The sequence below is a fragment of the Ornithodoros turicata genome, unplaced genomic scaffold (assembly GCF_037126465.1).
Source record: "Ornithodoros turicata isolate Travis unplaced genomic scaffold, ASM3712646v1 ctg00001042.1, whole genome shotgun sequence".
Taxonomy (NCBI): Eukaryota; Metazoa; Arthropoda; class Arachnida; order Ixodida; family Argasidae; genus Ornithodoros; species Ornithodoros turicata.
The window spans coordinates 25922-98010 of record NW_026999443.1 but is presented as its reverse complement, the minus strand read 5'-3'; the positions used below and the strand labels follow the sequence as shown (position 1 = coordinate 98010).

The following is a 72089-nucleotide window of genomic DNA, read 5'->3' as shown; positions in this document are numbered from 1 at the left end:
CCGGCCAATACCACTCTTGCAGCAAGCGCTGCTTCGTTTTACGTATGCCCAGGTGCCCTGCCCAAGAATTATCGTGACAAAGTTTCAAAACATCGCCGCGCAAGCTCTGAGGTACTACAAGCTGGTCTATGACACTACCCCTTCGGTCCTCGTAGTGTCGGTACAAGAGACCATTCTTCTTGGTGATTGTTACATTTCTCCTCGCGATTCCTTCTGCATGACTATCGCGTATTGAGCTTAGGGACGCATCTTCTTCCTGAAGCTTAACTAGTGTTTCCCTATCTACTTTTAGCAGGTTCGTGAGCGCCCCACTAGTCGGTGCGAGAAAGTCACCGCTACACGCGCTCGAGTCCTCCTGACTGCCTTCGTTTGCATCATTTTGTTGTGATGACTCGCGGTTGTCGCCCTGGAGATCGTCAGGCGCGGCGTCTTGCTCTTTCGCGACTTCGGCGTCTTCTAGCGCTCTAAGCTCGCGGGCCTTTGCTCTCGTTAAAGGTCAGCTACGCCGATTTCCCGATGTGTTGAAACGGTTGTGATATTCAGAACGAGCACATCCAACTGCCCCCGAAACGCACCTTCGTTTCTCAATTTTGTCTTCCTATTACGAAAATTAATTCATAAAAGAAACCAAAACAAGCCATGGGCGCAGCCATTTTTGTGACGTAGATGGGATAAACCTGCTCCATCTACGTAGATAGAGAATCGTGCGTCTGATTGGATGAAAGCTGAAGCTTTCTCTGACTTCCCTGGCGTCTTCTCCCGTTTGCGAGGAAATCCAGTTATGGCCGCCGGCTACGATGAGCGTTTCGTCCGAGGTAATCCCGAGAACTATTGAACGATGGAAACAACAACCGCAAACTCACCTCAACATCATTTTCGGCGTGAAATTATGATTATGTGCTCGAGAACTTCGCAGTTCAACCGTTCAGCTGCCATTCACGTCAACCCGTTTGCTGCTTTTACTACAAGTGCAGGCAGCGATTGAGCAACAACGTGAGACTTGGTGATCGTTTGAGCATATACCTGCAGAGGACTGGTCTTCAAAGAAAGAAGGCCGTATTTCTGCCCATGCACATCGTGCGATTGCCAGGCTTGTTACACGAGATACATATATTGTGCAGCATCATAGCGCGACTGCAATGAACGACGTAGGAATGTATCGTGACCACTCGAATTGCACTCGTTGAACCATTCGTGGGTTATATGAAAGTGCTCAATAGAGTTGCCCCGCACAAAAAGTGTTGGATGTAGTTTTGTAGTGTGTTGTTTATCTCGTAGAGCGCATCGCGGCATGTAGGTCGAGATCCCTTATACGTATTTTTTGCATGTTTACTTGAGTGTGCGCATTGTTCTATACCACACAGGCCATATTTCATTCATAATAGTTTCGCAAATAAACACGTACGGGTCGATCTCATATTGCTTTTGAGTTAGGCATAGTGTCTTCAGATCAGGGTATGTGTATCCTGTTTGCTGGGCCAGCAGATGTTATTCAGGGTAGTGCAACATTTCCCACTTCTTGAACCATGCTAACATTGCCAGAATAAGGAACACTACACTGTGCTGGGTATTCCACACTCAGTTGTCTCGCGACGTAAACCCTCAATTATTATATTGGGTACTCCACATGTTCAACCAGTCAGCACTTCCCATATCCTATTTTTTTTAAACATGTGCTTAAAATTGCACAACTGCCACTCAAGTAACTTTGCCACCAAATTAGTCAGTGACAAAAGGTATGTGTACTTTATCACAAATTTAATAACCTTAGTGGAAATGGTGGATGGTGTCCTCTGCCTGGTACGGTGCACTTCATAGCAAAATACACAATAGTCCAAATGTTTTCCTTGTCCACAAATGCCCTGTCAAAGCTGAAAGACTCTTATCAAAATGGGGAAGCGGGCTTGCTTGTCCAGAGAAACAAATATGAAACTGCAGTGCTCAACGTAAATAACTGCATGCTCAGCAACTAAGGCTGGTGATGCCGAAGACCTAATATTTCTGGGTTAAAAGGAACAAAGGAGAAAAGACCACTGCGGCGTATTAATGTTGTTTCAAAAGTATAACACCACAAAATTTGTGAGAGTCAGTTGGTGTATTTAGTTATGTTGGTCACCTCCTGCACCAATTTTTAATAAGATTCAAATGCGTTGCTACCAACCAGGACCTAAGCCTGACCTATGATCTAATAATAATAATAGTATCTATCTATGACCTATATGGACCCTCACCACTAGTTTGGTCCAGGTTTCACACGTGGCTTCTAGTGAAGTTCGAAGCTGCTTTGTAGAGCTGAAAGGAGACTTGCAGAGTAGAGAATTTTTTATTTATATTTTCCATAGAATATGTAAAAAACAATGTGCTGTACCAACTGTATTCAAAGAAATACAAATATACTTTGTTTTAGCTATGTGCAGATTACAGGTGACCGATGACACACAATGGCCGTCAAGGGTGAGAACACAAGAATACTACCACAGCAGGCACTGTCCTGAAATTCTAAGTCACCATTTGTCAGAAAGCAATGACCACGCACAGCCTAAGGATCATATTTAGCTCCTTCCATTATCCTTTTTATTGACAGCATGTTGGCTGCCATCCAGCCCATGAAAGTGAACCTTATCGTTGAAAGAACGGTTCAACAGCAAGCGAGCTGGTGATAGTGTCCATGATGGCGAAACCTGAAGAGGAGATACAAGAAGGTACATAAACACGCTATGTTGAGACATTGTGTATGTCCCTTCCTATCCCTCGTCTCAGGGTTTTTTGCTATGGACCTTCATGATGTTTCCTTCCGGAAACTTGACATATTTTTATGTAGAATTGTGAAGGTACAGCTAGGTGCTGTTAGCAAATCACACAGTACTTTTCTTGAAACAAGAATCCATAGAAGGTACACAATCATCTTCAACATTGCACACATCTATGGGACATGTTAATCACTTTGGAATGTCACAGACAGGTCATGGAGGCCGGCACATGATTAGTGGTGTTGAACAGACAACTATTAGTCATATTTTAGGCACAAAAAGCAGTTTTGGCACCTGCATGTTGAGACAGATGTATCTCTACATACTTTGCCATGACACAAATATATGAAGCAATAAATGTACTCTCCAGTTCATTATGGTTATTAGTCAACACTGCCAAGAATGTGGGAACACAGTGTTTTACCACCTACACTCTTCAAAATGACCTTCACACACGACACATTGTAGGTCAACGAGACTCCAGAATGATGTCCTCTCCCTCCCCATTAGCTGATAACATTTTTCTACAACCTTGCATAAGGGGAAGTTAGTACAAGAAACGCACACATTCCTTTTTTGAGCAAATTAGTATTCAGAGCGTTGCCATACTGTGGTAGGCCTGCAGTGCATTACGTGGTACAGCACACACTGTAAAAAATTTCACCGTAGAACATGTCCCCAATTCTAATGACAGTCTTCTCCAGTTTTTCAAACTGCCATTTCCCATAGTGCTTTATGGTATGACACAGTATTTCTAAATCTTTACTGTAGTTTACTGGTTGTAGCAGAAAAAAGACATCACTGTTCTCGATCACAGGACGCAAGCCATAAGTGCTATACGGAAACAGTACATGCTGCTCTCTAGCAGTTGTTCGTGTTTGGACATGGTATGGTGCATGCAGGGTAAATTCCATGGTTAAAATATCCAAACGTGAACAACTGTTAGATTACATGATGTAGAATGCTCTATAGTACAGTAAAACCTCCAAAGTCTGACACCTCCCTACCTCGGACAACTCCCCACGATTTCATTGCACGGGCAGGCTCCCATTGAAACTACATGGGGACGAAATTCTCTATGTCGGACACCTCCCTATCTTGGAAGTAGGATAGGGTTTTCCCTGCAAAGTCGGACAAAACCCTGGCCAAATTACCTCAATATCGGCCCATCTTTGCACCAAAAAGACCCAAAATGAGCCAGTGGCCTTGACTTTTGCCCCTTTTTTCCCTATACTGGTCACAGCATTTTGTTGCTTTAGTTTTTAGAGTCCAAAAACAAGTGCTGTCAGTCTACATTGTAATTCTTTATGTGAGCACTTGTCTTCAGTTTGTCTAGAGCCTTTGAACGAGCACTGCACCAAAGCTATCAGAAATGGGCTGACGCTTCAGAGACAAGTCCTTGCTGCTCGAAAAGCTCCAGAGGTAATGCCATTGAGTAGAATCTGAACAGAATTGAATATACTAAAATCAGTAATAATTATCAGTGAAGAGTGGGTAGAGGTACCACTACCAGGCACCACCACCAGGTACCACTAAGGACCTTAAATTGAAGAAGGGGGACATTTCTCACAGCTGTGATCTCTTCCATTTTTTGTTGCCGTCATATTCTGTAACTCGGACACCTCTATAAGTAGGAGACGCTTCGGCTGCACCGCGGGTGTCCAACATAGGAAGGTTTCACTGTATTTGTGTTCCGCATCATGTGACCACAAACAATATATGCTTTTGCTCATGCTGCACAGCACAGGCGAATTGAGCTGCATGTGAGGATAATAACATGAAACCCGAGGCGCGGAGGAAAAGGCATGACTTTACGGTCTCTGTGTCAGTTGTTTCATGTTGTAATTGCGTACCAGCTGGCCTGTACCTGAGAATAGGTTTGATGCATTGTACACGCACCATACACATGCAGTACGTGATGTGTTGTGATAGTAATGCCACTGCCAATTGAAGAATAATGCTCCAGGTGGATTGTTTCGGTACAATCTTGAACTATGTATACCAAGGGGTAGGGCATCTGCGTGACAGGTTTACCTGGAAGTAAGAATGTAAATGTTAGCTGAAGCCATTGAATAATTAACATTATCAATATACTGCTGCAGATGATACAAACAATAGCACACATGATGCTCCGATATGTTCTGCAGGAATGTCTCTGTACTCACAATATTAGTACAGAAGCTACAGAAAGGCATAAAACAAGTTTTTGTATACATAATACCAGAACACCACGGCGGACAGATTTACCTTACTTCACCTCAGAAAAAGTATGCACTGTTGCACACATGATGCTGTTTGAATGTCTCGAAAAACATAATTTATGACCAAAAGACATCAACTGGAAGATTTCGATTTACCTTAGTCAAAACTGAGAAAAAGTATGTGCTGTTGCACACATGAAACTGCTTGAACTGCCCTCGAGCGCTCTGGAAAAACACCTTATTTGTGACCAAAATACAACAGCTGAGCCAACATTGAATTTATACCTTACTCAAAATACACAAGATTTGCTGCCGTGCATATGATACGATGATACTGCTTAAATGTACTCTGAAAGCGCTGCCACCTCAGGCATGGTTGCTCAAGCTAGCGAGCAACAGCAAGGGTATACGAACACAAGAAGTCGAGCACAAGTGATGGAATGCACTTGATTAATCAGAAAATGAAATGTCTCAGTACCAGGTGTCACTGTTCCTTCAACAAAAACAGATGAACTTTGAAGGGGTGTCTGGTTGGCACTGGTGACAGCCTTCAGCTTGAAACCCAGACGGTGATAGTTGAGACGTGGAGTGCAAGCTTTTCGGTGGTGCCAGCATGCCTGCGAAATCATTTAACAAATAAGGCAATTCCAAATCTGTACTGAGAATACACCCGCTGGGGCGTAATCTCTAAAGGATAAAGCAGTAACCGACAGATAGCGTATTTTTCTCTTCTACGTGATGCAATTTGCACCGCATGACTGACTTGTCTAACATATTACGCGTCTTACCTTTATCTGCTGCCTAGTCCTACCCCTGCAATCTCCTGCTGCAGATAAGGTTGGCACAGCATCCCGGACGAGACATCTTCGGCTTCTTGTGAAACAAGTTGCGCATTGCTTCCGTAACATTCGTATGAGCCAGATGAACAGATCAAATCGCTCCTTTCGAAGGTGGCACCCAGTCGGAGTTGTAACCGATTGTTGCAGTCAATAGATTTCTCTTTCGCCTTTCGGAAAATTGTGGTTTGAAACATTGGAACTGCATGCTGAAGTGCTCTTGCAGACGGGAGCAAAACGCTCACACGTTCTCGGCACGCAGCACAGAACACGAATCACACCAGGAAGTCTGTACTGGCCTAGCAAATGCTTTGCAGTCGAAGGAAGCAAAACTCACGGCATTATATACTGGCTCCCTAATAGCGAACTGTTTATCACTTCCCCAATGTGAATCTGCGCAGCAGACGGCTCGGCAGGAGAAACTGGCCGGCTTGGCGGAAGAAACCAAGCCAAAAGTCATGCCAAGCCGGAGCGCGGGCGGACCACGAATGTGTCGTCGACACAGGGTTTGCGGGCCACAAGACGGGATGTTAGTGAAACTAAAAATTCACTTTTTCGGAAAACCGCGAGGAGTTTGGGATAACTATTTTGCATACATAATCAGTGTTCCCTTATGAACACATCGTGTGAGTACCATTCCATTCTGTAACACCCGAAAATCGGCGTAGCTGAGCTTTAACGCGCAGATTGTTTCGGGCTCTAAGTTCATTCTAGACTTGCGCATCACATGAGCGGTTCGATTCGACAGCAAGTACATATATCTCTTTGGAAGCCGGTCGCTCACGGCGGCTTCGGTACGCAACTCGCCGAAAGGACCCGTTAAGGTCACTTCCGCTACTGGGAGACAAACCGTGTCATCTTCCATTCCCCGCAGGAGGCATCAGCGTACGCGGATGTTTGGTGAGTGGCGCCACCACGGACCCCAGCCCCCAGTCCCAAGGTGTTATCCGTACCGTGCCGAAGGGATTTAAGGTGAAGGGTAGAAACCTTGAACGGTGGCAGTCGGGGTTTTGGTCAAGCCCCGGCTGATGGGTTGTAACAACTCCGGGACCTTCCCACATGTATGGACATGAAGTGTGGGCGACTTCAAGGAATGTCCGTGTATCAAACCTGCATGGTTAGAAACTCAAACTCCTCAAAGATCGCGGCCGCCAAACGGCCGCGGACCGAAGACCTTTCAGTTGTAACCAAGGGCTTCAGCCCAAAGTACCTTGTTCTTACATCTACCAGCAAAGATGGAAAAGAAAAATGCACACCATTAGGAAAAATGTCGCCTTTCTTTATCGAAAAGGCTATAAGATCACTTTCAAAGCATATCACAGAAATCAAGAAAATGAGATCTGGGGACATACTAGTGAAATGTACATCAGAAGCAGACTGCAACTACATACTGAATGCCAAAGAAATGATGGGGACACCCATTGCAGCCTCGTTGCACAAAACACTAAATACTTGCAGAGGAGTTATATCAGTTTCAGAACTGATAGATGTGCCAACAGAAGAGATCTTGGAAAATCTAAAAGAACAGGAGGTCATTGATGTGCGAAAGATAAAGATCCGCAATAATAATGAGTACATCACTACTAGAAACTTAGTCGTCACATTTGATCAACCTACACTCCCCGAGAAGCTTAAGATTGGATACCTCTCAGCAGAAGTTAGGCCGTATATTCCAAATCCTTTGCGCTGCTTCAGGTGTAATAGATTCGGGCATGCGGCTGATGCCTGTCGAGGTTCACCTTGCTGTGCACGCTGTGGCCAACCCCAGCATGAAACAAAGGATTGCAAGAGTTCTTGTAGTTGTGTTAACTGCTCAGGGGACCACCCAGCATACTCCCGATCATGTCCGAAATGGAAGCTTGAAAAAGAAATACTACACATCAAGGTGACACAAAACTTAACCTACACTGTGGCAAGAAAGAAAGCATCTCCGTTTATCTCTGAAAAATCGTTCGCTTCCGTAATAAAAGAAAAGCCCAAAATGGCAACATGTGCAACTCAAACTGAGATAGAATCAGTACCAAATTCACAAGAAAAGCAAACCGACACTATTTTTCCTCCCACATAGAGCAGCACACCTACAGTGCTGCCTACCACCTCACATTCCCACATGGAAGGTTCCATGGAGTGGAATGATGAGGACTCGAGCTCTGAACTGTCCTTTGCCAGTTTGAGCTCACAACCACAAAGAAAGCATAAAGCTGGCTTGTCTGCCAGCGGCTCACTTCCTGATATTTCCGACAAAGAGCTGGCAGAAGCCAGAAAGAAAGCTCCAAGGCAGAAAATAACTGCACCCAAAAAGACATGATCAGACATCATCACACATTAGGACACTTACTGGGCTGCTACTTCCTGGTATATTTGCTTTGTAACACATATGCTATGGGTCAGTCAGTTCTCCCCACAAACAACTGGTCTTGTCCCCAGGCGTCCTAAACCTTGGTGGACTAGTGATTGTGAAAAGACTCGCAAGGAACAAAATCGTGCTTGGGGAATCTTCCGAAGGTACCCGACCGCAGCAAATTTACTTACATTTAAGAAAACTCGGGCTAAAGCACGTTGGACCCGACGGCAAGCTAAGCGAGAATCGTGGAGGAATTTTATATCATCCCTAAACAATAACACACCTTCCAAAGTTGTATGGGACAGTCTCAATAAGATCAAGGGTGATTACGCAAGCTTATCTGTTCCATTACTGCAAGTAGGTGGTACACCCTGTCAGGGCATAGAGCAACAGGCAGACGCGCTCGGTGAACACTTCCAAAGTATCTCAAGCTCGTCACACTATAGCAATGAGTTCTTAAAAATCAAAAAACAAGCTGAAAAACAGAATATTCCAAAGGGAACAGGTGACAAGTATGCATATAATATGCCGTTTACGATAACTGAACTGTTAAAAGCATTATCATCATCAAAAGTCACAGCTCCTGGACCAGACCGCATCACATATTCGATGCTCTGTCGACGGTCAAGGGAATCACTAGAGGGCCTTCTTCAATTCAACGTCGTTTCGAAAGAGGGTCACCTTCCTTCCCGTTGGAAGGTTGCAACCATTATCCCCTTCTTAAAACCAGGGAAAGATCCATCAAATCCATCAAGCTACAGACCCATAGCACTCACAAGTTGTCTTGGAAAAACTTTTGAGCGTATGATAAACAATCGTCTCGTTTATTACCTTGAGGAAAACGAATGTCTAGACCGTTACCAGTGTGGGTTCCGGGCTGCGTGCTCAACTACTGATCATCTCGTGCGGCTGGAAACAGTTATTAGGGAATCGTTTGTCAGAAGGCAACACTGCCTCTCTGTCTTTTTCGACTTAGAAAAAGCTTATGATACCGCATGGCGCTATGGTATCTTGCGAGATCTGTGCTCTTTTGGAATCCGTGGTCGCATGCTATGCTGCATCGCTGACTTTCTGGAAGGGAGAACATTCAGAGTTCAACTCGGCACGGCCTTGTCACGCCCATTTATACAGGAGAACGGTGTCCCACAAGGCCCTGTGCTGAGTGTCACACTCTTTATCGTTAAAATGAATTCCATTGCAAAGGTCATCCCCCCTTCTGTCAGCTATTCCTTGTACGTGGACGATATTCAGATATCTTGCAGTTCCGTTGACCTTGGTCGGTGCGAAAGACAGCTGCAGCTAACCATAAGCAAGTTAAGCAAATGGGCCAATGAAAATGGTTTTAAGTTCTCACCAGACAAAACAGTATGTGTTCCATTTTCCAGAGTAAGGGGGATAACACCCGAACCCACGTTGAAAATGAATGGATATGATTTATCAGTCAAGTCAGAGTGCAAATTCTTAGGTGTCATTTTTGATAGAAAGCTCACCTTCTCGTCTCATATGAAATACCTCAGAACAAAATGCATGAAATCCTTAAATCTTCTGAAAGTGCTGTCGCACAGGTCGTGGGGAGCAGACAGAGCAACTCTACACCGAATCTACATATCAATTATTCGCTCCAAACTTGACTATGGCTCTGTGGTTTATGGCTCAGCACGTCAATCTGTCCTGAGATGTCTAGACCCCATTCACCACCAGGGTCTGAGACTGGTACTGGGAGCATTCCGCACCTCGCCAGTCGAAAGTCTCTACGTGGAATGTAACGAGTGGTCATTGAGTCGACGGAGATTCTACTTAGCATCTTCTTATGCATTAAAAGTCAGGGGATACCCATGCCACCCAGCTTTGCCGAGTATCAACGGTACTCGTTTTGAACGGCTTTTCCTTCATAAGCCTGCTGTTGTCCCACCGCTTTGCATGCGTATTCAAGACGAGGTTGAGTCATATGGTTTTTCTGAATATAGTTGTCAGGTTGTAAAAGCTAGCGGGAGAGTTCCTCCGTGGCAGCCAATTCCAAAGCATAACTCTTCATTAACTAAATATAAGAAACAGGATACTCCGCCTGTTGTGCTACAGCAGGAATTTCTGGCACTGAAGCAAAGTTTCGGAGAGCATGTAGCCTTTTATACAGACGGGTCGAAGACCTGTACAGGAGTTTCATGTGCGATGATAACGGAGGCTTCTACAACATCTCACCGCCTACCGAATATGTTATCAATCTTTAACGCTGAGGTTTATGGTGTAATCTTAGCACTCAATTACATCTTAGAACATCACATCAACTCTTCGGTCATTTACACTGACTCATTTAGTTCCCTACAAGCCATATGTAGCATACAGATGTCAAAGAACCTTCTTGTACAGAGAGCGCAGTGCCTTGCGAGTAGAATAATCAGCAAACATCTCCATTTAAACTTTTGCTGGGTACCCAGTCATGTGGGCATACCCGGCAACGAACGTGCTGATGCAGCTGCTACAGCTGCAATTTCCTTTAACATGACTCCATTCGATATTCCTTCTCAGGACCTCGTGGCGGTCCTAAGAAGAACGATAAATAGTAAATGGCAGCAACACTGGAACCAACAGCACCTCAACAAACTCCGCCTAACGAAGGATACCATAGGGAATCAACCAAACAATTTAGGAAACCGTTTCCATGAAGTAATTTTAGCTCGATTAAGGCTCGGTCATACTTTCATCATGCATGGTTTTTTACTCCGTGGAGAGGAGCCTCCCCAATGCACTTGCTGTGGTGAGCAACTCTCTGTGGTGCACATCCTAATCACATGTCCATTATACGAAAATCACCGTCGTCGCCATTTTAAAGAATTTTATCAATATCACCTGCCCTTTCACCCCGCTCTATTGCTTGGGGATGAACCGCTTTTACCCTACATGAGAATTTTTAACTTTTTTAGAGATATCGGCTATCTAAATGTCCTATAAGTGAATGGCTTTCCCTTTTACTGTGGTTTACACTTCGAATTCTGAGATAATTCGGTTTTAATTGAACAGTTACTTTTATCTTTCCACACACATCACTGTTTTGGCGCATTATAGTCTAGTTGCTCATGCGCCATAAAAACTGCAATCATCATCATCAACCTCTTCCATTACCTGCCGGACCCACACACATTTGCTTAGGTAGTGCTCCGGCGACACGAACGACGGGTGAACTAAATCGAAGCTCGCGCCACTATCTCTTAGTACAGTACAAGACAACCCATTTACTTGGAACTGGTACAAGTATGGTCTCATGAGCTCGTCCTCACTTTCACTAGTGTCACTCTCGTATGCCATTACGACACGTGGGTTTCTGCAACCTACGGCAATGTGCCCTTCTTCGTTGCATCTGTGGCATACGACGGGCTGCTTTTTCTCAAAGGCTTTCGCTTTTTGTTTCTCGTCGCGCCCTTCTTTCCTTTTTTGATCCCCTTTCGCTGTCCCAGCACGGCTATTCTCAGTGCCTTCCTCGCGGGCACGCTCCCTTTGTTCTCGTTTCCGCGCGTTTGCGGGGTTTGGCCAACTTGGTCTTCTGTCTCCTACCGGACTTACGGGCGCCTTGACCTCTTTTACGTCTAGCCCTCTCAATGAGACATACTCGTCTGCCTGGTCCGCGGCAGCCTCTATTGTCGTTACGCCGGACTTATCTCTGATAAAGTTTCTAATGTTTCCAGGAATCTCTTGATAGAACTGTTCCATTGCAAACACCTCAACAGTTTTTTCGGCGTTTCCGTACGCATCAGAACTTTTCAACCACTCGCGCAGATTTGCCTTTATGTCAATTGCCCGTTCGGCAAAACTGCTGACATTCCTCCCTGCTCCATCGCGGAACCTTAGCCTAAATGCTTCGGCGGAGAGACGGAAGCGCTTTAGCAGACTCTGCTTCACTTTGTCGTAGTTCTTAGCGTCCTCTGCTGAAAGGCGAGCTATACTATCTGCGGCCTCACACGGTATTACTGTTAACAATCTGGCTGGCCAAGTCCCTTTAGCATACGCTTCCCTTTCACACGCCCGCTCAAAATTGACGAGAAATAGTCCAATATCCTGGCCAATCTTGAATGGTTGCAAGAACTTCGACATGTCTAGGTTTTCTGCTCTCGGCACACTTTGGTGGCTCTGCGACTGACTCGTAGCTTCCCTTTGGAGCTCTAATTCCAATTTCAACTTTTCCAGTTCTAGGTTTCGAGACTCCCTTATCTGCTCGAGTTTCAGTCTCTCTAACTCAAGAGCTTGTTTTTCTCGCTCTTTTTCTTCCCTTTGCTTCTGTTCTATTGACTTGAGAGTTTCAGTTATTTCATCTTTCTCAAGTTCTGCCTCAACAATAGCGTCAATGATATGCGCCTTCCTTGCCGTACTGCCAATGGAAATCCCGAATTCTTTGCACACCTCAATCAAATCAGCCCTCAGGAAGCGTGTCAGGTCCATGATGGAACCTTTCGTTTGACGAACTTGTCCTAACACCTCTCTGATGTACTCAGTAAAAACCCAACTAGCACTGTCAGAGGGACCCCCCAGATAGATATGATTCCCCACACATCTACTCCTGGCCAAATGAGAACAAAGTCAAACCGCTCACCAGTTGCATCCCGAAATCGTGGATCCCATCCCACCGCTGCCACCAGTTGTTGCGAACCGCCGGATGGTAGCGAGGCCGATCCCAACACCCTGGGGCAGGAACGAAGGCAGAGGCAAGGAGCACAGCGAAACAGAAAGTGTATTTACAGAAGTATACAGGAGTTCTCTCTGGCGGGACACAGTGTCTGCTTAAATAGGCGACGTCCCTGGGAATCAGGTCGGAGTCGGCAGTGGCTCCAGGAAAGCTGACCTCGTTGTCTCCCGTTTTGTCCCTCAAGAATGGGCTCTCGGACTGTGAGGAAGATGGCTTCCCGAGTTGTGGGAGGAAGGCGAAAATGGCGAGTCGTAACAATATGTGTCTGCAACTGCGTCTCGAGTGAAATAACTTTCAAGAACATCCAGTGAATGAGGACAATGTGATTGTGAGGGCTGCAGTTCGTGTTGTCGTATTTGAATTTTCGTTTTTGTAGAAAATTCCTGTTGTAGGGAGGGCGAGTGTGACGGTTTGAGGATTTGCTTCTGGGAGAGGTGAAATGGCTTTCCCGGGGGAAGCAACTGTAACACGATACGACCCGCCTTGCGCGAAGTTGCAGTGCCAAGGGGGCCATGAGGACTCGTCCGGCAAACGTTCGGCCACATGTTTTCGGGTGCTCCCGGTGTCCGGTTTCAACACAGCGTCCGCGAAGAGTGTCTAAAAATAAAGAGCAAAAAGAAAAGCCCGCGAAAACGAAGGAAGTGGCAGTGGGCGGTTGGTTCGGACACGAAAAGGAAGCATAGAGAACACTGCGACTGATCGCCAGAACCGAGGTTCAGCGGCCAGTAAGTTGCTGTAGTTGCTGTTGTAGTAATTCGAAGGAAGTCATAACCCAGGACTGATAATTCTTGGAGAAGCATCTCATCTTTTGTCGACGCCGGGATCCTCGCTTCAGCCAGTCATCGGCCCCTACGCTTCGGACGTGAATGTCGCCCCAAATCCAGGATTCATCGCTGTGTGACGAGAGACGACGCACTCGGTGAGAGCACTGATTTTGTCACCGTGCCGAGGTCCTCTTTAGGTTAGGGAAGGCCATAGTAGATCTGTGTGAGCATTTTTATCTTCTATATCGTGTATCGCATTTGCCACATTAAATGTTTGTTGTTTCTTTTGTGCTGAGTCTCTCTGCCTCTGCGGGTGCCCACGTTAGCGTTTCCCATCTCGTTGTGCTCCGTCTGCTCCAAAACCGGGAGGCGTCACAATATATGGTGAGAGGGTGAACCCGGTACAAGTGATGCAGTCGTGCTTCATACTTTCTTTTGACCGGCGCAAGAACTCTTGTATATTACTTGCTTGGCGCAGGAACGTTCCTTTTATATCCGTTGTTCACGTAATGGATGCGTTTGTCTGTGTCCTACGATTTTGCGGTGTAACGACAACAACAAATAGTAATGATGATATAGTGGGATGTTTCGCCGCTGAGGCAGCACCCTATCCCATTGCTGGAGGGAGAGAAGATGGTGAATCATGATGAAGATGAATGTTCAGAGTTCACACAGGAGCCCTGTTGCTGCTAAGAAGGAGATGAGGGCTTGAAGAGCTCGTAGCTGATGAGCAGGATTGACCGAAGGCCCAAGCAGTTGAGGAAGGGGAAGTGAGGGTGTCCCAGTGGCTTCAAGTTGGCGCTGGAGGACTCGTCGCTCGGTGAAATACTTCTGAGAGTCGATGAGAATGTGCTTGACAGTACTTGGAGTGTTACAGCAAGGGCATAGCATTGTGTTACTATAACCCAGCTTGTGGCGAAAGTATGGGGTGAATGCGACGTTTAAACGAAGTCGACGGATGATAGACATAACGGTCCGACGAAGGGTAGACGGCATTATGAAGGGCAGTGTGGGATCTACTGAGTGAAGGAAGGATGCTTCCGGGATGTCTTGACGCCATTGGTTGGCGGCCTTTGCTGATGTGGGGAGGTAAACATTGCTTCCAGCACCGTGTGTCGGAGATTTCCGGCGCACGTCAAAAGAACCCCAGGTGGTCGAAATTATCCGCAGTCCTACCCTGCAGCACGTGCAGCATGTCACCACACTAGGCAGACAAACCTTACGTGTAACATCACGGCACCATTATTATTATTATAAGTTCGTCTATCCCCTTTTTGCAATATGTTGCAGTGAAGTATTGTGACGTTCTTGACTGTCAACTGCCACGTCTTTTGGATCAGCAATAAGCCACGGCTATACGAGTTTTATGCTACAGAAGCAAAATTTTGTGACATGCAGCATTACCCACCCCCCCCCCCAATGTCAGCATTGCCAACAGTTTTTACTCTTACAGTTCTTTTACAGTTTGACAGTTTTTACTCTTACTATGCGTGATATAGAGGAGAAATAAGCCTTCGTATCAGGGTAAGGTTACGACGGATCCCCTAACACTCAACCACTGGCACTTAAAGCAAGAGTGTAAACAACTGTTCGATTTATTCTCTCTATAATAATAATATAATATCCGTCTCGGTATCTATCCGTACAGCACTAGCGTGTAGGGTAAGGGTAAAAAAACGCACGGTTTCTGTAGACTTACTATCCGATTTTTTCCGAGAGCGTACAACATTTGTGTAGTTACTGGAATGGTTCCCGTGTGCGTTTGGTGTTTGTTTCCTCGGCGTTTTGTCACGACGTATTAATAAAAAAATTCGATTTAAATATACGACGCATTTTATCCAAACACTGATAACACCTGTTTTATGTTTCCTCAACTAAAATGCTTGTTTTTATTCGCAGTTGTTACGCATAGCACCTATCGAATTATTTCATACTGTCACTGAATAGGAAACAAAGATTCGACTTTCAAAACTTTTTATTTTCACCTTTTTAGCGAGCTCCAAAACCTTATTGATACCAGCAGATCAATGTCCGAACCAAAGGGACTGTTACGTGGCAAACTATTGAGAGCTTACTCTTACCCACCGTGCTCTTACCATCTTGTATTTGCGTTCTTTCTTGCATCATGTGCTGACTTTATTATTATTATTATTATTTGTGGATTTTTTGTGTTTATGTTGTATTGTGTGTATACCTTGTTGTTTTTTGTCATAGCATTTTTCGCTGCCTTGTCTAGACATGGGTTGGGTCCCCCATCGCAAAGGTAATGGGCACACAAAAAATCAACCCCTGAATGCAAGACGATGCAGATCATGTTGGTTGGTACGCACCATGGTAAAGAGCGCAACAGAAATGAAAGTTTCAAAACTTCATTTTCTGTTGCAATCTTTACCATGGTTTATGGTGGCAAGTTTCAAAGATTCCCATGCAACAGGGGGGGGGGAATATGTTTATTAAGAAAAAGGAAGGAAAGGTCAGTCAGACGGAGGCCGGCTTGCTATTCCAAAAGAATGGAAAATAGGGGGAAGAAAAGAAAATGAGAAGGAAAAAGGAGAAAGGGGGAAAGAAATGAAAAGGGGAAGACAAAGAAGTAAAGAAAAGGAAAAGACAAAGAAGAAAAGAAAAGGAAGAACACAAAACACAAAACTAAAACTGAAAAGTCACACACACGGTCACACAATCACAAGGCGTTGACAAGGTTCGAAGCGTGGAGAAAGCGGAGGAGCGCAGTGGTGACTGCCCACTGGGTCGACTGACGAACGGGATCCAGTAAGGTAGCTAGTGTCATAGTGCCGTAGCCAAGCTGGGATAGATGACGGCAGAGGGCGTCACGGTGCAGAAGGTGTTGCCGGCAGTGTAGGATGCAGTGGGGAATATCACCCACCACGCCACAGCTAGTGCAGAGGGGAGTGCTAGACTGACCCATTCTGAACAGTTGCAGCGGTCGACATTTAGACGCAGATGGTGCAGGAGCGATTGATTGCAGGTGACTGTTGTATGAGGCAGCCTCAGCTCTGAACGCTTGGGCCCGAGCAGCACACCGGCGGCGTATAGACATACAACACGCAGAAACAGTAAGGGGCAGATGTACCGTAGCATGAGTTACAACTTGTGCAGCACGTCGTGCAGCCGCATCTGCGCGTGAGTTACCAGATAAGCCCATATGACCGGGAATCCACTGCAGAGAAAGACCGTGACCATTTGCACAGAGCCGATTGTATGCCTGGATGATCATGCTGGGCAGGTCACGTATGATGGTGGGGTGGGAAGACAGCAAAAGGAGGAGGGACGCCCTGCTGTCAGTGGGGACAACCCAGGACTTCTTAGGTGGCAGACCAGCAATGTACTCTAGGGCTGCGGAGATGGCATACAGTTCCGCCTCAGTAGAGGACACAGGATGGGGCAACGTGTAGGCTTGTTCGTGGTCCGTATCTGTGACGTAAAAGGCTGCCCCTGATGTGTCGCGCATCACAGATGCATCTGTGAAGATTTGACGACAGCAAGGGTAGGTGGAGTTGATATGTGCCAAGGAGAGCTGATGGGCTACTACTGGAGAAGCTTCGTGTTTTCGAGGAAGGTCCGGGATTGCAGGTTGAATGACAGGACGTTCAAGGGTCCACATAGCTGGCGCAAAAGAGGGAGTAGGTGTCGTGGGCGGGAGATAATCCCTTAGGTGGACAATGGCAGTACCGAAGGTGGATGCAGGGCAGCTTTCTGCAATCGGACAAAGGGGATGGGAAGGGTGGGTCAGACAGCGGGCGTATACGCGCAGGGTGGTTGAGTCCCGTAGAGTAGGAATAGGGTGTTCTCTAGCTTCTGCGAGGACGGAGTAGGTCTCCGTTGTCCGAGGAACCCCTAGGCAGACACGGAGGCTGCGGGCTTGAAAGTTGAGAAGATCTCGGTCTTGGGTGGGACTGATTCCTTGTAGGATAGGGAGGCTATACCGTAGCGTGCCCAAGAGAAGAGCCGTATGGACTCGGTGGAGGTCCCCAGGACGCCCCTCGACACGCTTAAGGACGTTAACCAGGCTTGAAGCTTTGACAATAAGTGTCTTCACGTGAGGAGACCATGCCAAGCCTCGGTCAACGGTAAAACCCAAGTAACGGCAGGTTGAGAAAAATGTGATGGGCGACCCAGCAAGGGATGATGAGTACTTGTGAAATGACTTCATTGAAAAGGCCATGGCTACAGTATTGGCAGGTGAGATCGTTAGGCCGCGGTCGGCGAGATAATGGCATATTGTTTCCAAGGAGCCGTGCAGACGACGTTGGATCGCATCACGAAGGGCAGATGTCCAAATACAAATATCGCCCGCATAGAAAGTAACGTGAGTGTGTTTTGGCAGCTGTGCTGAAAGGGAGGCCATGATGAGATTAAACAATAGGGGGCTGAGTACGCTACCCTGTGGGACAACTCGTTGGACGTGATGCGAAGCAGTATCCCCGTCCGTAGTGCGTACAAAGAGAGAACGGTCTGTGAGGAAGTCTCGCAGCCATTGCGGGAAGAGAACTCCTACGTTGGCATCTTGGAGTGCTCGCAAAATTGCCTTATGCTGCACACTGTCATACGCCTTCTTAACGCCAAGCAACAGGTTCTGAATGCCTCCACCTGCTTAATGTTCAGGAAATGGCTGGTTATCGAAAACACTTGCCCCCCCCCCCCTTGTTTGCGCTGTTATTCGCGCGCGCGCCCCTATCACTCGACGACGCCGACAATTGAAGCCTGCTTGCCGGCATCCCGCAAGGAATGGGAAAAGACGCGTACCACTGCTCAGGCTGCTTGAGAGGCAGGTAAGGACAAAGAATAGTCATCCAAAATTCGTGCTAGAAATCAAATAACTCTAACTGTTATGGTGTTCGGTGTCCCGGCTACGCTAACAATAGGTTTGTAGTGCTCACCGCAAATCCAGAAATCCCGTCTTTTTTTCTCGAAAAACACGGGATTCTGGGACGTTAAAAACTGTGGGGATCGCATGGATTTCGGGATATCCCGGATCCTAACACTAGTCTAGACGGGATGTCGGTGAAACAAAAAAGAAATTGAGTTTTTTTCTTTCTTTTTTATGAAGCTCCAAACAATTTAGTTAAACTGCTGAGTCGGAGTGTTGATTTGGAGTAAAGTGGAGATTTAGTGTTCCCTAATGGACACACAGCGTGAGTATCGTTCACTTCTGTGGCACCAAGAAATCGGCGTAGCTGAGCTTTTAAATGCAACCCGATCGAAAAATACGACAAGACTCCGTCAGAAATTGTAATGGTGCATTAGAATATTTTGATGCACCATCAAAAAAGCATGTAGGCACATTAACAACTCCTAGTGGTCTAACAGGATTGTTGGCGATCCGACAAATGCGGTCCCACAGCCCGTCAGGTGGGCCGACTGGCTCCACAAAAGGACCAGATGGTATCACAGGACCCCTGGCGGTCCAACAAAGCGTATTCAACTGCCCATCAGGCGAGCTTAGTGGTCCCACAGGAGTATCCAATGGTCCGTCAACGAGGCTTTGCGGTCAAACAGGTGATGCCTCATAAAAGATTAAGGGCCCCTGACGGGGCATCAGAGATATGGCATAGCGTATAATCGCCAAAACACTCCACGCAAGACGCTGTAAAGGACCGAACTGCAAAAGCTTAGACGGAAACTGCATCCTGTCTTGTCCTTCAGTGTTTACCTGTGTAGAAAGTTCTAGATGTTGTATGAAATGAGCAACGCTGTAGCCGACGTTCTCACAGTATTCAATATGGCAGCTCGCATTTTCCTGACAGGCCGACGGACCTCAGATCGTCAAGCTACTAATGTTTATGCCGTCTAACTCATTGCTACTCGGAGCTTCATAGGTGGACGTCGTTTTCCGTATACATTTCCCTAGTCCTTACGGAATTATCTGATGGAATGGAGTGTTGCGAGAGATAAAAAAAAAAAAACGCATGATTGCGCTGCAGAAGTTCGATTCTCGGTGGACCTACCAAATGTTTAAACCAAAAGGTCTAAGAAACACAGATGTTGTGTTAGTCTTGAGTTAATACCCCAAGCGATTCCTCACGTCAATGTTGCGTGTGTGAATACATAAATAAATTTAGACACCTCACCCCTTCTATTTAACTGTGGCAACAAACAGGACTCCCGAATTCGCCAAAACACGGAAGAGAAGCTGTAAGTATAGTGTATGTGCTGTCTGCATTCGCTTCTACTTTGATGCCAACGCACCACAGGAAATGGAAGCTGCCATCCCAAGTGAGCTTTTGGGCCTTGAGTTCTGGAGGGCCTTTCTTTCACTTTTTCTGTTAACTTCTTGAAATGCTGCGCGCATTGTATAGACCCTTTCGCGACGCCAGGGTGCGCCAACGCACGACAGCTGGATGTGCGTCCCATTGGTCTTCCGGTTACAGCTGTTGTTTGCAAAGACCCTTTTGACAGCTCCACGGCGTCAGGTAGCGCCAGCGCACGTTAACCTGTTTTGTTCCCCGTAGGTCTTCCGGTTTGCGCTGTTTGTTTGCAAACAGTGAAATGGTGTATACAGACAAAAGGAAGAACTGAAGCGAGAGGGATTAAATTCTGTCATGCGAGGAGCCGGAAAAAAGAGAGAGAAGCAAATTTTCTTTTTTACTTTTTTTTTTACTTTTCTGGAGCTTCCATTAGCCCTTTAGACCCTTAGGTCCTAATGGTCCCATCAAACCGCTGAACCGTTAGTCCTATTGGAGATGTCCGCAATTACAATAGGCCTATTGACCTAATGGTTCCATTAGGATTGACTCTGATGGATTTTTCGATTGGGCTGAACTGATGTGCGCCTGTTTCAAGCGAGACTATGTTGACGATGAGATGTTGCTTAAAGCAAGTCACTTTAATAAGCAAGGTTTAGAGATTCTTTATTTAAGAATATATCACAAATTCGAAGTTGTACGTATTTAGAGTATCGCATCTTAAATACTCTTTTCGGTATTTTTGTATCTTACTCAGTATTTTTCTTGAATGTATTCTTAACTTAAAATACATTTTTTGTGGTATTTTGTACTCAATACTCTAATTACTTATTTGGCTCTCCCTGTCAACCTTTCTTTACCTCGTCGTTTCATTCCCCTACTTGCTGGAAGGGAATTTTCCACAATTATTCCGTCTTGGCCCTGACACTGACCTCTCCCTAAGCCTCCCTTTAGTGGTGTTGTGGCAGGTGTACTATCCCTGTTCTGTTCCTGCGTGTCATAGGGGGAGATTTGAATGGACGATAAGATATGAGGACAGCAAAGTACCGAGGACTGACGCCTACTGTGACATGACGTAACAAGAGCTGCCACGGTAGCAAGCCTTCGTCCTTAGGATACAGGGTGTTTTTCGTTTTCAATCAGGACAGATTTTTTATAAAAAGGCTGTCGGAGCAACGTGAATTTCGTTTTTGCAGTTGAGTTCTACAGCCATGCTGACATCCTCTTGAAGAAAGTATAAAACCGCAAGATGGCTATTTACCTAAAATTCATTAATTAGCTCTTTAATTAGGGGATTTCTTGGAATAGCGAAACAGCAGAATAAGAGACTAACTGAGGTGAAAGCCATGCCACGTTTAAAAAATCCCGAAACACGCACGTGCATTAATATATCCATCCCCAAATTTTGATATGCAAATGAGCCGAAACCGCGGAGACCGGGAACGCAGGGAGTACAGCCATGAAGGGAGGAAACACAAGGAGCGGATCTTCCCTCCGGACTAGCGTAGCCACCCTCTAGAGGTCGCTCGCGTTAAAATCGCCATTGCGTCTTGTGCACCACGTGATCCTCTCCAAGGTTTCGGGTTTTCAAGGCTTTGTTTCTCGCGCTGCTCTCCGTGTGATTTTGCTTTTCGAAGTCATTTATTGTGCGAAGGTTAGCACCATTGTAGAAACGACGTATTGTAATATGTTCCTGTACCGGCTTCGGCTCTCGTTGAACGGAAAGCAGCTGTCACGGGAACACGTTTCATTTGTAAGTACATGGATAGTTGTTTTATTCGCCTGTGTGTGTTCGAGTCATCTTGAATCGTTCGTTTGGGACCTAGCACTGTGTCGCAGGTTCATTTCATATCCTCAGTTGTTGTACAAATCTGATTAATGGTGTTCTGGGTACAGCATTCTTTACCACTTAATCAAGAAAGGTACATACGTTGGAAGTCACCGTTGCCACACGTGATGCTTCCGGTCCCGCGTACTCCTTTTGCGTTCTGCACACTGTGACTGGTCTTCTAATAGAAGAGTAAACATCCGAACATACAGAAATAAAAGTGCTAGCACGCGTTCAACATAGTACTGCCATCTGAATTGTGACACAACTACAGCTCGCTTCGTCTTCTTTGGTGGCGCCGTGCTGTCTAGATAGTCACGTGAGCGGCCACGTGGTAGACAGGAGCATCCCAGAATTCAATGAGAAGGCGGCTACGCTCGTTCCCGATGGAAAACTGTCGGAAGGTCCGCCCCTGTGTTTCCTTCCTCCATGAGTACACTCATTTCACGCCAGAGAGCCACGTGATTTGAAGCGATGGAGGTGATTGGAATAGATGCCGATCTGGTGACCAGATAGACCGCTTTTTCGCCCAGATCAGACTCCGTCAGCGAAGGGGATGCTCGTCTCAGGCGCGCTTTTTCAGTTTCGGCTCATTTGCATACCGAAATTCAGCGATCAATATTTCGCTGCACGCGCTTTTTTTTTCTTTTTTTTTAAAGATAGAATGGCTTTCAACGAGGACTGTCTCCCGTTCTGCTATCTCGCCGTTGCTCTAAATTCTCTAACTAAGAAGTTAATTAATGAATTTTAAGTAATTCGTTATCTTGTACTTGCATACTTTCTTCAAGGATGTCGGCCGTAGAACTCAACTGCAAAAACTAAATTCACGTTGCTCTAATAGCCTTTTTACAAAAACTATGCACTGATAAAACACATGCACACAGTGGTGTCGACGGTAGATGCGATAGCCCTAAAAACATAACCCCTGCTCATACCTCTCTGTCCCTCCTCTGCCACCGGCACTTTGGTATTGACGAATGTGATGTTACTTGCGCCATTTCCTCACTAAAACCTACTTTGACCTCCGGTCTTGATAATGTCCCTAACTTCACTGTCAAGGGATATGCTTCAGTTCTCCAGCTTGTGCTCACAAACCTGTTTAACCGTTCGTTACAAAGAGTTGAATTTCGTAAGACCTAGAAATAATCGCTCATAGACCCTGTGTAGAAAAGCGGCTCACTCCTCGGAGTTTCAAACAACGGGCCGATCTCTTTGTTACCTTGCTTCTCAAAAATGTGTGTAAAAGTATTGTTTTCATATTTATTTGACTACTGTAACCATTTTCTGTCTACTACGCAACATGGTTTTTTACCTGGCAGATCTATAGAGTCTAACCTTGTTACTTGCATGAATTTTGTAGGAGAACAGATTGGCAAGCGAAAACAAGTAGATACCGTTTATTTTGATGTGTCTAAGGCTTTTGATTCTGTCAACCATGAACTGCTCATCGATAAATTATCCATGTATGATTTCTCCACCGACCTATGCAAAGGGTTTATATCTTACCTCAGCAACCGTACTGGGATTGTTACCTATAAAGGTTACCCGTTCCGTTCTACATGATGACTTCCGGTGTACCCCAATGTTCTATTCTCGGGCCACTCCTGTTCAACATTTTCGTAAATGATCTTTCCACTTGTGTACAATACAGTAATATTCTTCAACACGACAATGACATCAAATTGTACAGTTCCATTACAATGTCGATGACTGTTTGCAAAATGACATCGCTCTCATTTATTCTTGGTTCACACGGAATACGTTGAAACTTAATGCCCTTAAAGCGCACACAACCACTTTCAGTCAGAAACCCAACCCTGTCCTGTCCATCACTCCTACACTATGGCTTCTACCATTATTAGTCATGTCTCTAGTATAAGAGATTTCAGTATTTTCTTAGACAGCAGCCTTTCTTTTCTAGCGCACATCACGCACATGACTAACCAAGCATTCTGTAAACCTGGTGTTACCTTTAGACTCACTAAGGACTTCAATCGACCCTTGTGCTTCTATCGCCTAACTTTTTTTCCCTATTCCTATGTTGTTCCTATTCTTGAGTTGTCTCTAGTTTTGTGGAACTGTCTGAACAAAACCCTTTCATCCGATGTCGAAAAACTTCAGCGACGATTCATATCTATACTGCATGCCCCTTACTTCGATGAAACAATGTACTACAACTGTATGACCACATTCTTGGTAAACGTAACCTACCCACTTTATCCCACCGAAGAGCATTACGCAATTGTCATTTCCTCTACAAGCTTGTACACGGTAGCACTGACTGCTCTGACTTATCTTCGATGCCCATTCATCTTCCCTTACGCAATCTGAGAGCACATCCTCTTCTCTATATTAATACTGCAAATAACTGTGCTTCGGTTCCTTGTTTATTGTGCCATGTGAACGCACTTAGCCATAACCATGACATTCTTGCGCCTTATTCCTCTTTTACATCATCCCTTCTTAACATTAATGCGCAATTACATTAACACTTTTGACTTCTTTCACATTCCTACACTTTCCCGATGTTTGCTTTATATGCTTGATGTTTTGCCTTGCTTCTTGTATTGCTTCTGCCATGTTTAAACTGCCTCTGACCTTGTTGGTGCATCACCCGGTAGACCTCACGATTGCTGATGGGCACCGTTCAAAATAAATTATTACTATTACTATTATTATTATTATCCAAATGAACTCTCCCACGAAGTACAATCGAAACAACGACGGAGGAGAAAAGGCAGTTTTTATTGGGATCATTTCCCGCAATTTAAAATCCCAATATACTGGCGATGCATGTTTGTCGACACTCTTCTTCGGTGTCGAAGTTGTTGCAGGTTGTTCCGCACTTGTTCCAGTCATTCTTGTAGCAATGACTGCTATCCGAGTCGTAACGATAGGACCACTCTTTACCTTTTGGGCAATCCTCAAATTGTAGCATAGAGTTGCAGGCTGAGGAAAAATGAAGATCTTGTTACCCACATTTCAAGACATGAAATACGCAAAAAAAGTTCACGCAGAGTCTCACCGAGCGGGTACTCGCAGTCTGACGGTTTCTTACATTCCCAGCCTGTAACAAAATGGGGAAACCTGATGACTTTCAAAGCCGAAGGGCGATTTATGACCTACGTATTTTGTGTGTTGTCATCAAACAGGAGAAATACGTCAAGACAAATACACTGGGTCGAAGTAACTACACGTATAGAAAAGTTACTCTCACAAGACATCGTGACGTTTGGGACTTATACACACATGTTCAACGTGCAGCCAAAGAGCTTCTGCTACTTGTCTTCCCTTAATACTGCACTGGCTTTGCACTGGGCTTTCCGAGGTGAGTCTCTCACCCTAACGGGAGGACATCATGTTCCATGTAACCTCCGGACGCCACCTACTCAAACGTCGCCCCCCTGCACACTCCTGACGATGGCCCAAGAAGGCTGAAACAGCTGTCCAGTGCTGGTGCGGCGACGTTTGGGACTTGTAAACACACGTTCTACGTGCAGCCAAAAAGCTTCGGCTACTGTTTTCCATATATATATTTTTTATTTTTTTTTAAAAAGGTGCAGTTGGATCGGTCGGCTACGTAATTATAGTAAACGTTGAGATAAATCGGAGACAGAAGACAAAAGTAGGGGAAGTAAAAAAAAAGATTTATGAAAACTTAAATGTTCTAAAAGTTAGGGGCGACGTTTACACTACGGCGGAAGCTCCGCCTTCATCAGGACGAAAAAGCTAAATGTGGCCACGAGGCTGATAAGAGGCTCTACAATGACGTCACGATCGGCTGTCATTTACTTGTTTCTTTAATGGCTTTTTTTCCTCTTTATATATATATTTCTTGAAAAGTTGAAGTTGGGTCGGACGGCTATGAAATTCTAGTAAACGTTGAGATAAATGGGAGACGGAAGACGAAAGTAGGGGAAGTAACAAAAATGGTTTATTAAAACTCAAAAATTATAAAAGTTAGGGAGGATGTCTACGTTACGGCGGAAGCTCCGCGTTCTTCGGGGACGAAATAGCTAAATGTGGCCACGAGGCTGATAAGGGGCTTGAGAATGACGTCATGGTCGGTTGGGGGAAATTCCCGCCACCTGGCCGTTGTCAATTGGGGAAATTCCAGAGTGATTTTGTGTTAGGTCCAGGAGTGGGGTCATCGTCCTTGCAGGTCAGTGGGGATTTTGATCCGGCTGAAACGAGAACAGGCAACAGGGTCTTATCTAGGTTGTTAAACTTCTTATTGTCGACAGCATGCCAGGGTCCTCGTTAATGGCCGATCGGAATTCGTAAATTAGGTAGGATTCCCGTTGTTCCCGGGAGCGGTCAGAGATAAAGTTCGACTGGAGAATAAAAACTGAGGCTTCGTTGATTGAATGTTCTGGTTGTTTGAAATGGCGTGAGACTGGAAGATTAGGTTTCTTGGTAACATCCGATCGGTGATTGTTGAATCTAATTCGGAAAGAAGTTTTTGTCTGACCCACGTATTGGGCCCGGCATGTGTTGCATTGGATTACATAGATGTGCGGCCTGCAGATGTGCGGTAGATGTGCGGTCTGCATAGACGAATTCCAACTTTACCGTCAAGATCAACGCAGACTTAGACTGTAACTTATGCAACGTTATCTATGTAATCCGATGCAACACATGCCGGACCCAATACGTGGGTCAGACAAAAACTTCTGTCCGAATTAGATTCAACAATCACCGATCGGAAAAAGCCATTAAAGAAACAAGTAAAGGACACACTAGACGTGTTTGAAATTCAAAATTACAGATTAAGATGGCTCCTATCCCTTTAAAGCCCAGAAGAAACGTAGTGCATAATTTTCACTCTCTCCTTCATGTGTTGATAATCAGAAGGCCAGGAAAGACAATTTTTGTTTGTTATCTTTATGGAAGCCTGGGTTACAGGACCCACACATTTGTGTTGGTTGGGCATTATGTATGCCAATTCACTTATTTATTTGTGTGGAAAAACTTGAAACAATTTCTTTCTTTTGTTAAACACAGATATACATTACATTTTTCACATGTTGTACGGGCGCGGCCCTTGCATCCTTGAACTCTACAGAACCTACCACTGGGCAGATCGTCTGCTACAGGCCAGTGCTCAAATCCATCCAGTCGCTTGTCGATACAAGGCACCTTGGCAGGTCTGTAGGGGCTGGCCGCATTTTCGATGTTTTCCTCTTTCTTTCCTCTTTTTTTTCCTCTTTTTCCTTGGTGTTGCTACCAGAGCTTCAGCAATGCTCAATCGGAAATTCAGAAGGCTCAGGAACCTCATTCCATTCTCACGACAATCGGCCCTGTAACAGAGCCAAGAGTTTACGACGGCTAGGTCAAGAAGGTGCAGCGTAACTTTCAGTGTCCACTTTCGTGTTTTAATCCAAATCCGGTAGTATTCAATCAACTGGTCGCAGATGTCAACACCGCCCATTGATGCATTGTAGCTGCGAACAATAGCTGGTGATGGAACACCAGTGTACTGCTTTTGAGACTTGCTCCATCTCTGCACATTTTCTGTTGGCTGGCCACCAGTGCAAGACGAGGCCAGCGTAACACACTTACTGTCCCTCCACTTCACTAAAACAAGGTTCCCATCAGAACTGCAATATTCTTCAAAGTCACCCTGCTAGTAGGCGCTATCGTTTCTGAACTTGCAGTTTTTTATCCTGTTGCGCATGATAGTACCAGTACCTTCCAAATTCATTTCCCTTAGCTTTCCCAGCAGGGGTATGGTCGTAAAATATCTGTCAAAGTAGATGAATGCACCAGCAGGAATTGAGTTGACAAGTCTGAGAACAACATTTGGCCCATGTCCGAGATTTGCATCTGCCAGTGGTGTTGTCTTCCCCTGATAAATTTCGAAGTCCATGACGATACCTTCTGAAGATGTAATCACGAAGTTCTTGAGACCAACAGGTCGTGGCTTTCCGCGCACGTACTGACGAAGTCCAGTCCTTCCAATGAAAGGGATCACCTGTTCATCCACAGAGTAACACGAAGACGTCCTCTCCAATCTCAGGCACTGGTTTCTTACGCTTTCTACAACTGGCTGAACTTTCCACAGCCTGTTGGCCTGAGCATCAGGTGGTGGTTTCACAGTGTCCACAAAATGCAAATTCGTCCTTAGCACTTTGAACTCCTCATGTGGCATTACACTGCTGATCAACTCGAACCTCAATCCATTCTGCCAGTACATAGAAATCTGGGGTAGAGGGACACACCCTATTACTATGTGCATGCCGAACAACTGCTTCACTCTTGCTGGGGTTACGTTGAGGACTTTGCCATTTTTCGTGTGGCTGTACATTGCGGTCTTTTCCGCTGCATTTTCAAAAACGTGTCGTCAAAGTAGTCCATGAGGTACTGTAAAAGTGTGCGAACAGGAGGGATGTAGTCAGTTCTTCTGAAGTTAGGAGCATCCTTGGCCTTGAATGTGCCTGCCTTCCAAATCGGTGGACGACATCCAAGTGTTCCACTACAGTGACCTGCTGTCACATCCAAATTTCTTTCACTGGCAGCCTGTTTCGTACCACTGCTGTTTATTCTTTCTGTTGTGTCGATGTCAGAATCTGAGCTACTCTCGCCGTCACTTTCACCTAGCGTCGCCCCTGGGTCTTCAAGGAAGTCGCTGTCGTCGTCGTCATCACTGACATTGCATTCAGAGTCGGGTGCTTCTAGTATTTTTAATATTTCCTCCATGTCGACGTCATTCTCGGGATCAAAGCGCCCTACAAATAAAAAAGGAACTATGTAGTTGAAGTTTTAAATATCGAACAATAACACCCCATTAACTAACGCAGCAGAACAGTGCATGTAACAGCTTCTATTTTGGTAGTCCCTACAAAACTTGAAGCATTACGGTAGCAGAGTAGTAAGTTACACAATGCATGCTTTCGGGCCTGACCAACACGATTGTGTTGGCCATATTTTGACAACGCCGTATGTGATGTCTTTCGGCTGCAGATTAAAATTAATTAAAATCGTTTCACAAGTGTTCGAAACCATTCAACAACCCTTACAGATAAAAACATTTACCGCCAGAAATAGCAACTTACTGCTGCGAGTTGACGACTTTCTTGGCTCCCTCGAAAGCGCCATTTTGGAAGAGCTCAAACGGAACCTCTAGTGGCAGAAATGCGAACAAATCACATAGCACGTTGTACAAAGATGTGTAGGCAATGTTTTGGTGTCGTTTTCTTCGCGCAGCGAACGTTTGCAGGACAGCATGAGCGCGAGATTCAGACCGACACAATTGTGTGGGTATGGCTGCACGCAGAGAAACAGATACTCATGGAACGATGCACATTCGGCACAGTTCCCTTGGAAGTCGGCCCAGGACGCACATTCCCCCAGGGCGTCAGTCGTGACGTTGCCCACATACGTGAGGCCGACAACGGCAAGCCCTTTCACCACCACCACCACCATGGAACGATGCGACAGCACCAGAGGACACGTCTTTCGCCGTGTTTGCGGCTCGTCGGCTCTGAGTAGCTGCGCTGCCGCGCTGACGAGCCGCAAAGACGGCGAAACACGTGTCCTCTGGTCCTGTCGCATCGTTCCATGAGTATCTGTTTCTCTGCGTGCAGCCATAGAAGACATCTTAATCTGTAATTTTGAATTTCAAACACGTCTAGTGTCATTTACTTGTTTCTTTAATGGCTTTTTCGTCCTCATTATAATTCACTGGCTTGCACTGTGGCATTGAAGAGTGCTCAGTCACCCTCCCAGGTATATATCGCTCGTTGAGCGACCCCTGGTTTGCCAATTCCGAACGATGCGCAGTCAAGCCAGCCCCCCACAGCTCTCGCAAAATCTGTATCAAAATGCGTGTTACTGCGCACGGAGCAATCCGTGCGTCTCCATTGGTCGGACGCGACAGGCGTGTCCAGACTGGTTGCCGGAATTTGAAAACGGCACTTCGCGCTTCCTCGCCTGCGTGCTGCGTACTCTCCCGGCGGTTTCATTTGAAATTTGAACGGTGGACGCCGGGTCGGCGGTATCTTTCTTTGGGAGGCAAGTGCGTTCGCCGTCTTATCCGTGTATTATGGTGTCTTTGATCGTGTTGTACTGTTTCCCGACACAAGCATCGGTCTACGAACAGCCAATCGGATTTCAGACTGAAGTGTTGTCGTGAATTCTGGCTCGATGGACACGTTCGAGCGCCGTCAGATTTGCATAGCCGTGAGAAGAAAATAGGATTCATGAAGCAGCATCATTTTATGTTTGACGTGTAGCAGGCAAGGACATGATGATCAAGAGATTGTGCGCAAGTATGTGACAGTTGGTCGTTGTTGGGAATAGGCTGTGTCGATATGCGTGCTTTGGAAGTTTGAACTTGGTTGCAGTGTGCCAGGAAGCGCTACGCAGTGGACTCAGTACGCTCAGTGCATGTAAATGCGTCAACCTGCCGATTGTGTCAGTATAATGACTAAAATAAATTTATGTTCATTACAACACCTTTCACAGGTGTTTTGGAATCACGGAATAACTTTACAGCGTGCATGAAAGCTAGTAGACCTAGAAGTCAGGGGTAGCCGGTACAGGCCAGTATGGAAAGCAGAAGTCAGCAAGACCCAGAGCCGGTCAGGCTGCGAGCAGGACGGAAAGACTTCTGATTGGAGGACTGAGAGAGCAATCGCTGCATTCTCATTGGTCGTGTGCCCAGTGTTGTGTGAATTTTCCTATACTATGGGCTCTATGGGGAGTTGCGGAGGGCTGGCGCAGCTACCCAGAGCTGACGAGCCGCAAACACGGCGAAACACGTGTCCTCTGGTGCTGTCGCATCGTTCCATGAGTTTGAAAACGGCACTTCGCGCTTCCTCAGTCACTTACACTCGCTGTATATATGTAATATATATATATATATATATATATATTACATTAGGTTAGAACGTTTTATGCCTCCTTGGCTATAAACGGCTTGTTCCAGGGCGCATCCCCTTTAAGGTATCCCCTTTAAGGTATAAACGCTGTACTTTCTTCAAGGTATAGTAACTTTATACGTCTCTGAAGGTATATTATTTACATATCAAGGTATAAACATATAGCCCCAGATGGTATATTTCGAAAACCTCGTGGTATAATTTTGGAAAACGGGAATATTCGATTTAGTTCAGCTCTATATCAGAGTGGCGGCTTCCCAATCTAGTTGTAACACACATAAAATAAAAACTAATCTAAAATCACATGTGCTTTAATAACTAAATCTACGAGAAAAAAAGGAAAAAGAGGAAGAGAATACTTGGACACGCACGCACACACACTCTGATATTCACAAACGTTAGGCGTAACACAGATATGAAAGTTGGTGCAATTACTCGTCACGCAACAAGAAACGTGAGAGGATATGACATTTGCTGGAGAATGGATATACTGATACAAAACACCGCGGCTCCGCAAAATGTAAAACCGCCTTCAACCGGGATGCGACTTTACAAGTTAGGACGCGTATTTTGGTTAATTCAAGAATAAATAACAGGCTGGTATAAATCACTCACCTTATTTGTTGAGATACTAATGTATTACCGAATGTGTTACCTTATGAAGATTACTCTTTAGCTGAGGAGATATCGTCCGTACCACAAATTAATGTGGTGCCATGAGTTGCGCAAGTAAAGGTATGGAAAGCGTTGAAGGTATAAACGTAATAGAGAAGTCCTTATAAGAAATTGCGAAGAGGATGAGGACCACCTGACCCCACCTGCGCCCATCTTCGTGAATCATCAGAGCTCGAGCTCGTAGATAATTGCTCGTTCGTGTTGCATTAAACACTTGTTCTCTCAATTGGAGTCATCCTTTCCTACTTTTTGGTGCCGAAACCCGGGATGATGGCATGGCGAGGCCGTTGATTGTGCGGTCTGCAGTAAAATGACTGAACTAGGATTGACAGTAGAAACATTGATGGAAGTGTGATCAGTGAGGGGTGCCATATCCTGAGAAGACACGGTAAGCTGGTCAGCAAGTGGTATGGCAGAACGTGGAGATATCAGATTCTGTTCTACGGAAGAGACGATTGTAGCTTGCGGAGTCCTGCAGCATAAAGCGGTTAAGTGCTTACCAGAGCAGTTGCTACAGGACAGATTTCTAGCGGTTCGGCAGCCCTTTCCTAGGTGCTTATATTTGCCACATTTGAAGCAACAGCCGGCATGTTTCAATTTAGTAATCTTTTGGTCAGGGGTTAGGAACATGGTGCAGGTGGAAACCTGCTGTGCTGAACCGCAGAGTATATGTCTTTGTATTCCTTCGTTCTGATGTATGCGTTCTGTGGTTGCTGTAAGAGCGGCGGCTGAGGCGTTTCTATGAGAATGTCTAGGAGGCAGAGCGAGCGCCGAACTACCATCCGTTCTCTGTTTTCGATTTCTCGTCGAAGGAAGGCGAGTAGGGACCGAAGGGTGGCAGACTCAACTAAAGTAGAGCTGTCGTGATGCAATTCCGAGGAAGATGCCGCCTGTGGGGTATCCTCGTTGGCCTGATGCGATTCCGAGGAAGTTTGCGTAGCAACGCCGTGATGAGTACAATGCTATAGAAACTCTCCGGTACTCGAAGGCGTTTCAAGTTTCGCATCCGTACTGTAACTGTGTCGTATAACAGGCGAGGTTTTGCCACATCGTCGGAAGATCGCACCACTGGAAGCTCAAGCCCTTTAATTGCTAGTTCTGCCTCCCCTTTGACAAGAGATCTCAAATACTGGAATCTTGAGATAACTGATAAGGTAGGATTCTGATGGACGCCAGAGCTGAATTGGTCCCAGAAGGACTGCCAAGACGACAATTCCTCAGTAAAGGGCTCAATTTGGAGTTTGGGTAATCGTGGCACGTTAGTGGGCAATTGTAGTGCCGCGTTGCTTTCGATCAGGGGTTGACGAGCTCTTCTTCTTCTCGGTACCCCCGGCTTTTGGATCCTGATGTCTCTAGCAACTTCGAACGTTTTGACCTTCATACATTTTGGGATGCAAGCCCCTTGGCTTACGGACCAGTCGTCTACCTCCGTAACCTGGACACAGGACGCAGCTCGTTCGTCGTTGCCAAATCTAAAGAGGCACCTTTAAAGCGTCAAACTCTTCCGAGACTAGGACTTCTCGCAGCCTTACTATCCTCAAGGCTAATCCAGACTACGTCAGGAGTTTTTAACATCCCCCGCTCTCAATGCCACACCTGGAGCGATTTCATGATTGCTCTGTCGTGGATTCAGACAACGCCAACAAATCTCCCACCATTTGTCAGCAATCGCGTTGCAGAGATCTAGCGTTATGTACCTCCAGACCTTCGGAGGCATTGTCCTGGGCATCAGAACCCTGCTGATTTCCTCTCGCGAGGAATTTCAGCCACCCAGCTTCTGCGAAACCCTATGTGGCTCTCCGGACCTCTCTGGCTTCATCAAGCTCCTGTCATGTGGCCACCGGAACCTTCGATCCTCACTCGGCTCATCAACTCATAGTTTAGAGCCTCTTTACTCATGTCCTGAAGAGATCTCGGTCCTGCACGCTCACGTCTCCTCTCAGACTTTACTGACTCTCCTTGACTGCAGTAGCTACACGCGTGTCATAGCCGTAACGGCGTGGATTTTCCGTTTTGTTCGAAGTTGCCAAAGGTCGCCTTGCGCCCCAGACCGGCGATCTCTCTCCCTATCACTTGGCGAACAACAAATCGCGGAACACTATTGGTATAAGGCCGTGCAACGAGAAGTTTTCGGTCTGCATCGGATTGGATTGGATTGAGGTTTTACTGGCGCATGAGCAACTAAGGCTATAATGCGCCAACACTGTGAGATATGATCTATTTACCAGTTAAAAGAAGACGATCAATTTAAAACAGATATAAACATAAAAAAATGTATGTGGATTCAGATATCTCTTAGGTATCCAGTGTCCCTAAAAAACTTGTAAACACTGCTAAAACGGACAAGCGGCTCATCGCCCAGTAAAAGGGGTGGGTGAAGAGGAATTCTATACCAGGTAGAACTCTGAAAAGTAGTTTGGCGATGATGTTCCTGTAGAGTGCAGCTGATGAGAATGTGAAGAACAGACAGCTGCTCAGCACAGTGCACACACTGAGGTGGGTCCTTCTGGAGAATTAAAAAACCATGCGTAAAAAATGTGGTGCCGATACGCAAACGAGACATGACTACTTCATAAAGCCGACCTTTAGACTCTCCTGCAGGCTTGCCTACATTACACTTGATGAAGTGTAATTTATTATTGATGTGTGTGTCCCAGTAATGTTGCCATTTTAAGTTAATTGCTCTACGCAAGGCAAACCTCAGATCCTGAGCTGGTATGTCGAAGGGGGTTATGTCAGCTGAGAGTGCCTTGGTAGCCGCTGTGACCGCGAGCTCGTTACCGGGTATCCCTACGTGGCTGTGCACCCAGCAAAGTGCCAAGGAAATACCTCTGTTTATTATGCGGCTAGACAGGTGTTTTGCTCGCAGAACGAGCACGTTTTTTGGTGGTTGCAGGCTACATATAGCCTGCAGGCAACTAAGAGAATCAGTGTACACAACTGATGACCTGATGAAAAGTCGTAGTATGTAACTAAGCGCTAAGATTATGCCATAGACTTCTGCGCTGAAAATGGAAGCTGCGTTTGCCAAGGCCGCGTACCCACATGCGGTAGAGATGTGCGCAACCGCCTGCCGCAAGCGGACGCGTATGCATGCCGCCCCAGCTATACTGCCTCCGCCCGCGACTCTCCACAGCGAAAGCTTGACAAGATGGCGAACGACAGCGAAGTCGAGCTACTTACTGTAGTGAACGTTTCCTTTCTTATATCTGAGCTTTTGCAAAATCAACATCGCAGACGCAAGAAACGCAGGCTTTGCGTTCACTCGCTGAAGCGATAGCGCATTCTTTTCTTGTGAACAATGTTTAGCTCTCAGCTTTCTGACGCTATTACATTCAATATCTTACACTTTACTTACCTGCGCTTCCAAATTTTATTCCAGTGTCGACCCAAAAGTCATATTAACGAAACGCTCTATAATGTAGGTAGCAATGACATTTTATTTCCGTCATAAATTCGCCGGCTGGAAAACGTGAGCATCACTGCGACATACCTTCCAGTCAACGACGCCATCAATGCTCTCCGTGCGGGAGGACGGAAGAAAACAAGAACGGTGTCCGTTCTGGAGCCATTTGTGTAAAATGCGACATGGTCCCTGAAACCTTCTTTTATGGACAGAAACTCTTGCAGGAGTACAGCTGAGGGGTTTCGTGTTTTTTGTACTTCAATAAAGGTGTGTTGTGTTCAGGCAGTGGTTGCCACGGAGCAATCCTCACACTAGTTTCTACAGACGTAGAATCGTACTCAGAAAAACTGTGTGTTTCAATTTCCTGCAGGATTCGCAAGGTGAAAGGAGGTGTAGATGACGGTATTGTTAAAGGGACCGAAAAGTGAATATAAACCTATCGAAACTTTATGTTCAGCGAAAAGCTTGAACCTTCAAAAGTTCAAATATCAAAGAACTCCACTCAAATCGCTGTAGTTTTTCTGTAATCGAATTTTCCATGACTGCATGTCCAGGGACTTAGTAGGAAACCGAGCGGTCTGTCAACAATTGCATCACCCCGCGCCATCTGTCGAGGTCGCATGTAATACGTTCGCTTCCGGTCGCGAAATTCCGTAACGTAGGCTAGTTTACGCATAGGAGAATGCGCGCATGCCTATTGGTTGGCACCGCGGCAGCATGAAAACCTCCGGCGGCCAGAAACGGATGGAGAGTTGCCATCGCCGCCAGCATGGCTGCCAGTACTTGTTTACACACTGCAATAGGAACTCAAGTATTGAGAAGGGAAGGTGCAAGAGCAAAGAAAGCGAGAGATGAATAGTGAAAAGTGTGATCTCCTAGTACAATGTTGCAATTGTGGAAGTTTTGTGGTCAGCCCTCGTTCCGTGCGGCGTTCCGTGTTGTTTGGCGTGTGTGTGTGTGTTTGACATAAGCCGTTGCACAAGTATGGTGGAAGAATTCAGTATTGCTTGGCTGCACCTAAGTGTACATTGACTCGACGGCCACTCAAGACGCACGCAGTAGAAGCCTCAAATTCGTTTTGTTTTCATAACTGCGCTTCTCGCTTGTGGCTACCGTTATTACCGCAGGTTGTGCAACCACATTTCAGCTGTGTTCCATACATTTGCTGAGATAATTTAAGTGTTCTGTTATTCTTGCGTCTGAAAGGATCTTGTCGCTTAATGAGCATCTGCAAGAGCTTGGATTCACAAAAGATACAACAGTGACAGGCAGTGGTCTTTTTTACTTTGAAGAAGACAAAAGCAGTGTCAAATAAGATCACATGTACAAATGCGTGACACAAATGACTATTCAAACATATCCTTCTACAATCATTCTACCAGTGTATGCTCTTACGTTACGTCTTAAAATCGTGGACATATTTCCCAAATGATCCACTTACCGTTCTTCAAGCTCTGTAACACAGTGCTCTCTCTAAATACATATATACTATGACAAATGGTTGTTGCTGTGGCACGCGCCTATACTGTCGTCCAGGGGATGGTTTAGGGGTCGACCCCCCTCAAATCATGCCCATGGTAGTGCATTTGGGAGAGGAAAACGAAGGGGGATCCTCCTCCCCCATGTAAAGCCCCATAGAAACTGCCCTCCTGAAATATTTTCTGGCTACCATCACGTCAGCAAACTACAATCTACTCGGGAAGGAAGTGGTACCACATGGTCATGGGCGTACCGAGGGGGGGGGGGGGCATGGCACCCCTGGAACTCCAAGATCGCTTGTAAAAATGGTGCACTCTTTAGTCATAGGTTGTAATGTTTATTCTCAGATGCCATGATAGGAACCTCTGAACGCCCAATGTCCGTCTCCAGAAAAAGGGGTGTTCGAGGGGTTGCACTCTTGCTCCACTTGGAAAAAACTCTGGTAACGTCAATGCTCATGGTTAATGCCTAACACCAAAGCGGTCACACCCTATGGACTAATTTGTAGACCACTGGATGTGCTAGTAGTTAAATTTATATTTCTACTTCCTTGACACATGTGCCTGTAGAAATTGGCAAGATTCAGTGTACCGTGTGTGCCTTTGATTGGCAAGTCTCAGTCTACAGTAACAGACTCTGCTGGCACTTAATACAGACATTTTAATTTAGTTCTGGTGCTTGGAAGTCCTGAGCACTTTATTTTATATTATTATTTTTAAATAATTGTGATTATATCGCAAAATAACTTGTTACTCAGTTAACCTCTTTTGAAAGTTTTGGAGAAATTATTATGAAAGCAACATTACACTCTCCCTCCCACACACGTTTTTCCTATTTAAGCTTAAAACTTGAAACCTTAAGCTCGAAACCTCGTTCATTTTACCGAACATGCATAATTGAACCTCTTTATGCAGTAAGGGGATAAGTCGAAAGATACCAAGCCGAGATAATGGGCCTGATCCGATTGTCCGTCCGTCATCTGCTCAGACTCCCCACATTACCGTGGTATACAGCCTTCTCCCTTTCTGACCACGAATGTTCCTCTGTGTTGTTAAAGAAACACAAGCTAAACTCCTTTGCTGCAGCGAAACCTGCATTTTCCTGTATCGTCCAAGCAAGGCTACTGAATGGTGTGTCGCTATTCTTCGCACACTAGGTCCACACTAGCACATACTTCTCCAGCGCTCGCACCAGAAACCTTCCCGAACCCCCCTTTCAGGGTCTCTTAATCAGCCGAACTCTCGCCCCATCACATTGTCAATATTTCTTGGTCCATGGTCACATACAGCACACCAAAGTTCTGCATTCAAAGCATTTCTGACCTCTTCTGGCATCATAGGACTTCAGTACTCACTGTTAGGTGACTGATTATGATATTTTACCACACCACCACAGTCAACGGGTTTGAGTATCGCCCCTGGTGATGAAACTCCCCAATCATAATCACCAAATAAACTAGTTTTTGGGTACACACTAGCACAAATTGTACAATACACATTCAGAGTACATGAGGGGTACCAGGGCAGTTTTCTTCCTTATATGCACCTATACGCCTATACGTAGTCTCAAGCGTTGGAACATGCATCACCACGACTCCATCATCATGGACAGGTCAGTGACGCGACCTGCAGGAGTGAGACAGGCTCTCTCAAAAACCATGCAAAACATTTCACACTGCAAACGAATTATGCAGGGTAGAATATATGCGACGGCATTGTGTGAGATGCAATAAGTGTAGAAATCTTCAGTAGTAGAATGTTCCAGTATTCATGAACACCGAAAAGTCACAAAAGCTCCGTTCCTCCCCATACCGATGTGGGAAACTCGGTAAGATATCCAAGGGACTGTAGCCCAGAGGTGAAGTGCCACCGTTTTAATATGAAGTGCCAAATGAAAATTGAGCGCACCGCAGCATCGTTCTATGGTTACAGATACTGTAGACCTTCACTGAACAAGAGAACATATTACTTGACTGCAGTAGAACATGGCCAAAAATTAAGGCAGTATACTTGCAAGATCAAACTATCATGGCAAATCAGCATTGCGTCGTCTTGACAAGCATTTGCAAGCTATCCGCCATGCTAGAATGCCTAGAGCAATAATGTGAATTGCCATAACAGCTGTTGCTACACCAGCTAATCCTAAACGCTATCCGCACCCACCGCACCATCTGCACACTCCGTTCGTGACACTTTGTGGTCAGTTCAATTTACTTCGATTAATTCTTCCACATTAATGATTTGTGCCACAAACATTGCCAGGAAAATATTGTAAATATTGTCACGTACAAGGGTTGAAAACAAGATATATTTGGGACATGTTCCGACTGGAAGCAGTGTCAGTACGCATCTGTTGAGGACGAAGCATCTTCAAATTCAACGTATGTTACGAATGTCCTTCTTTCCAACTTGTTATGACGACGTCCAACGATGGCTGAATGACTGCACTAAACGTACATCTACCTCGCGGATTATTAGCACGGTGAAGAGATCTGAACGGTGAGTTCTGTGCACTTTCAGGTAGTTCTGCTGTTTCAATCTGTTCATTGCTTACCCACCTCCTGAAAGCAATACGATAGGGTAGGGGTTTAGGTATGATGCTGATTGATGATTATGGGTCTTGAGGTGCATATAGTCATCTTAGCCCATATTATATGCTGGACACTAGTAGAAAAGTTAAGATAGAACAATCATGGAACAAGACTAGATTGGCAATATGCAATCTTAAATGTGTATAACTTGCTCAACAAGGAGTTCAGGTTCTCATGAGGTATATTTGTTGATCTTATTGCAAGACAGTGCACTCTCATGTTACATAGCTAACATACAACATGCTATTTGTTGTTCATTTGTTCTATCTTTGTTGTCACAACCAGGTTGCTTCCTTGGAGGCATGGCTGTGTTCGAGGCCATACGCCTACATGAAACTAAGCTGGAGATGTAAAACAATGCCCATGAACTGCTTGCAAGTGCAGCTGCTAACCCAACGCAGAGAACAGTGTACCACTGGTATGAACAGTGGTAAAAGGATGCATATGGCGATGACAGGGAGGCCATTCAGAAGCTGAAGGAAAATACTTGTTTATACAGACAAGATGGTAACCACTGACATGCTTATTTTAGTTTATGTTAAGTTATTTTAGTGGTTAACATATTTTTAAACCTAGTATGTAATAATGCTACATATCATGGTTAGCGATGTTGAATAGGAAGCACAGAATGTGTTAAAATAGTTTGAGGTACACCGACTTGGAAGATTATCAGAAAAAAATTATGAATGTGTGAAATGTTGCTTTTTATCGCATATTCATCCGTTAATTGCACACTGAGGTAGTTCTGATAAAAATATGGGATAAATTTCATTTGGAAGTATGCCCATTGTACAAAGGTTCACCACCTGCAGCAAAAAAAGAAATATTGAACTTGACCATCCCCACACTCATGCGGCATTGCCTTGCCTGGCTCCTTCACCCCAAGTATGCTGCCAAACGCACACGGGAGCAGCCCAAACAGATTTACGTTGCCTGCAAAAACATTTGGTACAAATTAACTTTCCACGCTTGAGGTACATACTCACAAGAATGGCCTTCTGCGGCAGCACAGTGCACAAGGAGCACTAGAGACCAGGATGTACTTCAGCAACGATGGGTCTTCACCTATTATATCTAGCTCACTTCAAGTGGAGGCGAGACCAGCCTGCTGAGCTGGCTCCTCATATTATAATTTTTATTTTTACCAAGGGTTTAGGGGGGTACAGGCAAAAAGCTACGACACTGTAGCTTGGCGGGGCCTGATCCCTCAATTACTTCACTTGGACAGTTCGAGGCTTCTCTTATTTTTTCTTTTGTGGTAGCTGAAAGAGTTAAGTTGTTGTGCTTTCCCTGTTTATTTCACACACATTATTGCCTTGCACCGTAGGGTCTGTGTTAGTAAGCATCGTGTCCGTCATCACTTAAACAGATTATGGTCATTCAATGGCTCGCCAGTGTCCAATGTCACCTAAGTACATCCGTAGGACCAGTGCTCCTGTTGAACTGCGCCGCAGAAGTAGGATGTTCTCGTGAGAACCTGAAGTTTGAAGGTTAATCTCTACAAGTTGTTTCTGAAGAACGCAAATCGGGTAGTGGTGCTCCAGTGTGTTTGGAGGAAGCAGCGACGATACGTTGTGGACTGAAGCAGCCTTGCGGGGCAACGCCGGATGTGTGTGAGGGTGGTCAAGTTCTAAAATTGTTTCACTGCAAAAGCAGTCCTTTTATGAAACGTTGTGGAAAAATAATCAAGGTGTGTACAATGAAATGCAATTGTCTCATATTTTATCAGAACCACCTCATCGTGCAATTGACGGCTGACTAAGTGGCAAAAAGCAATATATCTGAACTTCCAATTTTTTTCCCCACATACTTTTCCAAATATACGCACCTCAAAATATTTCTAGCATGTTCTGTGCCTCCTAGGCAAGAGTGCTGAACAGTTTGAGTGGCTCTGAAAAAAACTGCGGAGTTCCATAAAAATTCAAAGAATTTTTGAATTTTATTTTTCTCAGGGCATAAACTATCGATCAACCACCGATCACAAAGTGTCGATCAACCTTCAGTACATATGGCACGAAAGTGTTACGCTTTGTCATCACTCAGAAGAGATCTGGTTAGAATTAAAAAAAAAAAAAAAAACATTTTGTTAGAATTTTTTTTCAACAGGTAGGTCACATGTCTCTTCGCAAATATTCAAGAAGCGGCCACAAAGCAATTTTCTTTTTGCAAGCGGAAAAGCATTGGCTGCATGGGAACAATCAACCACAATTTATTTGAAAGAAGTCAGGGACAGTCTAGCGCAACATCTGGGACATGGAATGAACCAGGACATAAAGATAGAGTGCAAGCGAGTCAGTGTAGCCTTGGAGGAGGCAATATTACCCTGAGTTTGGGATGTGCGGAGACGGAGAAGAGACTTAGAGGGAGACAGGATTCCTGTCTGCATCTGTTGTCGTCCGTATCTGTACATTTATTCAAGGTAATATTGCCTCCTTTAAGACTTTTGTACCTCCGCCAGCTAGTGGTGATCATACTAGTAAATATGTAACACCACTGTCTTCTTAGTTTCTGCATGAAGAGCCTGTTTATTTTTCGTTGTTTCAACGTGATTTTACTTATTTGTAGGCGCCTCAACCCTTCATGACAGCTGCTGAAACAGCTCTTCATAGCATCTGGCCAAAAGTGAGCCAGGTACTTTCCCACCTCCATGTGGCTCAGGCGGAGTGGCACTGGCTAAAATCTACGAAGAATGTCCGCCAAGAACAGCGGAGGGAGCTGATGTCAGCATTTCAAACGATTTGTCGATAAAGTGTGACTACAACCATGTTTGTGTGTAGCAGTGAGCTCGGGCTCATTCCTACGCGTCACCGATTATACTAGCTAAGCTGGTCAAAGTTGTACAAGGATGTCTGGAAGCACACAAAAATCACATTTATGACAGGGCTAACAGCTCCCCAGGGCCATTAAAAATTGGACAAATTGCATCCCAATTCCAATGCTGACGTTTGCCATGCTACTTTCTATTTTGTCTGGGTTATTCGTGTAAAAATACTACTCTCTATTTGGTAGTCCTCCATTCTCAATTTTGTGTTTCGTTTTAACTTCAAATTCACGATCTGCGCTACTCGGATACAGATGTGAAGACCTCTATCAGGAAAGGTCTACCATTAAAGCTAATGGCTGCTCAATCCCACTTTGGTCTGTCAATTAGAAAAACCATAAATGTTTTAGGAAAGTGCAAAAATGGTGTACAGTCAGGGCTTGCGTGACTCATTTTATGCCTTGATTATTCGTTCATTTCGATTTAAAAATATTGATATTCAATTTGTATTTGATTTCAACTTGAAAATCACTATTCGTGCCACCCTATTTTCTACTTGTGTCAAGTTTGCGCAGCTCAGTCTAAGACCCACAACAGTGCTTCTAGTTGCAGTGGTGCATGCCTGTCCCATACTCACAGCTGCGGCTCCCATTGCTAATGATGACCGAAGAAACTGGCATCCTACAGTGGTTTCAAAAAGGCTGTTGCGATACGCTTGTCTGAAACTGCGAAATTGTGGTAGAGCCTCTGCGTCCCCCCATTGCAATTGAACAGGAGCCATTATGGCAGCATACACGGCAAGAGTGGTGTGTAGTGCGTTTTTGCATATGCACTCTTTTTCCAACAACAAATTCATAGAAACAAGTCTAACTTCCTACTCCTGACAATGAAAACATGGCTAGGAAGCAAGCGAGCTGGTCAAGATGATGCATATACTGTAAAAACCCCGAGACTAGGGAACACGAAGGGACAGACACAACACGAAGTCGAAGTCGAGACTTTGTGTGGTGTATGTCCCTTCGTGTTCCCTAGTCTCGGGGTTTTACATTATGCATTGCTACTCCTATTTGAGTGGATCAGCAGAGCGACAGGAGCAAGAGAAAAAGTAAACAAAGTAGAGCAATGCTTTTCCAGAAAGGAAAAAAAAAGGCTCTCGTACAGTTCTCTTGTACAGTTGCTTTGCCATATACAATTTCTTATGTTACTGTCAAATGCCACTTACAATGTGATGATCCATTTCAGATTGTGTATGCTGACACTGCAGATGGTTTGGAAAAAGCGAAGGAAGAGCTCCAAGCATTGCTCCAGGACTGCTACAGAGCATGTGTGCAAGCATTCTTGCAAAATGAACAGCAGTGGGCGATGCTCTTTCGAAAAAGCATCTTAATGGGAGGTCCGACAAGTACAAAATAATGCGCAAAAGTATTTGAAGTAAGATGCTAAATATGCAGCATAAAAAGCATTTAAAATAGAGTACAAAATACTCTCAAAACTGAAAGTAATTTGAGTAAAGCACTAAATACCCAAGTATTTAAGATACTATGTAAAGTACTTTAGCATTAGCAGCAAGTGAAACGCCTATTCTGGCTGATGTGGCCGTACAACTGAAAGGAATAAACTTCATTTGCCATACTTAAGCACAATGTTTATTTCGAAGGTATTTGTGTCAAGTAACGTTTTGTGTATTTTGATGAGGTCAAGTAAACTTTGGTGATATATTCTGACCCAAAACTTTGTAACCCCTCCTGTATGGCAGCTTGGGTCTTTCAACTTCTGAAGCGTGTTTATTGCTTTGGTGACTAAGGAAATAAATGCTGGGATTATCTTGTACCTAATCCCGTGGGGATTCACCTGGGAATATGAATAGGAACAGTTTTCTGATGAAGGGGTCGGGCTTTTGACGAGCAAGGCGAAGCATGGGACCAGCTTATTGTACAGGAGGATGAATGACACATGCGCAAACTTCCAAAAAGAAAGAATGAAAAATATGGGGAAATTCCAGTGAGCTGAAAATCTGGACACTGCGGGGAAGTTTGCGGGAAACGGCATGTCGAGGAAGGGGCGTTTAGGGTACTGAGTAGAAAATAGTGAAAAAAGTATTTTAAATTGTTTAAAAATGCTTGTCAAGAAAAGTATTGCGTAGAGTATCAAAATACAGAAAAAAGTATACTGTATTTTGAGTACGTGCGTAAGTCTGCGCGAGGCTGTAACACCAACAACTTTGCTGATGCTGACATGGCAGATACGTTGGAAAGAGCCAAGCCATACGCGTGTGCAAGCATTCTAGCAAAATGAACAGCAGTGGGTGATGCTCTTTCAAACAAGCCTCAAAAGCATCCTAATGCGAGGCCATAACACCAACAACTTTGTCAATTTTTTGTCATGCCAATCCACGAGAGAATTTGCTACTCTAAGACACCCTAGAGGCCACTGTGTTCTTTCCAAATACATATGTATTGTACTATCAGCAGATGGAGTGTTATGTGAAACGAATAAGGCTGAGTGGATATTGTGGTGAGCTGTGCAAACTGAAACATCTATTCTGCAGCAGTCAAAACATTGAAATGCACTTGAATCTTGTTATTACAGATGCCAAAGGGGGCAGACTTATGTGAAAACACAGCATGCCACATTAAAGATTCATTGCAGCTTCTGCCCTGTGAAATCTTTGCTGTGCATTGCCACCTATCAATGCAAAACCACAACATTCAGCTTTCTTTGCATGAGCTGCAGGTTCTTGCTTCCAAATCACCTGAAAATGTACACATGGTGTGTACCCGTGCAGTATGAGATAATCATTCGACTCCAAGATGTGTAAGTAGCAGTTTTGAGAAAAGCTGCTAAAAAATGTACAAATTACAGTAAGCTGCATTATCTGATGCAGAAAAGTAAGTTTCAGTTGCTGTACAGTCACTGGCAAAATTACCAAATGGCCCATGGTAAATGGACAAGTGCTACAACTTGCAGTTTCAGGTCACAAGCTCACACAAGAACAGACCGCCCAAGAGACCATGCAGCATAGGTTACCACAACTAAAGGCAGCTGTGAATTTTATTATTACAGGCAGATCCCCTTTCAATCAACATGACATACGCATGGTAATTATTGGTATATGGGCTCTTGGATGCACACAGACGACCTTCCGCACCACTCCCTTTATTTGGAGGGGGGTGCGAAGCTTGGAATATTACTCGCGAAACCGCACAAATTGACTACATCCTTTCAATCGTCTACTGAGGACGCAAGAATAACAGCACACTTAAATTATACTTCAATTCTCTCGCCAAATGTACGGGACACAGTCGAAATGAGAATAGTAGTTGCCCTTCATGTTTGGCTATACCGACTACTTTGCCCTCATTCAAAATCCCATCACAGCAACAAGTTCCTGGTGGCTCTACTACCTGCGTCAACAGAGGCCCGAAGCGAGAAGTGCAATTAAGAAAACGCAACGAATTTCAGAATTTCTTGCGTGCTGAGCGGCCGTTGAGTTTACTGACACTTGGGTGCACCTACTGATCGTACTTGGTCCATGCGAGCTTAAAACACACACACCAAACAACACGAAACGCCACACGGAACCAAGGCTGGCCACAGAACTTTCACCACTGCAACACTGCACTACGAGTAGTAGTTCATCTACCACTTTATTTGCTCCTTGCACCTGCCCTTCGCAATAATTCAGTTCGCACTCAGTAAACACACACTGGCCGCCATGTTGACCGCGGTAGCGGCTGCGTCCGTTTCTGGCTCCCGCAAGTTTTCAGGCTGCCGCAGCGCCAACCACTAGCGATGCAGCGCATTCTCCTATGCGCTACATCGTTACTACGTTACTAGCCTACGTTATGGAATTTCGCCTTCCGGTCGCTAATCCGGCGAAAACGAAAATGGCCTTAGCATTTGTGACCACTTTCTACGTCGAGAATGTCGAACTTCTTGAACATGAGTGCGCTGGAATTCCGCATTCGAGAACTGTCGCTCACACAACTTCTGTTCGTGCGATAGCGTGCTGGAAAGTGTGTTCTTCGCAGCAGAAGATTCCTCGTCCAGAGATTTACCGGAGTCACGTTCGTCCTCACCAGTAGCTCACCGCGCCGTGAACACGGACTGGTTTTACATGTATCAGGGAGAAACACTTGTGTAAGCCGAAACAAGCGCTGTTTTTTCGTCGTGCAGGTGTTCATGTGGGAAATGCAAACCGATGGATACCACGGATCAGTGTTTTTGCTGTCGAGAGGTAGAGCATGCGTGTGAAAAGCAGAGACAATTGCATCACAACTAACCAATATTTCGAAATACTGTGCCTGGACACTGAAGTACTGCAAGTGTCTTTTACATACATCCGAGAAACTGAAAAGCATTTCAACATATGCGGAAGCGCCGTGTGGTCTTTACGCGATACTTTAACGGCAAACAGGACGGAAAACCCTTATTTCTGCAGGAAATTCCGTTATATCACCTGTCGGCTATTCACAAGGAGGACATGGGGTGCTCTGAGAAAGTACAATAGAAAGTATTCTGCCTGCCTGCGTCTTGCATGCTATTAGGGACGATTTCCCCATCAGTGTGCGCACTTGTAGAAATAGTATATATATTGAACATGAGAACATGAGACATATTGAACATCTTTCATCTGTATATATTGATGTCATAAAACTTTCATTTCTTCCTTGCTGCAAGTTTTTCTCATTGCTTTTTCTTTGCGGTCACAGCATATTATAATTATTAGTTTGTTCCTGGAGGGTTAAGTAACCTGGGGCATATCTGTATTTGTAGATTATACTCATGTCTTGTATATATGAGGAGTAAATAAGCTAATTTTCATCAGTGTTTCTCAGATGAACTGTGTTCATAACCTTTTAATATACTTCTTATTGATCAGATTTCCGAATGCCAATTAATATTTGAACTGAGATTGGGATTTAACACTTAATTAACTCTGTTTTGCTAAAAGGAGTACTTTTAACTGATTCATTATCATATCACCAACTAACATTCGTAAAGAAGGACTTCAGGGCTGACTTCACGTATTGCAACCCTTAATCTGAGTTCAAAGTTAACCATGCAGCATTGGTGTGGGCAATAATACTCCAAATGGCTAAATAATTTATTGTGTAAGTTCTCTGTTACTGTAACTGAGATTAGAGCACTGCACGGGCCCGGGCTCCCGACCCGGCCCGGGCCCGACCCGGCCCGCGGGCCGGGCTGGGCTTGTTATTGGCTGTGTGCTCCGGGCCGGGCCGAGCCCGGGCCGACAAAATACGCCAGCACCGCGGGCCGGGCCGGGCCCGGGCCGTTAAAATACGCCACCACCGCGGGCCGGGCCGGGCCCGGGCCGACAAATATGTTCCCGAGAGTCAGGCCCGGCCGGGCCACGCAGCTAATTCCACACATTGGAGATGCATTAGTTCATATCATCATGCGCTTGCGTCATTCCTGTGCATATTTTGCAAAGACAAGCAAAGGGTACTGCATTATGCATATGATTCGACCCTCTAGAACATTCTCCAAGCCACTTTACATTGCTCCTCACTCCTCACATATTTCACAATCACTTTGGCAAAGCTTGTTGAGAGGGATAGGGACTGGGAGAAGCAGTTTGTCGACAGCATGCTCTATCTCCGCAAAATCTTGACAGTGTAACGATAACGCCCCGTGCGTTCTGGATTTAATTTGGTCTCGTGCGGTTACGGTGTTAAACCGCCATCACTTGTATGTTTGTCTTCTCTCCTTATAAATTTACTTATAAATTTGTTTGATAATCGCCAGAAACGCGTACGTCGCGGCTGGAAATACTAGGCCGGGATCTACTCGCCGGGTCACCGGGCCGGGCCGGGCCGGGCCGGGCTCTATTTGCTTAGACGCCGGGCCGGGCCGGGCTCTAGTCACTGGGTCACCGGGCCGGGCCGGGCCGGGCCGCATAAAAATATGAAGGTCCGGGCCCGGGTCGGGCCGGGCCATTTTTCGATGCGCCCGGGCCGGGTCGGGCCCGGAAAAGTCGGCCCGTGCAGTGCTCTAACTGAGATGTACTTTTGTAAAGTACTTTTGACAGCCCTGCAAACTGAAACTGGCTTCAGTGTAGACGACAAACGCATCGTAACATTTAATTGAAATATAATGTAAGAGCAGAAGCAACATTTTGTCACAACTCAAACTATAGCCTTCTTTTTTTACTGTCCAGGGATTTAGGAAACAGAGCAGGACTTCCTGCCCTCTGATGTTTTGACATGCTTGATAGAGCTGTAAAACCTGCAACAAAATAAACAAGAGAAGTATAAACAGTTTTGTCTTTCCCTTTTAACAAGAAAGTTATATTTTACCAGTTGTGCACTTTTGTATTCTGTGTTGATGAAAAGATTACAGGAACAATAATGCTGCAGATAGATCCAACAATGACCTGTCATCTTGATGAAGATGAGAACTTTTCTTCACGTGTGCTAAGTGAGACAAAAGAAATGTACAATGAAGGTTGTACAAAAACAGCAAATCTACGTCGACTAAAATTTTATATATGTGGATGTCACCACATGTAGTTTCCATCCAAAAGTAGGTCTAGGCAAGATTGTTTGGTTGTTGTTGGGATGTTGATGTGCTATACGGTTATAGCACATCAATATAGATGAGGGGCAAACACAGTAGACAAGCGTGATGGCTGCAAACTCTCAATTGAAGATTTATTCAACACAACAAGAAACTGAAAGCATGAGTAGAAAAAGGCAGTGCCAATGCAATGCATGGAAAACCATATTAGTCTGAGAAGGTAGGATCGGGAGAGCAATACAGAGAAATGACAGTTGTGTCCGAGATAGGGGAACTCTGCAAATTTAGTACCAATATGATGTGGTAACCTTGCATGTTACCACATCACTGCAGCTGTGACACACTTTGAAAAATTCCAGTAGTGGGGCTTCAAAGACAATGAACTTCCGCTGTTTCACTGGGAATTCAAGCGTAGAGGATGCATCTCTAGAAAATTAATTATCGTTCCTTAGTCTACCTCAACAGGAAGTATTCCTGTACCCTTCAAAGAATCTAGTAGTTCTCATCCGTTTCTTCTCCTACTGTTGACGTCATACTAATGTTCTGCACCTGTCCGAAGACCCCAAAAATGTCACAAAGTCTGCAACACGTAAAAGATCTAGTGCTTCCATCTGTGGACTTTGCATACCTGTTTTCAGCTATTTCTGCCATGTCAACTTGAGTGCCTGGATCACACACACACGAAGCAGTCTGGCGCCACTTCAACACTGGAAGGCCCCTAAAATTAAATTTGTTGATGTTGACATTGTTCAGCACGGGATAAGTAGGATAACATAAGTTAAATAGAATACGTCATCGCTATATTATAATTTATACATGTGTGACACCTGTACATACCTAAGTCGTCGTGTTGAACTCGTCACCTCGGTGAAGCAAAATCACTGATTACTGAACGGCAGTTTGTTTCGGACGTCTTCGCAATTCGCCTTCTACGGCATCTTCGTAGTCATTGGCAGCAAAATAAGCTCAGCACACACGACACGACTGCTGTATCTAATAGCCGAGTGCTTCGAACCACATTCGTTTTCGCTCACTCTCCTGAGGAATCTTGTGCTAGAACACGCTCGTCGTCGAAGATGACCGAAGATGATTTTTGCATCCCCGAACACCAAACCTACACCAGGCATATGTTGGTCCCTCTAATACGTGACACAGCAGCCACAGACATGTCATTCACTTCCATTTTCTGCTTCGCGCGACCAACACGACCACTCACGAAGTAGACAATAAACGCGATAACACACAGACGGCCTTGCAGATGGCGCAGCCATCAATTGAGCCTTTGATTTGCATCAGCTTCAATTGAGAGCGGATCGTAGCTCGTAGCGGCGAAGTAGCTCAATGCTTTATTAATGCTTTATCAATGTAGAAACTATGGAAGTGAGCGTCATTTTTAAAATGGCGTTTAGCTGTAAGATAATGTGCGTCAACTTTGCTGCTCTATAAAATTAACTCTCACGTGGTAAGGGTTGACCAATCCCTGGGTGCCCTGGACCCGAAACCCAAGTTGATCTTTTTCGCCGTTTGTAGGCAGCACCGTCCATGTTCCGGCAATCTTCAAAATATTTATACGTAAAAAATATGCCGAATAGAGAAGTAATGCTTTCTGTGCGTTATCAAACAACGATGTTGTGCACGATAGTGGGCAAAAATATGGGGGTTATTTTTCACTTTTCGGTCCCTTTAAAAGCATGGCTGTCACTGCCATACGTGATTTTGCATTTCTCAGCGTCATCTTTGACCTTTAAGAAATTCCTGGTGTAGTGAGAGGAGGAAGAAACACTCTGGAAGTGTTCTCCCAACACATCTGCTTGTTCTTCTAAAGTTTGGCACACCGTACCATTCCTCTCCAAAAAGGGAATAGAGAAGCTTGTGTAATTGCCCTTTATTTTCTTCAGTCGATCCCACACAACCTTAGTTGTGGTGTTGCTACTCAAGAAGGAGACAAAGCCCTTCCATGATTCACTCTTTGCTTGTCGGCGTGTCCACCTAGCTTTTGCTCGAGCTCTCTTAAACGCCAGTAGATTTGCTGGGGTTGGATACCGCCAGAACCTGCCCCAAGCACGGTTCTGCTCTTTGCGTGTATTTCCACAGTCCTCCGACCACCAAGGCTTGCAACGCCTCGGCAGTTGACCTGATGAGTGTGGAATGGACTTGGTTGCTGCTTTTACAAGAATGTCTGTGACATAGTCATTTGCGTCATTATTGTTCAGCCCAAGGAGGGACTCTATAGAAAGTGTGGCTTCTTATTTAAAGGCCCCCAGTCTGCTAACTGTGTCTTCCAACGAGGTGGACGGGTTCTAATAGCACCTGATGGTCGACTGGTCGACAGGGAAGTGATCGCTACCATAGGAGTTATCGTCCACTGTCCATGAAATATCCTGAAATACAGATGGACTGCACAGCGAAATATCAATGGCTGAAAAGGACTGCCAAGCACAATTAACATGAGTAGCGTTTCCTGCATTGAGCAGGCAGATTGGCAAGCATGCTAATAATTTCTCAAACATTTTACTTCGTGTGTCAACTTTGGAACAACCCCAGAGAATATGATGCGCACTGATATCTCCCAGTAGTAGAAAAGGCGATGGGAGCTGATTAATAAGATCCTCAAGCTGTATCTGACCGTATCTGACCCTGACTGACGGCGGTAGGTATAAAGGCCATACCGTCACAACCCGGTCAGTGCAGATTGTACAGCAATGGCCTCAAGATTTGTGGAAAGTGGAACGTCTCTCGTGGGAAGTGTTCTGGGCGTGAGAATGGTCACACCTCCAGAAGCACGTCCCGTGTCCGTTCGGTCCTTACGACAAACGTTCCACCGTCGAAGGTGGAAAGGGGTGTCTGGAATCAAATTTATTTCTCGGAGACAGAAACAGACAGCACGATGTCTGTCTGACATATCATGGACGTCATCAAGATTTTTCAGCAAACCCCGGCAGTTTCATTGAATAATGCTCTGTGAACTCATAAGAGGTGTACAGAAAAGGGAAATGAATAAGGACTGAACGGCTACTCTAATGCGTAAAGACCTTGTGGAACAATTGTCCATGAATGCGGAGGGATTAAGGAGCTTGTATTCTCGGTGGAGGAACCCTTTGTTGTTGTTCCTTGGCCTTCCCTCCTCGTCCTCGGCCAGCTTTTTTCCCTCTCTGTTCCTTGCCCATGAAAAGACTTGGTAGACTCGAAGACGACTTCTGAGAGCAGCAGTCGTCGTCATCGAGATCCGTGCTCTGACTCGTGTTTTGAGACAGGCCCATGGCAATCCCGTCCCAAACGGAGGGGGATGCAACAACCTCCTCTGAGGTTAACATTGCATCTCCCGGGCTGTTTGTCTGAGAGGCCACCGGGGGAAAACCCTCGGTGTTCCTCTCTTTGTGTTGGGGAGTGTGGAGGGGAGCCCCAGAGGCCTGGGTCTCCACCGATACTCTGAGTGGTGCCACTCCACTGCGCACCACATCAGAGAAAGTTCCTTTCTTTTGGAATGCCAATTGTGCCTTTGCTACACCGTACGTGATATTTTACTCAGTTTTCAGTTCCCAGTCAACACACATTGTTGGTAGAATGCAGAATTAACGGTGAATATTGCTGAACAATGTAGAACGCAAAATGCGAACATTGATTCCGCGCTGACATTACGTAGTCAATTCAGCATGTCAAATCTTTTACGTGAATATAACGTGGATTTGTTGCACACAAATTAACAGTAGACTTGAAAACAGCGTCGATAACTGTAATGGAAAGTCACAGAAGGACAGACGTCGAATATACAACGTCGCTTTTGCGAAAATTTTGCCTTATGCCTTTAGCAAAAAGCATGCTCAAACAATGGATCTGCCGCGCAGGCCGTTCAACAGCGCTTTACCATGGTTGCTTTTGCGTGACTCTGCTACTGTTAGCATTGCAAAAGATCGTACAAAGAAAATATTAATAGGTAGTAATTCGATACGTCGGAAACCTACAGCTGATGGACAGCCAGTAAGTGCTCACCCAGTAATCCAGGCACGGGTATTTTATCAAATTCAGAGCATCTTGAAAACCCTACCTATAATCAAATTCTATTCATTTCAAAGAAAAATAAAAGTTTGGGCGTTTGAGCCCCCTTTTCTCCGCCATCCGCCTTCACCCCATCTTCTTAACTCTGCCCCCCTACCAGCTGAGACCCCCACACCACCGTACCAGCTCTCCACAACTCCCCATAGAGCCCATAGTATAGCTAAATTCACACAACACTGGGCACACGACCAATGAGAGTGCAGCGATTGCTTCCTCAATCCTCCAATCAGAAATCTTTCCGTCCGGCTCGCAGCCCGACCGGTTCTGGCTGTTGCTGACTTCTGCTTTCCATACTGGCCTGTACCGGCTACCCCTCACCTCTAAGTCTACTAGCTTTCATGCACGTCGTAAAGTTATTCCGTGATTCCCAAACAACTGTGAAAAGTGTCGTAATGAACAAATTTATTTATACTGACACAATCGGCAGGTTGACACATATGCGCTGAGCGTACTGAGTCCATTGCGTAGCGCTTCCTAGCACACTGGAACAAAGTTCAAACTTGCAAAATACGCATATCGACACAGCTTATTCCCAGCAGCGAACAACTGTCACATACTTGCGCACAATCGCTTGATCATCATGTCCTTGCCTGCTACACGTCAAACATAAAATGCTGCTTCATGAATCGTATTTTCTTGTCACCGCTATGCAGATCTGACGGCGCTCGAACATGTTCATCGAGCCAGAATTCACGACAACACTTCAGTTTGAAATCCGATTGGCTCTTCGTAGACCGATGCTTGTGGCGAGAAACAGTTCAACACGATCAAAGGCACCATAATACACGGATAAAACGGCGATCGGCGAACGCACTTGCCTCCCACCGAAAGACACCGCCAACGCGGCGCCCACCGTTCAATTTCAAATGAAACCGCCGAAGGAGAACGCAGCACGCAGGCGAGGAAGCGCGAAGTGCCGTTTTCAAATTCTGGCAACCAATCCGGACACGCTTGTGGCGTCCGACCAATAGAGAGGCACGGATTGCTCCGTGCGCAGTAACACGCATTTTGATACAGATTTTGCGAGAGCTGTGGGGGGCTGACCGTACCACCGCCATGGCTCCCGGCCAGCCGGTCACAGGAGAAATCTGCGCAGAAGGCGTATTTTTTCGTCAGGCGCAGAAGAGAGAATCACGTGATGCCCTCGCCCGTTGCGCCGTTGCAGCGGTTAATTTCAAACTGTTCGAGACGCCGCTGGAGGATGGAGCTGAGGAACATGTCGGCGTCTCGATAGGAGTGCGGTAATTTCCAGCGCGAACAGCTCAAGCACAGGTTGAGTGAGTATCCCTCGTAGGTAACGGATGCACCACATGCGGCCACAGTCTATACAGGTAAACGGGCGTGGTGTCTTTGTTTATTAGCGTTCGTTTGAGACTCTATTGTTCTTCCAGTCGATTCAGCCCACCGAGTTCATGAAAATGAAAACGATCCTGGCTATGCTTGTAGGTACATTAGCGTGGTGTTCTACTTTTAGTTTGTGGTCAATTCACTGTAGTTTTCATCTTACATATTCTTTTAGGACTCGGAAAGTGTCGCTTTGAACAAGCTTGGAATCATTTACCGTCTAATGCGCTACAGGTAAGACTGCTGCGTAAATCGGAAAATTCTCTAACGTCGAAATGTCTGTATCATGTCTGTGTCGTTTTTCTCAGTGTTCTTTGTCGGCGGAACATCTACTTGGCCGGTGAGTTCCAGCGATTGGAAAACACGAAGGAACAATGAAATCGGTAGCCGTTCATAAGGCAACAAGAGACCAGAGGCTATAGTTGCGTCGCTAGCAGGCAGGACCCGAGCTAATTATACTGGTGAGTACATCGACGATCCTTCTTATTTACATAAGGTGGTGATATTGTGATCGTGATCTATATAAATGGACGCTCTGTGATTTGCAAACATAAATAACCACAAAGTGGTCTTGACACAGCTCATCAGTTGACACTTCACGATTTTTTACAGATGCAACATCCAAGTGCCTACGTGTACAGATAAGCAGAGGTCCCAGCACAACCACAAGCCAATAGTGCAGAAGATAAACACGAGGGCTATAGCAAATTCAAGTCAACGCTTATGTCATATGTGCTTTGGGTAATAAAGTGATTCTATTCCCCACTTTCCTGCGAAATTATTTTTATAACAGACTTGGGATGTCTAAATGAACATTCAAAGTGTTAAGAGGATATACTAAAATAAATGTAAAATTACACTGAACGTGTAATTTTTATCGTCATGGCAGCGTTGGAGAAACGTTGTAAAGCGCTGTTTATTTTATGCTCTCATGTCGTACAGTCTGGTACGTTGTATTCACATATAAACTGCATTTCATATACGTTAAATTTACGTTGATCGGCACTTGTTAAATTAACATGTTTTCGAGCGGACATTTGACATAATGATTTCACGTTCGCTTTCATCGTCGATTCAACATTCATTTCGTTGATATACAACGTTTTTTCTACGTCGAATTTACAATAGTGTGTTGACTGGGTTGTAGGATCTGTTTCTCCTCCTTCCAACAAGGACATGATCTGGAGTAAACAGGGTGGTTACCCTTGCAATTGGCACACTGAAAGGCACTGTTGCACGACTTTGACGAATGATCTTTGCCGGCGCACTTAGCACAGACGGGCTGCCCACGGCACACCTGAGAGCCGTGGCCAAACCGCTGGCACTTGTAACAGCGACTCGGATTTGGGATTAAGCCCTCACATTGTAATTGAGGTAACCGGCTTTGATTGTTTCTGGAAGCTTGTGGAGCTTGAAAGAAAGAATGACGTGCTTTGTTGGGATTTCTTTCGTATCCCTACGCATGACTATTCGCTTCACGGCTACCACGCCATGCTGTTGTAGGCCTTCTTGGAGTTCCGATTCCGAACAGTCAAGAAGGCGCCCTCAGAAATTACTCCTTTAACAATGTTCAAGCTCCGGGGTGAAGTTACAGTGACAGATATCCAATTGATGCTTGTCAGTGAAAAAAGTGCACTGCTTTGCTCTCGCTTTCCTACGTGGACTTGGATATCTCCAGAGCCCAGTTTCTTGGCATTGTACTCTTTACCGATGAGCCGTTCGAGTGCTTTCGCTATTACAAAAGGAGTCATCTTTGACAGTGGTCTTGTGTCATTATTAGAGTGGACCACGAGAAACTTTGCAAATCCTGGTTCGGGTGTTGAGGTATTTAAATCAATTTGCTAGTGCTCGGTGCGGAACCGTTTCCGATTCCGATCTCGGTGTTTTAAAGAAGAGGAAGCCATAAAAGGGAAAAAACTATTCGATGCAAGGGTCCTGCCGCCCACCACGGAGCCCAACCAGTGGACGGCGTTTGACGCAGTAGTAGGCACGCCTGCACTATACCCAAGTGCAGCTTCTGGAGAGTGCAAAGACTGCCCAAGCTTGACCCTTGCCGCCAAAGAAGGTGAAAAGGAGGAAAGATAGAAGGAGTGGAGAAGAAAGAAAAAGTGATGAAAAGCGAGATGGCGACTAGCTGAATAGTCCTGGCCGAGCCTTCCAGGACCACCCGTCTATGGGAAGCAGGGGCCAAAGCAGTGTGTTGTTTTCCAGGAGGGGCCCCGAATGGTCCAAACCAACCTCCAGGTCCACTTAACTGCCAGGATCCCCCATTCCCCAGACACATCAAAGCCACGTACAGCTATACGTGGGGGACTACTGCGGCTGCTGCCGGGCGATGGGGGCGCCAAGTTCCCGACGCCGGGTTTCGGTCTGCATCCTGAAAGACACGACTCTCTCAAGACCTTCGAGATTTTCCTAGATTCTGATGGTCTTCTTCGACTCAAGACCCGACTGGTCTTCAGCGACCTGGGCAAGTCCTCGATCTATCCCATTATTCTACCTGGCAGGCACCATTTTACTTGGCACCTGGTGACACATATCCACATTCAACAGCTCCACCCTGGGGTGCAGGGCACTCTTGCTCAACTACGAGAACGGTTCTGGGTAGTAAGGGGACGTCAAACAGTGAAGAGAGTCATCTATACGTGTGTCACGGGTCGACGATTTGGCAGCTCCATCTTGCACCAACGAACGGCGCCCCCTCTATCCGATCGTTCCTACCAGACTGCGCCTTTCTACGTCACTGGTATTGATTTTGCCGGTCCCATCTATTGCTGCATGGATCAGCCAAGTTCGAGTCTGAAATTGTACGTAGCCTTGTTCACCTGTGCTACCACACGCGCCGTACATTTGGAACAGACTTCATCCATGGGCGTTGCCGACTTTCTCCAGGCATTTAGACCCTTCGTTGCACGAAGATCCATCCCGTGCAAACTGTACTCGGACAACTTCCGAACATTCAAAAGGGCGTCACAAGACATTGCAGAGCTTCACCGCCTCGTTCACGCTGCGCCCTTCCAGCACTACTGTGTCGACCAGCACATTCAATGGATCTTTACTGCTGAATGCGCACCCTGGTGGGGTGGGTTCTGGGAGCGTCTCGTGAGATCTGTGAAGGACGCTTTGCGCAAGTCTCTGCCCATGTGTGTTTCGAACGTGCCCATCCTTCGAGCAGATTACCACCGTCCTCACCGAAATCGAAGCCATGATCAACTCTAGGCCTCTGAAGTACATGTCCGACGACCCCAGGGATTTTTCTCCTCTGTGTCCCTCCCACTTTCTTGTCGGAAAACGCTTAACTGTTCTACCGGACTGTTCACACACAGGCAGCGTGGCCAATGATACGCACTCCTCGCTCCTTGACAAGATGCAGCTTCGACAAACCTTGCTCAACGAATTTTGGCGCAGATGTGCTCACGAATACATCTCCGAGCTGCCGTCTGCCCATCGTTTCCAGTACAGTTCCACAGTGCCATTCCAGGTGGGCGAACAGGTACTCCTTTCTTCTCAACATCTCGCCAGAGCTTTGTGGCCTCTTGCACGCGTCATAGAGATTCAGCCAGGACGCGACGGCGTCATCCGTGGATGTAAAGTCATGCTCCCTAGTGGATCTGTCCTACGGCGACCAGTACAGCTTCTGCACAAACTGGAGATCTAGGGAGATGCTCGCCATATCTCCGCCGCGGGAATATAAGAAATTGCGAAGAGGATGAGGATCACCGGACCCCACCTGCGCCCATCTTATCGTGAATCATCAGAGCTCGAGCTCGTAGATAGTTTGCTCGTTCGTGTTGCATTAAACACTTGTTCCCTCAATTGCGGAGTCGTCCTTTCCTACAGTCCTTATTATACCCTCCTCTCCCATGGAAGGTATAGCCTCAGTGAGCTATGCCTTACACATGGCTTAAACGTGGCATAGACGGCGGTGATGAGGCATAAATATGATACTTTAGCCCTGACATACAGTCAACTCTCGTTTTATGAACTGTCGTTTTACGAATTCCCTCGGTTTATGAACGGCGTCACAAGGAACCAAACTTTTCGCATCGATTTCTCCCTCCGCTTATGAACCCTCGATATCCGAACTGGGAACTGATTTTCGGGAAAGAAACGCGAGAACAGATGAGTTCCGACTTCGATTTATGAACGGGGACGCTAGAGCTGTCCAGAGGTTGACGCACAGGGAATTACTGGGGTCGTGTCAATAAAGATGAATAAAGAATGAAGGTCACCTGTTTCGTGAGCCGAAAGATTTTACTTCTCGCGTGACCCGTGACGTCCGAGCGATCGTCAGTTTCAATCATATCTAGAAGATGAAAACACCTCGTGGCTCCAAGAGGAAGCGATCAGCTCTGGCAGACGGTGATAAACGAGATATTTGCCGTTGCAGACAGCCTCAGCCCTCGGCTAGCATGAATGCCGTCCTAGACTGTATTCACCGTGAGGGAGGAAATAAACGCAATCTATTGTATCCATTCTAAACGCCACGTGCGTAACTTCTTCGTGCGACGTGGATGCCGAGTCATCTGCTTCCTCGACTTCGTGATAGCCTAGCATAATTTCGTTGTAAAGTATACTCTCCACGAGTAGAACAGAACCTACAGAAAGGCGCATGTGAAGAATACTGGTGAGGTGAAGCCCAGTGTTGCTGGACCGCTCTTCCGTGGGGTGGCGCCGAATCACTAAATGGAAAATATTTGTTTCCTAATTATCTGTGCCACCTGGGGATGAAAAAATTTTGTCCACTGAAACATTATACGGTATCGATTCATGTCGCAAAGTTACTTCAACACGTTTTTTGACAATTGCTTCTCTAATTTTTATGTCCGCAAAGGTAAAATATTTTACTTCAGGTATGGGCAGACTGGAAGGGGAAGGTAAAAAACAAAAAACAGCCGGAAAAATAAGGGACAGGTAGCAGACGGGAGGACAGCGGTTTACCCAGATTTTAGAGTTTAGCCCTTGGAGAAGAAAGTGGCAACAGTGTTAGTTGTGCGCATAATGTGGGAAACCACAGAAATGTGAGGTAAGAAACCACTCCCTCAAATGGGACGGAGTATGCCACGAGGTAGATGATCAGATTTATAGCCTACATGTTACTGCATTGCAGATAAGCGCCATGCTCTGTTTAATCTCCATCCAAGATGAGTACCAACAGATGACCCACTGAAAATAGCTTATTACCATCCTCTGGATCAAAACGTATGTTGAGTACCACTTTCTGTTTCGTACCTTAAATTATTTGTGCTTTAGCTCTGTAGCGAAGTTTACTGGTATAATAATATAATAACCACTGAAGTGCAAGTGCTAGTATGTTATTTCGAATTGCCATATCAGATCCCATCTAGATATCTAGTAAGCTTTTTATGCAGTCCGTTTTAGTGATTAATATGTGTGCTGTAGCATCACTTTGTTCCCAGACACCAAAAGATTGTCCCACTTAACACAACATAGTACAACAATTTATTCAAACGTTTCGTCTCTCATTCAGGAGGCATCATCAGTGAGCCAAGGGAGCAAGTGAGAAGATAAAAAAAAGCAGGCTACTACTTCAGTACTCTGTTGCGACCCGAGGACATAGGACCCTTCTCGTCGAGTACACGCGAATAGTGTTGGGTTCCGGGATATCCCGAATCACGAAATCCCGGCTGATTTTCACGGATAGTCGGAGTACGGATTTTCGGACTTTCGGCTGGGTTTTTTTTTTTTTTTTCAAAAGATCCCGGGATTTCGAGACTTGTGCTTAATACTACAAACCTACGCTGTTGGAGCACTCGCGACGCAGAACAGTGTAACAGTTTCAAGTTATTTAATTTATAGCACTCGTTTTCAATGACAATTATTTGTGTTTAGCTGCCTCTTCAGCAGTCCAAGGGCGTACGCATTTGATTTCAGTTTTTGCGGGGTGCCGGCAGGCAGACTTTCATTGTTGAGGCCTGTGACACACGCGCCGGAGCTTCGTGCGTTGCTTTCGTCGTTTTGAGACGTATCGGCGGCGTCAAACCGCCGTTAGAGGGGGCGCGTGTACAACGGCGCAAAGAAGGAAGAAAAAGCAAGCGCTTTCGGAAACCAGCCTTTTCCTCAACATTGAGCAGCCGCAGGTATTCACTTACTGTTGCTGGGCAAGTTTTGATACTTCAGTGGTCCAGTTTCGGAAGTCTAATCTTTGTTTCGTATTCGGTGAGAGCGAGAAACAAATTGGTGGCAGTTATGCATGACAAATGCGAATAAAACCAATAACATAAAACAGGCCTTATCAGTTTTTGGATAAAAAATGTCGCATATTAAAAACGAATGAATTTTGGTTAACAGACCGCCGAGGCACACAACACGCACAGAGGAATCACAGAGCTGTGCGTGCATGCGTGCTATCTCGGCTTTCAATGAATCCCGACCCTAAAATGACAAAACACCCGACGCTAAAACGACAAAACACCTAAGACAAGAGCAAAAAGGAACACACACAACGCGTTCTGACGTGTCGTGTGTGTTCCTTTTTGCTCCTTGTCTCGGGTTTTGCCTCGTTTTACAATGTACCAGCTCGCCTGCACCCTTGCACTTCCACCGTTGATTCCCAACCCTACCCGCGAAGAAATCAAAACCTACTTTTCTACGACTTCGTACATATAGCGGTCGCCTCCTCCTTTTTATTTGCGGCCCCCAAAGTGGAGACCCGGACGTGATCTGAACGTAACTCGGACGACCACAGCAACTGCATATCTGTGTCCCAAGTCCACACCAGCGGGTGATCATCCTTCAACAGCCAGCGGCTCAAGTCACCGCCGCAAGCGCCCGTTAGGTCAAATTAATCGACAGACAGGCCACTGTGGCCTCCCTCATGATTTCATTTGTGTCGCGACATAAAGCCACGAACTATTATTATTAGTCATTCAATAAATTAATCTGTTCTGCCTCGAACACGTTTATTTTTTAGCTATCCTCCATTCGCCCTTTACAACTGTGATACTGGTGGTGTGCGGTATGCTAACACGCACCTCATGGCATTCGGAATCGTAGGAGAGAAAAATCTAAGGGTGGGTGGGTGGGGACGGCCACCATCACGGATATCGCAAGGGAGGATCGTGCGTCCTGGGCCGACGTCACAGAGAATAACACATGTACTTCTAACGTGAAATGCACTGTTATCCAGGATACAGACGACATAGACAGCCGTGATTTTTTTACTACTACTACTCATTAGGGTGTAACAAACATTACGACTTAAAAAATGAACGAGAATACCGTACCAGGCACCAGCTGAAGAAGTATGATTGCAATAGTGATGAAAATCCCCTTCATGTTGCTAACAGCACAGAACACGTCGGTCCTCGAATCGCTTGAAGCAATAGGATCTGTACGAACTCTCTCTCTCTCTCTCTATATATATATATATATTGAGCCCCGCTCACAAGCTTGTTTTCGATGAGTTGACGAGTACAGCGTTATATAATGACATATTACGTTCCTCTTGGAAGCCATATGTTCCGTACACTTTGCTGCAAAGGGAGACAAGGCATTACGAAAATATGTCATTAAGGGAAGCGAAATGTAATAAGAGTGGTGTATTGCCATCAAGCAGGAGAGGAGCAGGAGAGTGGTCGGAACCTCTGAAGCAATTCCTTCTACACAACATGGGTTATAATTGAGATGTCAATATATATTTAGCAGACCTCTCGCACAACGCACTTATGGATGTCATGACGCAATGCTGTCATTTTGTGAGTAGTGGTAATTGCAGGTCGGCTTCTACGATGGCAATTTCTTCTAGTGGCAGAGCTCCTGAGCTGACAGGCATGAACGAATTGAAATCAAAGTAATTAGGCTGGTGACAAATGCGAAGTGCTATTACTTACAGTGCAACATACGTGTGATATACTTGGCACTTCCATTCCAAAACGCCCTTGAACTGAAGGTGCGGTTGGAATAGTGGATGCCTGAAAGATATGTAATCGGAATATTTCGTTTCGAAACAATCGGAAACATTAGAAAATGAATTTAATCGCATTTTGCAGCCGGCTGAACCCAGGCAACCGTGTGCGGATGGACGTCACTGGAGTCGGTTATAAAGGCAGGCCCGTCCGTCACAAAATGTGGTCTTCGGACTGCCGAACAGTCGCTAGGAACACGTTTGTTCATGCTTTCAGTGGTATCGGATGGCAACCAGCCTGGCGACGCCGTCAGCTGAGTGATTGGGAATCACTGCAATGGCAATTACGTCACCAGGAGAGGCAAAGCAGGGAAGGGCCGTGTAAACCGCAAGCTGGTAGTTGGTTTCGAATTCGATGTTCTTGATGGCTTGTGAAAAAACACGAACGAATTTTCCAAAACTTTTGGTGTTTTCTTCTTGGAAGGCATCTCCATGTGGATATCACATTAACTCTATAATTCCGGATTCCCCGCGGACGTCCCCTTCAAACCGACGGTCTCGTACACCTTGGCCCGTCTACAAAGCGTACCATTCGACTCCTCATTGTTGAAAACATAATACTGTGAATTCGCTCGAGCAGAATCGTCACGGTTACTAAATAAACGAATTAAGTTTATAGAAACAGCGCCACCATGTCGCGATCTGTGTTGGTAACAGTGATATCTGCTACTTTTACACGGCGGGAAGTCCGTGATTGGATGAATAAATCTTCGTCTCTCCGGCCCTTTTGCAGCGGTGAGAGCAGACGACTTCCATAAGGTGCCCGAGAATCATGGCGACAGCCATAAATTTACTTTCTGTGGTCAAACGAAAGACGCATATGGTAAAAAGTGGCTGAACAACAGTGTCAATACGTCTCGCATCCCTATTTCGAGAACGAGCGAGAATTTACGTGGTTGACTCGACTTGAATCACATCTTTCGGCAGCACCAGGTCAGGCAGCATCGCTCTCCAATATGCCACGCTCATTTCGCACGTGTGCAGTCTGTGCACAGGCTTTCGCAGACGGCCAGAAGAAACATGTTTGCTCCAGCCCTTGTGGGAAACGTTTCCACTGCGTAACACACGTGGATTATGACCTGCTCTGGGTTGACAATGTCTGCACTTATAAGTCCTGTGCTCAGCGTAAAAACGCTTTTGATATTCCACTTAATGAGAGTTAGCCCGATCGAAAAATCCGACAAGACGCCATCAGAAATTCTAATGGTTCATTAGAATATCTTGATGGACCATCAAAGCAGCTTGTCGACCCATTAACAACTCCTAGTGGTCCAACAGGACTGTTAGCGGCCCGACAAATGCTGTCCCACGGCCCGTCAGGTTTGCCGAATTGCCCACAAAAACGCCTGATGGTACCATAAGGCCACTGGCGGCCCAACAAAGGGTATCCAACTGCCCAGCAGCTAAGTTTAATGGCCCCACAGGAGAACCCAATAGTCCCCAACCCAACCCAATAGAACCCAATGGTCCGTCAACGAGCCTTTGCGGTCAGACAGATGATGCCTCATAGTAGATCAGGAGCCCCTGATGGGGCATCAGAGAAATGGCATAGCGTATAATCGCTAAAGCACTCCATGCAAGACCCCGTAAAGGGCTGCGACAGATAAGACGGAAACTGCGTCTTGTCCTTCAATGTTTCCTTGTATCGAAAGTTCTACCTGTTATAAGAAATGAGCAACGCTGCAGCCGACGGTCTTACAGTATTCAATATGGCAGCTCGCATTGTCCTGACAGGCCGATAGACCTCGGACCGTCAAGCTACTAATGTTTTCTGCAGTCTGACTCATTGTGACTCGGAATATTCTGATATTGCTTCAGGATTCAGTTAAATATGGTTCCTGGGATGTGACCATCACAAACTGATTAGCGCTCAGAGACTCAAGGTGGCGAACGCCCCAGCGTGTAGAGACGATTGAGCATCACGCGACGCTCGCAGCCTATAAAAGGCCACGTGCCATGCACCAGTACCGTAGGCATCCATAACAGGACTGGGAGCTTCATAGGTGAACGTTCCTTTCCATATATCCGCAGAATGTCGCGTGTCAGCAGATTGAAAAATTGTCCTAGTTCTGACGGAATTCTCTGATGGAGTGGAGTATTGCGAGAGAGAGAGAAAAAAAATCACTGCGATTTCACTGCGGAAGTTCGCTTCTCGATGGACCTACAGAATGTCCCAACCAAAACCAGCAAGAAACACATATGCTGTGCTAGTCTTGAGTTAATACTCCAAATCATTCCTCACTTCAGTGTTGCTTGTGTGAGTAAATGAAATAAATTTTCACACCTCACCCCTTCTATTCTATTTAACCGCGAACAAAATCCTCAACAGATTTTATCATCCCAGAAAATCCCAGAATGCTCAGCAGCGATAACGACAATACACTGACTTCCAAAGCTGTGAAAACGTATCTATATGACTGTCACGTCTCGAGCATTCTAGCTGTGCCATGTGCTCCGCAAACAAACGGCCTTGTGGAATGAGCAAACGGACGAATCCTGCAACCACTTCGAAAGAACACCAATGGTGATATCGATAATTAGAGTTCATATCTTAAAAAATCGACCATTGAAGTAAATAACTAAAAATACGTGGGACTCCTAACTACTGTACAACTACGTGCAACCACGGTCTATCTGATCTGAGAACCACGGTCTATTTTATTTCGCAAGAAACACGTTACCCTGACTGGGGGGTTCCCGAAATCCACCATTAAGAATAAACCCCTTAAGAATAAAACATTCAAGAAGAAGACGCTTAAAAAATACACGGTTAAAAATATAGGTCCTAAAATAAACCGCTTACTATACCCGCTTATAGATCACTGTTTAATAATCCGGCGTTAAAAATAAACTATTTCAAAATCCCCTCACCATCTAGCACGGAGACAGATTCATTGCAATTTGCATCGGGTTAGATCAGGTTATGTTAGGTTAGTTTAGTTTGGTTTCGGTTAGTTTGGATAGTTTAGGCTAGTTTGGTCCTGTGAGGTTAGTTTAACCCCCTTGCTTGCAGTTCACCTTGATTTGGGCCATACCACATGATTCTAGCAACTGTAGGGTGGATTCTGAAACGATTTATTTTTAACGATATATTCTTAACCGTGGATTCCTTAGCGTTTTTATTTAAATTGGGATATTTCGGCGATTATTATTGTGCATTGATTTTTAAGCGTATATTCTGGGAGATCTATTTTTAACAGTGGGTACTTACGCGTTTATTTTTGAAAGATTATTTTTAATGGTTTCAAACGGGATACACCCCACTGACTAGGCAAATTACCGAGTTTAATTTAAAAAATCAATTTATTTAGATTAAAAGTCGTTAAAAGTAATTTTAGTCGGTGGCAAATTGAATGGCTGGAAGGTAGCCGCTCCGCCCATATTTTTCCGTTGAGCCGTTTTTTTACACGGGTCAAATGACACGTTACGTGGCGCATCCTGTATAGTCTGCACGCAAGCGTGCCTCTCTCTCTCTCTGTACGCAGCCACGTAATCGTTCTGTTACAGAGTTCAATAAACGTCCCTAAGGACACTAAACAATAACTACATCGTGCTGGACGACAATAGAGAGGTCGCAATTGATTGAAGGCCGGTGGTTTTAGCGAAGTAAGTATCTATCGCCAGCTGCTTCTCTAAATACAGTTATCAAATGAAAGCGGAGGCGCACAGGCCGACGGCCGAGAGGGAGAGAACGACGAGACACGAACGAAAGCGGACGCGTGGCGCCTTTGATTTTAATGCGTTAGCATGAAGAGTGTCAAAATGGAAAAAGCTGTGTGTGTGTGTGTGTGAGAGAGAGAGAGAGATGGTGAAGTCTCACCGAGACAGCGGACATGCAAAGGGGATATAAGAGGGTAAATGTAAATGGAGGCAAATAATTTGAAATTGAATTTGTCGAAGGTAACTAAGAGTAAGAGGTAGAAGTGGTAAGGGTAACTGAAGGTAATGTGAGGTAATTAACGGCAATTTAAATAAGAAAGTTGAGTTTAAAGGTAATGAATGTAAGATATATATAATTAAGAGAAAGGTTAAATGAGATTAAAGATTAGCGAAGGTAACCGCAGGCTATACCGGAGGTAATTAAATGTAATTAAAGAAAATTAACGTCAATTAAAGGGGAATGCGTAATTAAGACAAATAATTAAAGGTAATTAAGGGAATTCAAGATTACCTTATGTAACCTGCGGTTAGCTAGGGTAATTACAGGGTAATTGAAAGCAATTGAGGTTATTTAAAGGTTAATGGAATGGACTTACACAGAGTAATTGAAAGTGTCAAACCGGGAATCAGGCACTGACTGGAGGTGGACAACCGGTAGCCGAGTTGGGCCAGAAATGCATAGCGAAAGTGAAGTATAGACGGGATGTGGACAACCGGAAGTCGGGTTTAGCCTGGAAGTGGACAACCCGAAGTTGGGTTTAAACCGGAAGTGGATACCCGGAAGTCAAGTACGCTAAAAGACGGTTAATGCTAACGCATTTCTCTCGCATTCACTGCTAAATCGCCAGTGAATTTTTAACCTACATCTATGTAACCGGCCAAATAAATTCAATTATGCCGTTACGAATGTACCGGAGACTACGGTGCTCAAAACTGACACTAGACGAGAGGGGTCAGCTGGAGGCTTGCCTTCGCCTTTAACGGTGCAAGAGGATGTTTGGCGCAGATTACCGATATTTTGCGAAATGTAGCAGGATGTAACAGGGTTTCCCCCATAGCGCAGCAATCACACCACTGGTATCTGAAGGAATAAATGAAAACGGTTCATGAAGGAAACGATTTGAAGTGTAAATGACAGAAATATTCAAGATTTGGTATTCTCTGATCAACTAAATAGCCTGACAATAGGGTACCTGACAGATATACCTGACAACAAGCCCCTTGTTTCCAGTTAAATGTTCCCCAACAACACCGAATATCCACTGGATGTACGATTAATGTCCTAACGTCCATGGTCGGACTCGTCTGTCTGACGGATGTCCCTCTGATATCCAGTGTAGATGAAGAAAATAATGCGCGGAAATGATATCCCCAGGATATCGAGAAGCGGACATATTCGCTGATCTATGCCCCAACAACACGAGGCAGTCCTGAGGACAACTTCTATCCAACTTCTGACGTACATCGGATATCCATAGGACAGCCTTGTGTTGTTGGCGTAGATCAATTTGAAGCAAACATGATGACCTGCATGTATTACTGAATGTACTACAACACTCATTAGATGTAATTATGTTACTTCAAACATGGTGTAAACAGAAAAAAATATGTCTTCTCTGTTCCTGGTTATGAATGCTTTTACCCTGCTGGGAAAAGGAGGCTGAACCTCATTCAGTGTCCCCAATATGAAATTAGAATTAGAGCTTTTAAGTACTTGGGTGATTTGCATTAATTTTTATATTTGGCACCTGCGACCATCGCACGGATGGCAACCGGTTCCTGAACTTTCTGGTCGACTTACCGTAGAGCTAACCAGATGATCGTGCAAATTGCGTGCGCGATTGTATGTTACCTGCGGTAGCTGAGGAAATACTTGTCCCACGAACTCTGATTGGAGAAAGATGCTGTGGTGACGGTTTAGTATACTGCTGACTCTTGGAATATTGCTGCCAAATGTTAAGATGAGGTGTATGGAAATATTACGCGACATGCGCTTGCGGTTTTGGAACAGGGTGCTGCGGCCTGCTTTGCGGGCTTTGTCTAGTGCATCCTCAACTAAATTAGGCGGAAAGTGGCGACTGATGAATGTTTGTTTAAGTTCGGCTAGATTTCTTCTCAGGTCGTCGTCGCTGGAACAGATACGTCTGTATCGAAGCGCCTTATTGCAAATGATGGCAAGTTTAGCATGACACGGGAGACAACTGTTAAGTGCTAGGTACTGTTGAGAGTCCGTAGGTTTACGGAACATGTTTGTGGACAAGATCCCGTTTGTTAACTTTACTTGGACATGACATCTGAGAAGTTAACAGCTAAAGGGGAATAAGAATGGGAACTTGATGGCCGGATGTGCTAGGTTAAAGTCGTTAATAAAAAGGACCTAATAACGTTTATTAACGACTAAGGTTAGCCGACCAGAAAATCCAGGAACCGGTTGCCGTCCGTGCGATGGTCGCAGGTGCAAAATATGCAAGTTAATGCAAAGCACCCAAGTACTTAAAAGCTATAACTCTAAGTTTCCCGTCAAAATTAAAGGCGACTTCGACTGTAATTCATCTAACGTCATTTATGTCATTTAGTGCAACATGAGCAAGGCACAGTACGTAGGCCAGACCAAAACATCATTTCGGACCACATTCAACAGCCACCGGTCTGACGTTACAAAGAAGCTAAACCTCCCGGTCTCTTGCCATTTCGGACAACCAGGACATTCAATAAATGATGTGTTACTTTTTATTCTTCAGTCGAATTTTAGCTCAGATCGAAACAGGCAACAACGCGAATCTTATCTCATTTACAAATTCCAATCAATCATTAAAGCAGATCCCGGTGTACTTTCACCAGTAAAGAATCTGGTCGCCTTGATGAGATATACTTTCCTTTTTGTTTCGTTTCTTTTTTGTTTCATTTCAGCTAAAGCCTAAGCAGAGCTCACCCTGAGAATGACATCACCACCCGGACTTCACCTTGTGGAATATTCCAGAATATGACTCAAGGACGACCGCCACGTGGCGTACTTGCACCTATTGTGACGTCACTTTCTGAACCTATTTAAGCACTGTGTAACCCCCTGTACATCCCTTGTCCTGACGAAGACAGTGTCACTGTCGAAACCAGGACCTACTAAATAAAGAGAAGACCTACCGACGGCGACCTTCTCCTACGCCGGGGAGGGAGTTCCTAATTTCGCCGCAGCACGTGAGGGTGGCGCTCGGAGCCCACTGCAGATTTTCTCCCGCGCGGAACGCACATGGCAGGCACATGGTGCTTTCGAGTGCGTGTTTACGATCGTTTGGTGTCATGTGGACGCTGCGTTGGACGCGATTCGTTTAATTGTACATAGCGCCATGGTATACTGTTGCGTCCCCATTTGTAATTCAGATGGGAATAAGCTCGGAAAGGAAAAGGTATCTTTTCACGAGTTTCCGTCGTCTGCTGGTCTTCGCGAGGACTGGATCCGTGCGATTTCAAGGTCTGGTAAGTACCCCATGCCTTTTTTTTTTTTTTTTCAAATATAAAGTGCACTCGTGTTCCTTAGCCTGCCGCTCATGATATTTTCTTCAATTGAAGGCCAAAGCAACAGCCTGTGGTGTCCCAGTGACCGATCTCAAGTCTGCTCTCGGTACTTTAAGCCCGATGACTATAAGGAAGGGCTCAAGATACGAAAACTCAAGACAACCGCTGTCCCCTCAGTGTTCCCGGAGTACCCTAGCTATAAGCAACCCTGTCAAAAGAAACCGCGGAGGGCACCCAAACCGAGGTCAGAGGGCATCCGCAAACCAACGAAGAGAAAGCGATAAGGTTCTCGTTTTTCTCCCTTCATTTTTTTTCGTTGCAGTGGTCATTATTGAGCGGTGATCACACAGGAGCCCATTGGCAACGCCCAAGCGACAGCCACTCCAAGAACGAGACGAAAACAGAAATCCTGAGTGCGCAAGTCTGGACACCAGCGATTCTTATGCAGGCAGCGACATGCCGAACCCTGAAAGCACAGAAAGCGTACTTCAAACCGGGCCCTCGAAATATCGAACTATTTCAGTGCAAACACATCTGACAGTGAAGAAAATCAAGCAGTACTGCACAAAGGTTGACACTCTGGCACGAAAGTGCAGGCGGCTGCAGTCAAAAGTGAAAGAGCTACGTACCAAGCTGAAATCAACTGAGAAGGAAAGCAAGGAACAAAAAAAAACTGTTGAAAAGGAGCAACGTAACCTTGCTTTTGGTATGGTAACGACATGCTAGAGCTGCTCATATATCTTAAATATGCTATTTACTTCCAGTGCAAGGCAAAGGGTGGCGACCCAGGTGCTAAGTTCCTGAAAGAGCAGCTCAGGTACATCAATTCCAAGAAACCACGGTGGGACGACGGGACAATCCGACACTGCATACTGTGGTACGCAAAGTCTCCGTCAACATATAGGCTCATAAGCAGATCCAAGCTTCTCAAGTTGCCAAGCCGTTCCACACTAAAGAGGTACATCGGGTCCTGCACTGGTAATGTTGTGACCTCTTTGATTGAACAGCGACTGAGAAAGGAAGCTGCTCAGCAAGTTTGCGAACAGGTACTGATTGCCAGTCACTGCTATTTGCATCATTGTCACTTTGCATTCACTATTTTACTTGCAGGCGCGCTTCGGGTCCCCCATATTGGATGAGATGTCCATTCGCCCTGGGACATTTTATAACAGGCACGCAGATGAAGTTCATGGGCTTGTCTCTGTTGATGCAACAGGTGGGGCAGGCAGCGGCGAGAAAGAGGTCGCTACGCACTTGCTTTGCTTCATTTTTGTTGGACTTTCTACGCACTACAGGTACTCTACACTACCTATGCAATGACTATGCAGTATACACAAATTACATTTGCCTGAACTCAATGCTACTTGTATTTCAGAATACCTGTTGGATATTTTTTCACACGGGCTTTGACAGGAACACAGCTGCATGCAATCACAACAAACATCCTGCAGACTGTAGAAAGAGCTGGATTTAAGGTCTTGCGCATTGTTGCAGACAATCATCCCACGAATAGGAAACTTTTCTCTATCCTGTGCAACGGCCCTATTGTCCCAGTTATCAAGTACGTCTTCAGCTTAAATTGTACTATTACACACTGCAAATCTTACATATTGCAATTTGGCTTGCAGGCACCCGCTAGATGGGGAAAGACCACTGTTCTTGTCTTTTGACTATTATAATGAAAAATGTCCGATCATAGTTTTTGGCACCCAACAGACTGTTTTGCAACAACGGAAAGTTTCTGGACCCAAAGTACTTAAGAATGCTCCTAGAAATTCAGCAGAAGCAGAATGGCTTCAAACTTGTACGTGGCCTAACTCGGAAGCACCTCTTTCCGAACAACCTATAGAGAAAATGAACGTGAAACGTGCTGTAGACATATTCAAGCCTGAGGTAAGTCACATTTTGCATTTTTCTATGCAGGTTAAATGCAAAAACAATCATTTACTTAATTTAGGTCACTGCAGTGTTGAGGTATCTGCTGAACTATGGGCACCACGTTGGGATCTCTGGGCTCGGTGCAAGCCTTCCGACAATTGAATTTCTTGAAATAATCTTCAAGTGGTTCACCTTGCACAACATAAAGAGCACAAATTTCCACATCTTCAGTCGTGACCCAATGAGAATGCCATTTTACTGTGAGAATGATGAAAGGTTTGTGGCCCCTTTTTCTGATATCTTGTTGCACTTGCTTAAAGGGACAGTCGCATCGACCACAGATCGATTCCGAAACCACAGTGAAATGAGATTCCCCGTCCTTCACTGACCATGACTCCAAAAGTGCCATCCCGATCGACGGAATACTTTTTGCATAATTCGTGTGTAAGCGGCGCTACAGCAGACGACGGATGCGGGCGCCAAGCGGAACTCCCTGCTGAGAATCTTTAGCAACGTCACGAGGAATCTGACCAATAAGAACGCGGCTTGCTGCTTGCATGAGCAAGGTCAGGGAGACGAAGGCGAAGGCACATACGGAGATGGCGGACTCGGAACGCGGAAGTGGCGAATCGTGTTGTTCAAATGCCTTTAATAATAGCTCCCGTGACGAATATACATGTTTGATGACGGCCCATATTCGACGGATCCGCTTCCTCTGCAAGTCGCTGGTGATGTACGTGCCGCAGCTGCGTTAGCGCAACAGAACGAGACTCAGGACCACTGCTTTAGGTACGTTCATGATTAGAGTGCTCAATACTTGATCCCGCGACATTCACTACGACGCAGGAAACAATCCAAGTGTTTGTGCGGCGTCTGTGCTCCCCAGGAACCCGATGAGTAGCTATATGCTGCAGTGCTGGTGAAGTGGCAGAGTTGTGCAATGACGGCGAAGTACAGTGTAAGCACGCATCACACTTTGTTCCCAGCTCTTTATCTTCGGCCAGAACTTCTGGTGGTGTATCCACCGCAGTATTGCAGCGACAATCACAGTCTTCGCCAACTGTACCCACAATAGATCGGCACGTTGAGCCATCCTTATTTTCGTAGTTGTCGTCGTCGTTTGCACACACGACGAATGCCCAATGAAAGTTACGAAGGCTCTAACCAGCTGTGCAACTCAAGGGCCTGGTTAGAATTAGAATGATTGTCAGGAGATTACTGTGCTACGTGTTTAGGAAAGTGTCCTTTCTTTTAACAGCTACGTCAGGTTCACTGCTTATTGTGTGTTTACAATCTGAGTTTGGAGACCGAGAAACAGACGACAGATACCTGGGTGTGTCGTCCGCATGATTCGCCAACGTTTTTCCATCCCGGTCCTATCAGGGCAATCATCTTTAGTGTGCCTCATTTCCTCAAACAAATTTTGATACCTGTCATTGATCCCATTTTTTTTGCACTACTGGAATAATGCACCTCTCTTTTACGGTAAGAGTTTGTGTCAATCCAAGTTGCACTTGCATGATGTTCTCATCCAGGTACACATTATCGGTGAAATGCGAGGAGCATACACGGACAGCATGAACACTCCTTGCTTCATCTGGATACCCGCTAATGATGTAGCCGCTTCCAACTTTTGCTTCGTCTGGGGTCTGCCTGTAGCTGTACCCTAGGCGTGCGAAATCAAACATTGAGGTTTTCGAAGGAAGCTTTCCTGGAGTCAGGAACGCTGCGTCGGTTTCCAAACGACATCTCACGCGAAGGATGCAAGCGTAGAGAT

At 45.5% G+C, this 72089-nt stretch overlaps 1 protein-coding gene and 1 long non-coding RNA gene across 3 annotated transcripts; one reads left to right on the top strand and one right to left on the bottom strand.

Annotated features, from left to right (window-relative positions):
* Positions 1-24344: 24344 nt before the first annotated feature.
* LOC135376125 (PI-actitoxin-Aeq3c-like) lies at positions 24345-60671 on the bottom strand. The gene is made up of 3 exons (XM_064608709.1): positions 60582-60671; positions 24627-24668; positions 24345-24550 (listed from the first exon to the last, which is right to left on the bottom strand). Exons 1-3 carry the CDS (start codon positions 60631-60633, stop codon positions 24369-24371), a joined length of 276 nt encoding a protein of 91 aa, XP_064464779.1. The 5' UTR covers positions 60634-60671; the 3' UTR covers positions 24345-24368.
* On the top strand, positions 53061-54099 carry LOC135376114 (uncharacterized). Of its 2 annotated transcripts, XR_010417548.1 has the most exons (4): positions 53061-53432; positions 53510-53568; positions 53643-53795; positions 53947-54099. It is a non-coding gene; the product is annotated as an uncharacterized LOC135376114 (long non-coding RNA). The 2 variants fall into 2 exon arrangements; XR_010417547.1 differs by having other exon boundaries at positions 53061-53568.
* Positions 60672-72089: the final 11418 nt, after the last annotated feature.

Coding starts and splice junctions, on each gene's coding strand:
- LOC135376125 (XM_064608709.1), bottom strand. CDS start 60,633: ATGAAGGGGATTTTCATCACTATTGCAATCATACTTCTTCAGCTGGTG. Junction 24,669..60,581: donor ACTTCTTCAGCTGGTGCCTG/GTACGGTATTCT, acceptor ATTTTGTTACAG/GCTGGGAATGTAAGAAACCG. Junction 24,551..24,626: donor AGACTGCGAGTACCCGCTCG/GTGAGACTCTGC, acceptor ATTTTTCCTCAG/CCTGCAACTCTATGCTACAA.